This window comes from Triticum urartu, chromosome 2 (genome assembly GCF_003073215.2).
Source record: "Triticum urartu cultivar G1812 chromosome 2, Tu2.1, whole genome shotgun sequence".
Classification (NCBI taxonomy): domain Eukaryota; kingdom Viridiplantae; phylum Streptophyta; class Magnoliopsida; order Poales; family Poaceae; genus Triticum; species Triticum urartu.
Window position 1 is genome coordinate 224506651 of NC_053023.1, and position 72089 is coordinate 224578739.

Here is a 72089-nt window from a genome sequence, read left to right on the forward strand (position 1 = left end):
TTTTCGGCCACTTGATCGTGATTGAACGCTCTAGGACATGGAGTAGAGTTTGGTGGGTTTTGGGCCAAATTGGAGGGGTGTTGGGCTGCAACACACACGAGGCCTTTTCGGTCCCTCGGTTAACCGTTGGAGTATCAAATGAAGTCCAAATGACAAGAAACTTGACAGGCGGTCTATCGGTAGTAAACCAAGGCCGCTTGGCAAGTCTCGGTCCAATCCGGAAATGTTTAATCCCACACACGAAAGAAAGCTAGAAATGGCCACCGGAGGAGAACGGAGCGCCGGAATGCAAAACGGACAACGGGGAAAATGCTCAAATGCATGAGACGAACACGTATGCAAATGTAATGCACCTGATGACATGATATGAGATGCATGACATGATAACAACACACGTAGACAAAGACCCGAACCCTAGAAATAAATATAACTTAATGCCGGAAACGGCAAGAGTTGGAGTACAAATAGGGAAAGTTACATCCGGGGTGTTACATTGTTAGCATCATATAGGTTGTTTACCTAGATGCATATCTAAACAACCTATTTGTTGCTAAACCTAATTTTATTAAAAGAGCAAGAAATTGGTAGTTGCCTATTCACCCCCCTAGTCAACCATGTTGTTTCTTTCACATGCTACTTACTCAACTTGAGCTTAATGTTGTTGGTTTTCAGCATATCAAAGATTTATATGAGCATGATCCTTTCTTTGCGACTCCCCTTGCCAATTGTCAAACTAACACTTGTTTGGGAGAGATTCTATTTCAAAGATAGTTATCTTTTGCGTGCTGACAAACTTTGTGTCCCCGAGAGCTCTTTGTGTTTGCTCCTCTTGCAAGAATCACATGGTAGAGGACTCATGGGACACTTTGGACGTGAAAAGACGTATGCTACCCTCGCCCACAAGTACTTTTGGCCAAGGATGTTTCATGATGTGGGACGCTTCGTCAACCGTTGCTCCAGATGCCGCAAAGCGAAGTCCAAAGCACAATCTCATGGTCTTTACATGCCTTTACCAATTCCATATGCACCTTAGGAGGACATAATCATAGATTTCATACTTGGTTTGCTGAAAACTAGAGATGGAAAAGACTTGATATTCATGGTTGTTGATATATTTTCTAAGATGACACATTTTATTCCATGTCACAAGGGCGGCGATGCTTCAAATATTGCAATTCTTTTTGTATAGAAATTTGTGTCTTCATGCAGTGCCAAAGACGATCGTCTCCAACCGCAACATCAAGTTCTTGAGTTACTTCTGGAAGACACTATGCACCAAGCTCAAAATCAAGCTCATGTTATCTTTGGCATATCATCGTCAAAACGATGGCCAAACGGAGGTGATGAACCAAACGTTCTTCACTCTACTTCGAGTGCTCATTAAGAAGAACATCAAAGAATGGGAGGAGTGCTTGCCCATCACCGAGATCATCTAAAACCGTGCAAGACACTTGACTAATACCAAGTCTCCCTTTGAAGTGGTCTACTACTTCAACCCTTTGCTCCCATTGGACATCCTACCACTTCCACTACAAGAGCACACCAATTTGGATGCAAAGGGCACGAGCCAACTGCATGAACAAAATGCAGTAAGACACAAGGCTCACCATGGAGCGTCAAGTGCACCAGCATGCTCCCAAGATCCACACCAGCAAGAAGCCCATGGTATTTAACCTTCTGAATGACCGCTTCCCAGAACAACGTAGGTCCAAGATACTACCCCGAGCAGATGGCCCATTCAAGGTGATCCAACGCATCAATGACAATGCCTACAAGATTTACATTCTACTCGACAAGTACTTCGTGAGTGACATCTTCAATGTTCCGGACTTGGCACCTTACCATGGCGATGAAGATCAGGATCCTAGGGCAGATCTTTCCCCGAGAGGGGGGGTGTAGAGCACCGAATGGTCATCCCTATGGCTACCACAACCCAAGCGCCAACTGGACCAATGACTAGAGCTTGTGCATGAGCTATTGAAGCCAAGGTTACATCTCTCCTCTTTGAGCTCTCTATGTATACAAGTGAGATATGTGTTAGGAAATATTTTGAAGGAAATATGCCCTAGAGGCAATAATAAAGTTGTTATTTATATTTTCCTTATCATGATAAATGTTTATTATTCATGCTAGCACTGGTACACGTCGGTGCTATACAAACGGTTTTAAACCCCTTTCCGCGATGACATTTGGAATTGTCGCCTAGTGAGTGACGGCGATAGGGGGGTCCTTCCCACAAGACCCAGAAACCGTCAGGGATATGACCCTCCTGGCACACATGCTCGGCAAAATGAGTTTATGCGCAATCGACGAGCGCTCAAATACGAAAATACGTACAGTAGAGCTAAAAAAATACAATTATACATGCGTAATTGTTTCTGGTCACAAGTACAACCCACACAGTCAGTCCCCGCTAAATGTTTCAATTCATATGTACATCCCACATAGTCGCTCCAAGAAAAAATGTTTCCGTTCACAGGTACATGACACACAATATTTCCCGTTAAATCGTTTGTGATAGCATTGCCATTGCACACAATATTAACAATTTTATCGTTTGCGTTATTAAATGCATCACACACGGTTTGTAGAAGAAACTGTTTGGCAAAGACTGTCCATCACACATAGTTTTTATGTCGTAAACTTTTGCGCAAGGTGGCCTAATGCAGATACTTTTCAAGAGGATGTCGTGTGTGCAGTGGAGATTGATCGCACATGTAGTGGATCCTAAAAACGTTTCTGATCTCCACGTCTATCGTAGATGTTTCGCTTTCGCAAACCGTGTGCAGTGTAATCCCTAATTAATCCATAATTTAAAAATCACATGTTTTGAATCTGAAAGTAGGCAATCACTTATTTCATATCCAATCATGTTTATTACAAATATAGGTTCAACCACGAATGCATAATTCGATGCACAGGTACATATACTGAAGAACTACAGAAGCACCAAGTAAAGAATGACGAACCACGGTTGTACGAAAGACTGTAAAGAGAGAGGCGAAAGACATTCTGGTTGCTGAAGAAGGTGAAGCGGAATGCCCATATTGTGCCCTCCTCCATGCGTAATGCGCACACGACTCTAGGCCAACCCCTTGTGATGGTTGCTCGTCCATCCTTCACTGTCTTCATTACGACTTCTCGATGCTCATTGTAGTCTGGATGAAATACTTTAACCTTCATCGCGTGTCCACCAATCATGTACTTTGCGAGGTCATCTTGAGTGAACTGCTTCGGGAACCACTGGGAACGAAAAAGATTCAGACATTGTTGTCTAAAAACTCATTATGGGCAGTAAAAAGAGAAGGCTACAGAGTTTGTAGTTACCATCCTACAACTCACTGTTGTGTTGGATAGACCATAAACAAATAATTTGCTTGCCACCATTCGTATCTTTTTGCTAATAATTCTTATCAGTCTCCTCACTTGATACTTGGTCATGAATATCTCATTGCCCCATATGCAAAAAGGGTCAATGCGTGAATATCTCATTGCCCCTACAAGCAACAAGTCAATATATATACTAGTAAAAGGGCCCGTGCGTTGCAACGGATATAAAAATAAATTTAAGAATTCAGTGGCCATGCATGATCAATAGAATGCAGTAGCCAGTAATTTCATGTGACGGTAGTTAGTCATGGTCTCATTGAGTTTCTGCATTAAATTTCCATCGTTCGTGTCAAATGCCTAAGCATGAGACCTGTCTGCCTGTACCTAGCTACAAAACAGCTGGACAAACACGCAACATCGGTCAGAGTAAATTGAAATTTTAGCAGTGTAAATATAGCTGCCATATTGATCCTTGATTTTTTATTTTTTACTTGCATATTGATCCTTGCTTTGAAACTTTAGACATAGATTAGTTGAGGAGCTACAACTATTTGTCAGGCTCTTCCGACAAAAGAACTGTCAGTCATGCTGATGCTTTGTGCGTACTACATGCATGCTCGCTGTATATCTACGCCGCCCAGGAGCTCATGCGACCGCACCTGGCTACGAGAGCATATGCGTGCATGATCGCCACGCGGATGTGCAACGTGCATCTTGTAGCGTGGCAGCTTCCATCGCCGAGCTTTACCCCCGGGGTGAACACAATGCACGATGGCCTGCACCTTGGTACTCCACGGCTTCACGCACGCAGCATGCCGGTTCGATTGCGGCGCCCTTATTCATGCACTATCGTGGCTGGCCAGGTTCAACGATGGCAGCCTGCTTCCGTGGGTCGGCGTGGCATGCTCTGACAGGGTTCGATGGCGGCAGCCTCTTCTGTGCTCTCGTCTCCGTCAAGCGTCGGCACCCTCGTACATGTCAGCTGCACCGTCAAGCGGTATGGATGTACTCGCGAATGATGAGTGACTTGGCCAGGGTGCAGCCGTCGACGATGAGCACGGAGACCTTGCATCCATGGATGGGGTTCAGTAGTAGTCGGCACCGACTGGTACGTGCAGGAGATCGATCCAGCCTACTTCATCGGGCCCGACTTCGCCTGTGAAGCGCCCGTCTCCTTGCCACAGCAGGGAGGATGGTGCTGGATCGGGTCTGGTATGCTTTGCCGCGCTTGACCTAATCTCGGCAGCGTCCATCTCCTTGCCGTCTCAGGGAGAAAGGGGCTGGATAACGACGAACGAAACGGACGTCAAGATCGAAGAGAGGAAGGCTACTGCCGATGGATTCGTTGGGATGCCGGTGAGGGAGACGACGACCAGCCGGCGGCAGCGAGCGGCGGACATGCTTAAGACGCCGCTATGTGTTTGTGGGAGGAGCCGAGGAGGGGCTCCCAGACGCTCACAGGAGAGGCGACGGCGGTAGATGTAGTTCCTGATGGGATCGGCCTTGGCGTACACCTCCTTGTGACCTCGTCCGCCTCCGCAGGATTCACCCGTCCCCTTGTCTCTATCTAAATATCAGAGGCGTTAGTTAAGGCAGACTCCAAGTCAAATCAGGGTCCACATAATCAGGGTCACCTCATGAGGAAACATTGGTTCAGCAAGAAGGAAAGAGCACAAAGAGCTATGAAAATTCACGTCAAAGTAATTTGATCTCACAAGAGAAGTTGAACAAGCTAGTTAAGCATAGTGGCAAGCTCATGAATGTATCGCCCCATCTGCCTGCATGAGATGGGCTGCGGAAAATGAATTGATTGTATCATGGGATTGGAGCTACATCAACATATTGAAGATGTAAAGATAACTGGAAATATATATCAACCTATCATGAGTGTGAGAGAAGTGAAAAATAAGGAATTGATGGTAAAAATCGCCACCGTTATAATTGTCATTTATGATCTTACTGCAAAAAGTACAAGGGTGAGCAATCAAAAAGAAAAATCATGCATACTAATAGGAAAATTGCAGAGCCATCATTAAACATATATTTCTACGAATGTGAATAAAAATAGGAAGAATAGTACCAATATTTTTCGCTGAAATTAATGAATGGATTGTCCCAATTTAACTTGAAGGATGAAACTTTCCAAGTTTGGATGCCCCAAAATTGTACAGAAACTAAATCAATAAAAATGGTCGTGCTAAAAGACATCATCTTTGAGAACTCCTTTATTCAAGGCAGCCTATTGGTTGTGCTTCAATTGGACCAGGTGATGGGCAGCAACAACGTTTGCAACCCATAATTGCTCACCTCCATGCAAGAACCAAGAACCAACACTTCTGTACATACTCATTACTCGGTACATATCCTATAACAAGTTAATGTTATGTCATTATAAAACTTGGTAGAGTCTAGTAATACTTGGATAGAAAAATAAATGCTCTGCAAGCATACAGCTGAATCAGAATACCTTATCAAACATGACTCTCTTTCTATTTCGCAGGTAAGTTGTGACAGCAATACAGTAGCCAAAAGTCAAACCCAATTAAGGTAATAATAAGTATGCTCCCCTCAGAAATACAACCTAAGCTCCTAAAGAAAAAGAAGAAACAATGGTCAGTCTCATGCAAGAAATTTTGAAGAAAAAGATGAGACGTACTTTCTCGACCTTTGGAAACAAAGATGCAGAAAAAGGAGGGACATACAAAGCTTATACATGTGGAAGTGCCATCAGACATCTAGCTGGATCCCCTCCTCGTCAGGTCCAGTGTAGTGCAACGATGTCATTTGGGGGAGTATATCCAATGTTTAATCAACAGCTGACGTTGAGCTTAAATTGGTTGAGCAAGAGTGTTTGCACTGCAGCCTTGTTTTCAATCTCTGCTCATACTACCATTCCCCTTCCAAAACTAACCATCTTATCAACAGTTCTATGTTGCAATCCTTTTTATCCGAGCCACCTGCAGTTGAATCTTGGGCAGAGTCATGTGTGTGGCCGCCCTAATTGAGCATCAAATCCGAGTCCAGCATTTGTCGGGTGCCACAGCCGCCTCCTTCTCAGCACCATAGCGGCTGTGCCTCAGGTTCCATCCCTTGTTGCGTAGTCAATGGCAGGGGACAGAAACAACATCTAAAACAGGGAATTGCATCCAATGAATATCAAGGGGATATATACCTCTGGTGTAGCCACCAGCAGCGACATTGGACGGTTGGACGGACGTTCTTGTTCCTCCGGCGAACTCGGCGTTTCTTCCTCCAGCGAACTCGGCGGCGAAATTGGATGTTTCAAGGAAAATTGCAATTTCGATGGGATTTGATGGAGCTTCTGGTCCAAGGACGCAACCTGATGGAGATTCCGGCCGAGGACCCTTCCTTCTTATACCAGGCGACTCAAATCCGGGTAGGGAAATCCATTGATTGCAGTTGGAAAAGGACACGGTCTCCAATCACGACACGGGAGCAGCAACTCGGACATTGGGAGGTGGCTGTGGCGGCGGATGGAGGATGCAAGCCTCGTCGCGGCCGCTCGCAGGGCCATGCCCTTCCTTCCCTTAGCAGCGCGGGATGGGGGGGGAGCACGGGAGCCGGAGAGTCCAGATCGGCGGCGGCCAACGCTGGTCAGGAGGAGTTCGTGCGTGTTGAGAGAAAGAAGGAGATGTCCGCGTGTGCGTGCGCTTTCAGGAGTTTTTCTTTTCAATACTGGACGATCCATAAGAGAAGGCCCATAATAAAAGGATCAATGTAAGAGAAGGCCCCCGTAATAAAAGGATCAATAGCATGAGCGAGCCTAGCATGCGACGTACTCAATTTTATTAGTATCACCTCGCGTATATGTTTTAAATTCAAAGCGAAAGCGTAAATTCACGTGAAGAAGCGTATTGTGACGATGAATCCGACAAAGTCAATCCGTGCTTTATTATTAACTAACACACATATGTCCGTGCGTTGCAACGGAAGAAACAGATCCTCGCACGCCAATCAATTACAATATGGATCACCATCTACAAAGACTGACAATTAGAACAGACTTCAAGAAAAAAAATCATTGGAACAAATACCAATGGAAACCCTGGGACAGAAAAATACACGTTTGAGAGAGTCTAGAAAATATTAATTAATTGGATAATAAAAAACAAACATGATATCCTTGAGGGATACTTATGGATGGGAGGAGCAAGGTAACATGTTTTTGGAAAACATACTAAAACAATGAAACTGAATTAGTGTAAAAAAACTTGTGAAACCAAATGATAACTTAATGTGAAGAAGGGTCTATCAATACTCTAAAAAGAAAGAGAATATTATATCTCGTGTTTTAACTATGCATTTAGGCACACCCCCACGCATGTCCTGAAAGAGCAATTTCATGTTAGCATATCATGAGTAAGAATGATCATGTAGAACACAAATACTCAAAGAAGTAGTAGGAAAACATTAATTGTTTACACTAATAAATGGCACAGTTTTCTTGGACACTGGTAGCTGCTGCCGGCAACCTTGAGGTGGCCTGACAATGATCCTAATATGTATGCGCACTCTCTACTATTTCGAGATCAGTTGAAAAAATTACCAACAATATCAAACAAAATATGGTGAGACTAATAAGCACGTGCCAGGAAAGCAACGACACCATATGGGCAGCAATTTTTGGCACCACTGCTGCAAGCAGTGCCCTTCAGGCCATGCTAGGAAATAACCTATCTGATCTCTAGTTGTTGTATATAGGAGGCCATCAATCAGAAGTACATACTTAAGAAACACCGCCTGCATGTCCTAGAAGATGCATTATTATGAGTTTATTGGGGCTCATGCATCTGTCTAGCGCTATGGTCGTCCTAGCTGTGCAAAACGGAATCTTCCGAGGAACTTGGACACCATGTTAGTAATGGAAGTCACAGCCATAATTGTCCATGTAAAGTTAATCATAGCTTGACATTGCAACGGACCTGATCGCCTTTCCTCTCTGTATTCCTCAAATATGGTATTGACGACGGCCGCTATTAGACGCCGGCTCGCGCGGTCGCGCCACATAGTTACAATCTCTTACTGCACCAGAAATGGTGCCTTTCTGACGTGCCTCACAATCTCTGCAACTGATCATGGCCTCTTGTTGTCTACCCCTCCGCCCTCTCCTCCCCAACCTACTTATTGTCGACTCGTCGTTGCCTTCCATGGAAGCTCCAATTATTCAACTCCACGACCGCGGCATGCAACACATGCACCAACGACTCTCGTCGCGACACAGTTAGAATACGACCAACGACACGCTCGCACCCCACATAAAGCTAGCCTGCTCCTGTCAGATTGTTCATGTCGCTGATGTCACCGCTGCCGCCGCTGCCGTGCAGCTTGTTCCTGTCGCCGCCGTTAGTTCAACTACGATCAACACAGCACAGATTTAGCTCCCGTCTTCGGCAAAGCTGCCGGTAGCTTTAGGGTTCCATGCCCATAACGGTTAGACCGCCACCGACGACAACGACGACGACGCGGTGCGCACCCCACATAGAGGAAGCCCCTGCTCCCGTGAGATTGTTCCTGTCGCTGAATTGAATTGGGGCTTCGGCCGAGGACTCGAGGGAGTCGAGAAGCCTTTATATGTGCCTTCATCGGCCTGTGGGCCAAAAGAGCCCCCGCCGATCCCCGCATGGGCGTGTGCGTGCTCGAAGAGAGTTTCTGTTGGAGGAGGCGACCGGCGCAGAAAGGATTCAAAAAGAGGAAGGACTTGTTCAAATAGGAAGGAGATCGGGACACCTGGCAACATACCTCTTCGGTGGGCTAAGGCCCAAGTAATAGCCATGGAGATCGAGTCAGACAACTCAGGCGCAGGTGGTTTGCCTAATCGGACGATCGGGTGAACAATTAATGAATTGTGTATGAAAACAACAAAAACGTAAAAACGTATGGAGCGCTCACCTTATCTTGTGCGTCGTAGCTGGAAAATAAGACGGCGTGCTACATGGGTTGGCAATTATTTTTGTATTTTCTTGGGCTAGCTTCGTGTGCGCGCTGCGGCCCAATCTTGAAATTTTATACGAAGTGTTATATATAGATAGATTAGTACCACCTTGGATTTTGGAAAAAATATAGACGTATTGAAAAAAAAACTGAAAGCGTAAATTCACGGGAAGAAGCGTATTGTGACGGTGAACCCACGGAGTCAACCCGTGCTTTATTATTAAGGAGAGACTAGCACAAATGCCCGTGCGTTGCAGCGGGAGAAGAACAAAACCATACTTCATGAACCCGATAGCTCAAGACCCTTCCCCCTCCTCCTCCCACGACCGACTAGGGCTGCAAACTAGTCGAGCTCGAGCGAGTTGGACTAGGCTCAGCTCAGATTATACTAAAATTCGAGCAAGCTCAACATGAGGGAAGCTCAAGATCGAGCCGCAGAAAATGACTCATGCTCAACTTGCATCGATCTCGAGCCGATCTCGAGCTAGTTTCGAGCTAAATAATAAGATGATTTTATGAATAATCTAAGGCATTTTTTCAAACATTATAGCCCACAACACAACATAGAAAACCACTATAAAATTTGACTTATTCTCTCTCAACTTAAGACTAGCACTTGATAAGTAGGGATCAATGAACTAGAAAGATAGAAAAATCAAGGTGCGTCTGCTCTTAAACTTTGGCAGAGAATAATAGGATATTTGACACACGAATGACCATGCACCATATTGAGGCTAAGTTTGTCCTGTTTAATTAGGCCTTCATGTTTCCTACTAGGTAAAATTGAGAAAAATTGTACACAACATATATGGCAATAGATTGTCCTATTTTCTTTTAATATACAATCAAGATTATTTAATATAATTATTTGACATCGAGCTATCGAGCTAAAATCGAGCGAGCCAGTGTTGGCTCAAGATTAACTCGTTTCTCTATCGAGCTACATAAAGTGTTCATACTCAGCTCATTTCTCTTCGAGTCGATCTCGAGTCAAGTCAAAATACGAGCCAATCTCGAGCGGCTCACGAGTCTTGAGCTTTTCTCGCAGCCCTACGACCGACTACCACAAATGATGACATCAGTAAACTCTTTGAAATCTTGCACACTGCCACATGATAAACACACATGAAAAGATGTGTTGTGCAAAAACATAACCGTGAAAGAAATTCGTAAGTATACTGTAGGTGCGTGCAATTTAAATCACAGAAATATCTACCTGGTCGCGAGTATCTCTTCACGGATTTTTTGACATTGCTTAGTGATGCCCCAAAAATATCGCACTATAATAAAAATAGTAAAGTCTTAGTACAACATTCTTGCTTCACTACGGAGACAACAAAGATTTCCATGAACCAGTGTTGGCTAGGTTTAGGGACTGGGTAGCATAGCGCTATTTGTGTCCAATGATATTAGAAGCATTTTTTGCGGGGCAATAATATTAGGAGCATTGTATAAAGATCATCCATCAGTGCGGAGTTTGTGTTACACACAACAGGTAGTCCAACGGATTGTGCTTTGGTGACCAAAATTATTTTTATTAGGAGCACTCTAAGAGTTTGTGATGGGCGCTAGCGTGTCGAGCAGAAAAATAAGAGCAAATGTTTTGTTCTCAGAAAAATATTGTACATGACCAACATAGAATGAGTCCTGTTTATTATGATTTAGACATAGTATTTTTTTTGCGCATGTTAAACAACTCCAACATAATTTGCTATTAAGTTATAATTTGATGTCAATTCAGATATAAAAAGTACTACCTCCGTCACGGTTTAGAAGGCGCGCTTAAAAATTCTCTGAGACCTAGGTGGTTATCTATTGGTTGTGAGATGGGCTAAAAAATAGCATTCACACTACGCATGCATATAAAAATAGTATATCGGAGTACTAATTAGCTACTAAAAATAAATGCAATGCGCCCTAAACCTTGTCTATTATAGAAATGCACGCAAATTTAACTATGCCTTCTAAACTGTGATGGAGGGAGTAGTTCAACTTGCCTGATGCATGCACGGAGACGTTTAGTGCCATTATATCCCATTTGGAGACCCTCTCTTTCCTTTTTTTAGTTTTATATATTTTCCTTATCTTATTATTTATGGGACACTTTCCATTTTGTCTCTGTCTAGAGATGAAATACCGGCCCTCTTTCTTTCCTTATTCCGCCATCAACCCGCCCTCTTTTCTTCTTTATTTTTCTCCCTCTTTCTTTCCTTAGTCTGCCACCAACCCGCCCTCTTTCCTTATTTATTTTTCTCTTTTTTCGTTCTTATTCTGTTATGAAATCCCTCTTCTTTCCTTCTTTTTTTCTCTCTTTCCTTCCTTATTATGAAAGGACTTATTTCCTTCTTTATTGATTTCCGAGATGGCTCCTTGATACCGAGAAAACTCGAAGATGTATATAAATTACAAAGACTGAGTTTAAGGGAGCGGTATGGGACTATTTATTGCACCAGGTTATGGGCCAGCCTCGCCCGTTCGGTAGTGTGGCTTCCTTCGGGTGGGACGGAATAATGTGGCCCCTCCTGGCTTGGTAGAGTAAGAGGATAATCTAAACTCGAAGATGTATATAAATTACAAAGACTGAGTTTAAGGGAGCAGTATGGGACTATTTATTGCACCAGGTTGTGGGCCAGCCTCACCCGTTCGGTAGTGTGGCTTCCTTCGGGTGGGACGGAATAATGTGGCCCCTCCTGGCTTGGTAGAGTAAGAGGGTAATCCTTGTTTTTATAAATATACAATGTGCCAGCTGAGTTGGTGATTTGCTCTATGCGCTTTTCTGGCAGTCAGCGTTCGAATCCTCAGCATATAATTTTTAATTTTTGCGCCCATTCACATATCAAGTGGGCCGGCTATCAAAAATCTGGATGGCCTGTCACGTGCGAAAATAATTATATATGGAAACAACAAACGGACAAAAATCGTGCCAGAAAGATGAATAGTATCATCTTGGATGTGGAAAATAATATAGGTGAAAAAAAATTGAAAGCGTAAATTCACAGGAACAAGCGTATTGTGACGGTGAACCCATGGAGTCAATTCGTGCTTTATTATATACTAGTAAAAATGTCCGTACGTTGCAACGGGAGAAAAAAGATAGTGTTTATCACCGAAATTAATTGGATTTTTTTCTTTGACGGAACGCATGTGCTTTACCATAGAACAAACACCAAAGCTGGATTCCATCTCGTTTGTTGCGGACTAATGCAAGTGGGTCCAACGAGCCAGGCTTGTTCGTAGAGGCATGGGCTTTGGTAGACACCCTGGCATGCCATCACCCATGCATATGTGTTTCATGAGTGTGGCGATGAGCTAGTCGGGCATGTCGATTGTGGAAGCTGTGAGCCGCTTCCTCGTCTCCTACAATGCCTCATCGCCTCATCGGTTTACAGTATACACACCATATGTCTTCGGATAATGGTCGACAACTCCTTATTTGGAGTAAGAATTTAACCATGGCGAGATCGCCACAATCTTATGATAGCAACCTGGAAGGTGTAGCCCAAACATTCATGTCCTCGATGGTCCGGGTACCACTAATGATCAAAAATTGCTAAAATAAGTCTAGAAACTGCAGTGTTATGAATTTAGAAGCATCACCTTCTCTACGTTGTTATGAATTTTGCTTTTGCTAGCCCACCACCGCTGCATGACGGATTTAATCCAACTTCAACCCAATTCAAGTCCCCCTTTATTTGTACACCATTAGCCACCAGGGATCAAGGCCAATTTTGCGGTCTCTTTTAAATATAGATTTTCGTTTATTCATGATAGCACATATGTCCGTGCGTTGCAACGAGAAAGAAAATTGAGGTGTCCACCAAATACCCATCGCATGTCGAGGTATAAAACAAATGCATATCATGCTTTAAGGAAAAAAAATCATCGCACTTTCCTAGTGAGTCATTTATTCATGTTGGCACTTTTAATATTCGCAACGTCCTCCTCTCGTCGATGATGGTAAGGTTTTTGGTATCCACAATTAATGTTTTATTATGAAGCCGTGTTCATGTACTTTGACGACACGTCCTTCAGCTTCGTACTACCATCAGATGGAAGAGTAGTGGTGCATTGAATGGGAATTTTTTATAGAGATTTTTTTAAAAAATATTCAAATGCAAGCCGTTTTTTGCTATGTTATTTTTTAGAGAAGATTGGTTGTTTGGTTTGCAAGGTTATACTCCATTTTCCTTTTTTGCATAATTTGGACTTGATCCAAACATAAGCATTTCACGTAGACATCGGATAGGCTCTTTTTTAAAAAAAGACGCGCACGTTGAGAGACTAGAACCGCACGCACACATCTCGTTTGTTCATCAATTTCAAGCTCCCTGCAATAGATTTATTTTTCTATATTTTCTCTCTCCCGCCACTTTGAACAGAAAAGAACTATTTTCTCTATTGTCTCGAGTAAACCGTCGCCGCTGGCCAGAGACCCCATACGCCTCGTTGTAGTCATGGCCGGCCGGCCACGTGTACACCTCGTCATTGTAGTGATGCCACGTTTCAAAGCCCTATTCTCTAAAAACAAAATGAACATTGTAACAACCTGCGAGCTTCTTCCTTGCTCTAGCTTTCTCTAGAGCCGAGCAGCAGCGCAGGCAGCGCTCGAGCACCTCGGGTCCGACCCTCACGCCCTCACGCCCTGCCGTTTTTCTTCTTTCACCCCTGTCACCGCTGTCCCAGCCTTTTTTCGCTCGTTCCGTTCCCTTTCCTTCACTCCTTTCATGTCCCCCATCTGCATATCTGCAAGCTAGCCTGCCAGAGAATGAATTTACACTTCCTTGTTTCTGTTAATCTCCTTCAGGCCCATCGTGCATGCATGTATGAGTTGCTTCCTTTTCTCAGCCTTTGCTTATTGATTCCCAGACAGCTCCTTGATAACCAGGACATTGAAAGGCCTATATAAATTAGTAGGATTGGATTTAAGGACGCGAGGTGGGATTAATAATACATGAAACAAACTTTTCTTCTTAGCAAACCAGCTCAGTTGGTGCCGACAATAGCTAGGCGAAGATGAGGTCGTGAGTTCAATTCCAAGTAGCATCTAATATTTTTGCCAGGCCCTTTATGTTGGCTAGATTAGTTAGGCCATAGCCCAAGCTGCGTGTTTTCCATCACGTAGGCTTCGTTCGAGTCTCATCCCTCCGTACGGAAGTTGTGTGTGGCGGGTCACATGAATAGTATCAAAATTTAGTACCACCTTGAATATGCTTTAAATTCAAATTGAAAGCGTAAAATCACGGGAAGAAGCGTATTGTGACGGTAAACCCACAAAGTCAATCCGTACTTTATTATTAGGGAAAGATATATATATATATATATATATATATATATATATATAAGGTCTATTTAATACGCAGGGTGAAGAATAAATAATTCCTCACCCTGGTCGATCGACCGAGGGATGGTCTAGTTTAACTAACGTCAGCAATGTAATTTTACGTCGATGGAAAACGGGTCGTCCACTACCCCTGATTGCAAAGAAAAAAACTAGGCCATGCCCCCGGTCCGTTTCTCTCTCCTTCCGGCTGCTCGCATCTCGCCGTTGCGGTTCCCCTCAAAAAAGAAAAAATCTCGTCAATGTGGAGGCAGCGGCAGCGAGCCAGCGACGGCGCCGGAGGGATGACCCAACGGCGGGGACTACCTCTTCCGCGTGTGGAGTACTACCCTTTCCTCTTTCGTGCGGCAACGACTCGGAGGCACCGTGGGCGATGCAAGATCCGGGCGAGCTCGGCAGTGACAGCGACCTTCTCCGGCGTCCCTCTCCACTGTCGGCGGTATAAGACCACCCTCCTCCTCGTCTTCCCCTATCCTCCTCCATGAACTTCTGAATTTATAGGGTTAGGCTTATTGGTTTTTGGGAGCAGTGCAGGGGAAGAGGAAGCAGACCAAGCAAGGAAAGGAAATATAAATGAGGAGCTCGGGTGATGGAGGTAATGCTTGAGACGGACTCCTGGCGGTGGAATCAATTCAAGGAGGAGATGAAGGTCATGTGGATGACATAGAAGAAGAGGAGAAGCTCAAGGCCGCGGAGAAAGGAACAACAGTAGAGTATCAGACTTCAATCTAGCTGAGATCAGTTTTTTTTTTGTCATGGGACATATGAATACTCTACTGATTTTGCTTTTGTTTAAGTTTCACGAATTTTCATCCTTTAGCAATAAATGATGGTTCTGACTTAATTGAAGGTTAGCTGACAATGCTATCTGTATATTTATGTTATAATCGAAATTTGCACATACATACGAGCAATATTTCTTCAATTAAAGAATATTCACTTTACGTGGATTTTTATTTTATGCTATTCTTAAGATAAGATTTTAATCGATGATGCTAGTTTTATGTTTTGTGAATTTATTAGGCAATCAAGGAATTGGAATTCTGCCAAGAAATCTAGGAGCAGAAGATGTATGCAAGGGACTTGGAGACGAGGCAATGGTGCGCAGGCGAGAAAATTATGTTCTGATTGGTTAGGATTGGGGTTCGACTGCTCTTGTGTTTATTATAGCAAAGTTGGTTGCATGAGTCACTTCACGATGGTCATGTGCACCAGGAAATTGGCTTGATTTGAATATAGTACAATCAGGCATAGCTGTTGGCGTAGGTAGCTGCACTATGCAGTTACCTAATTGGAATTCACAACTAGTTTCTTCGGCAGTTCCAACAAATCAGGGATTCAGTATAAAGCAAGCAATTTTTCCTGTTAGCAAACATTAATCAGTTTAGTTGCATATAAGAATAGGACAAGGAGAGTGTTGTATTTTGGAGTTTATTAAGCCATCTATAGAAAATGAATAACACAATTTAGATTAAGGAGTGTTTAATAGTTGTGTGCTCATGCAAGTACATGGTTTAGGTGTACGTGAATCTTTAAGCTGTTCCTTTCTAGGAGAATTTCTAAGACTGTTTGCCATTTACTCAAAGGTTTTGAAGCTTTGGGAGCCTGCGACTGGCTCGAGGGGTGGCATCAGCAAGCGCTGGCCGGCCTCGGCACTGCTGTGGGTGGTTATATGGTGGGCGGAGCACACCATTGGGTTTCGACATCAGGGTACGGTGGCGAGCTAAATCTTCAGTCCAGCTAGGCTTTTTTTTGGTTCACGTTTTGTTACTGTTTTCCATTCGGGATTTCATGGTGAGCAAACCTACCATTTGCAGTTGTTTCTTTCAGAAATTCATGTCCTGACTTCAAATTTTGGTCGTAAGGTAAATCCTGCCAACAAGTCGATGCTATGGGTTTACTAGTTCTCTTAATATTTCTATGCAAATTATTGCCCCCTTCATTTCATTTGCAATTAGCAAGGAACTCAAAGACAGATGTGTATTTTCTCACGCGCATTCTACTCCCTAGATTGTTTGGGGCTTTGAGCAATACAGAATGGAAGAATTTGTTACGTTCGTATAGGTTTGTATAGAATGGCATGGTATCAACAACTAATTAATCTTCTCTAAAAAAACAACTAATTAATCTTTTGTAGTTGAGACTTGAGATCCTGCTCACATCTCTCTTGACCGCTTATTATCTTGTCCGCTATCATGCACCATTATTTGATGAATGAAAATATCACAGTAAAATTTCGGCAGCACTAACTTTCCACAAATCGACAGTTTCTGTATATCAAGGTTCCCTTCCCATGACAGGAACAGAGTAGTCATGAGGAGCTGCAATGATACGTGTACATGTAACAGTTGCCAAAACTCTGAAACTATTTCAGAAATCATTGCTCAAACTGTATGGTCATCCAGATGAGGATGTTGCAAAGGCTAACTGGAAACATCTTTGCAGAAACTTTACGGTCATCCAGATGTTGATTTTGCAACTCCTAATTGGAACTACAAATGTCTGCAGATAGGCGAGAACAGTGTCCATCTCAAGATCGATGGGAGAGTGTTGCACTACAGAAAGATAGTCTTGTCACTACAGATAGATAGTCTTGTCTGTAGATATTGAATATTTAGATGCTACTTTCTCAAATAGCTTACTGAATTTATTGTCTGTATGATTGTGTATGACGAACTCTGATCGTGTTTGTTCATTGTAAACCGACCTAGTTGTGTAATGAAATTCAAGTGCTTTTTGGGTAGTTCTCATGTAGCCCAGTGTATCAATGTAATACTTATGTCTTCACAACAACTCACAAGAATATTTTTGTGTGTGGTCTAGAGCTAATGAGTTGAACACAAAGAATCTTTTTGTGTGTGGTCAGCTAATGGGTTGAGCACAAGACGTGATGATCCGGTAGACAGTGCTACAAAACGCTGGAGGAGAATCAAAAGGAGGACTCCCAAACCAATAACTCAACATTATTTTTCTTAGATACACTCAACAAGACACTTATTGATAAGCCTATCATCATTTTCTGAAAGCATACACAGATTAGAAGAATGAACTTCGAGTGGTACTTCTACAAGGAAATTTGACAACCGCTCGCATGGAGCAATTTTATCGACATAATAATTCAAATGGTAAATGCATTGCACCCCCGATAAAAATATTCACTACATCATGAAAAATATGGCAGTGAAATCTTGGCCTTATTAAAAAATTTATTTGCATCCAGATATTTTGTCAGATGAATAACCAAAAATCGGCTGAATGACATGTTCCATATATGGCATACAAATTCAGAGTTATTCTATCTTCTTCTAGCATTGGCAGATTCAGTCAAGCTTCTGAATTTGCGCAAGCATCGACAGGTCGAGTGACTGCATATGATTCTTTTTGTTGCCTTGTTCTAGTCGGTGACACGAGCATCTCGGTGTTGCAGCACCACCACTCCACACGTGCTTCCTCGCAACACATTCCTTGGTGGCCCTGCATCTGTAGAACCCCTGCACTATTAGTTCATACTGAATTAGTTGGTTCAACTACCATCTACAATGCAAGGATGCAGATCTTGCTGTGAGCAAGATAACTTGTACGAAAGCCTATAGCAAAAGCTAATGGGTAAAACATCTGAAGCTGCATGAGAATGAGAAGAAAAATTTGATCTCTTTTCTCCAATAAATTTGGAAATTTACAAAACTGTAATTGTGTCAAAGAAGATTGATGAGATATTAACAAACAATAGTTCTTAATATGCAAAACCGGAGAAAGGTCATTACTTCTCTGTGTCAATAGTTTCTCAAAGAGAACATCTGAAGTCAACATTTTGAGAACACGTTGAACAAGAATTTTCTCCTCATGGCTAGTCGAATAATATGTCCAATAAAATCTGAGTCAACATAACAGAGGAGATAAAGCGGCATCCAAGATCTAAAGCATTTAATTCCAAAACAAAATCGGGTATACTGGCAATTATGTCTATTTTTTTCTTGATGATATATGATGCACCAGCATAACACAATTGCAGAAATCAAAATAAGGTTTCCCGTGTTTGTTATTGCCAGAAAAAAGAATGCTAAGAATTGGATAGTACACTGCCAAAAATACTGCTGTACAGTGGTAGGGAGTAGCGCGTAGACCGTTAAGCTTCCCAATCAAATCAACTGAGTAGATGTGAGAGAGTTTATGTCAAAACTGTCAAATATATAAAATAACAATGATTAAGCTTCTTCTTAAATCCAAAGTATACCTAAAAAGATTAAATATATTGGCCTCTTTATTCTACAAATAAGTTAGTAGCCTCCATATGTGATTGTGTAGTGGTGGTGGAGTCCTGCAACCAAATTAATTGGATGTTAGGAAAACATCATGTTTGCAACACATTACCTCAACTTCTTCATGTCATATATACAACAACTTTTTCACACTTGTCCACTGCATAACACACACAGGAAATACAGAGAAATCAAAGTTTTAGGGGAGAACTTTCCTACATGGCAGGTATCAAAATTAAGAGTGTTAGTGGAGAACTTTCCTATGTCAATAAATTTCTCTCTTCACTTGAAAATTTTTGATCTGGTTTTTGAACAAACCAAGCAAGCTCAAAATCTGATTAGGATGCAGAACTGAAATAGAACAAGGTGACTGTACGAACTGAGAATCAAATTAGCCTTCACACATGTTATGGAAATTTCTAAGCAGCACTAAAAACAAAAGTAATTGACTGTTAAACTCTGCTCCCCACAACAAAATGAGCTACTGATACTTTTGCTGCTGATTTCAGAAAGATAATGCATCGACTTGTTCTAACATTGTAAGACCTTAGCATAAGAATTTTTATTTATCATAACATGGTCATTTCGTTCTGCTCGCATTACAACACTGTCCCGTCACAACTTACCACCCCCATTTAGATGCCAAACTCATAACACACAAATTCTGACTGACTCTTGTCAAAACAAAATAACTTCAGTGTTGAAAAATAGGTAGGGATGTCACCAGGGGGGATGTGCCCAGGTGACCATATTCAAGAGAGGAAGGGGCGGCGCTGGAGCTCATGGGCGCATGAAGTAGGAGCCATTGACCAAACTTGAAGAGGAGGTCGATCATACCTAGACCATGACGACTCAACGGCAGCCGGTGAAATCTTTGAATCCAGATCCAATCATGGAGGTAAGGATGGGAAGGAGAGACATGAAAATGGCTCGAGCTCGTGGAGTGCGTCGATGCGCCGAGCGCCGCCCTGGGCTGAGATCGCGGCCCAACTTGGCGCCGCCGCTTCAGTTTCAGCTGGACCCCGCCGGCTAGACGACATCTTCCCTTCTGCAAAGCCACCGGAGCCGGCTCCGGGCCACAGGATATAGCGAACCGCTCCACTGGTCTGTAGGGAACCGTCATGGCTGCACGATGGACAAATTAGGGGTAGAGCTGGTGGACTGGAGGAGAGGTGTGGAAAATGGCGGAGCCCTCCCACGATCCATGGAGTTGGTTTCCTCCTGATTCGAGAGTAGATAGTAGAGAGAAGAGGTAAATTTACCTCGCGGTGTTTTTTTTACGTGGGGTCTCATGATGTAACTTTACGACTCATGCCTGAAGTAAATTTACGTTCGCGCTTTATTCTCACGTAGCTGTGGCGTCTGGTTCGAGGCGCGGCTGGGGTGAGGAATAACTATCCCTCGTCCAGGATGACGAATAGTGCGACCCTGTAATATAATATATAATATATATATATTATATTATAGAAAAAGATTATTATTAGGAAGAGATTAAATAATGGAGCAGTTGGTAGTTTCGCTTTCAGATTTTTTTTCGTCCCACCGACTACTTTGTCTGTTTTTTTTTCGTCAGTTATTTTTCGTCGGTTTTTTTAGTCATATATCTATCCACCGTCTGGTTTTTTACCCCTCGATCTCGATGTAGGTTGGGATCCTGAAGCACGCCGCCGCCGCCACTGCCATCCAGTAGCCCTCCGCTGAGAGGAACACCGCCTGTGCCCCGAGCCCCCCCTCCCCGCCCCCGCCTTGGAGAAGGCTAGGTGTCGCTGGATCCCTGGAGCCATCCATGTCAGGACGAATCCAGTGTGCAGCGCAGGAACGAGGAGCGCCCCACCTCCCCTCTGTTTCTCTGCGTGTAGCTCGGACGCAAGCTCTGCCGCCACCATCGTTGCCCCACCAACGCGACTGTGCCGGCGAGGAGAGTCGGATGCAGGCGGACCTCCGCCTGGTGGCGGAAGATGGACGGCGCCTTGAGCGGCTGCCTCCAGTGGTAGCGGCTCCCCTCCACGGCGTCCATTAGTGACGACGGCAGGCAGAGGCACCATGGTGCTGATCTGGCCACCCCAACCTTGCATCCACCAGTCCACCACACAGGCGAACACCTCCCGCGCAGGGCAGGAAAGCAACACTGGAGTTGGAGGGAGCCGGCGAGACGTCCTACTCGACTCCGACGGCCGACGCGGACGCGCGCCATGTGTTCGTCCAAATGCTTCTGCAGACTGCGGGCACAAGCACGCTTGCCAGTAGAGCTGATTTGTTCTCAGAAGTCAGAAGCAAACTGAATTGCTCTCGTGATGGCCATTCTCTGCAAATGATGAATATAGAGAACGATACGTCATTGATATCTTGAAATCAGCTGTCCGGTTTGATTTGTGAGGCCTTGGTGATAAATGTTCTCGATTGTGATGCCCAGGCCTGTCTGCCGCAATTGTGGGTTTGTTGTTGCTGAGGTTAGAAAAAGCATACATCAATTTTTTCTCCTGCAATTGTACGGTCGTTTCTTCTTTAGTTTAGAAAAGCATAAAACTGAGTTCTTTTTGCTTTTGACAGACAATCATCCTACTTTGTAGTAATCCTGTGCCTTTCGTATTTGCATACTAATCACGAGCCTTTCCTTCATAATGCTAAATTTTGAATTGCTTTGGCTCTATAATTTGTTTGAACTGATCATTTAAGAATTTCAGATAAGCGCATCCAGATCTTTTCACTCTTCCACGAAAAGGTGTAACGTGGTAAATTTGTCGCAACAAGCATCATGGCATTCTTGATAGCTTTTCTCCCTGTTATGACTTGCATCTTTCTACCTTGCCCCAAATTAAATTTGATTGGGACTGTTTGATTGAATGTCAAATAAAGATCAACTTTGTCTCTGATCGATTCATTGAAATGGAAGCTGAATAATATTCTGATTATTACTTGCAAGCTATATTCACTGTTTTCGGTTTAACAACTTGCAAGTGTTTCTTGTAAGCCCCAGAAAAAGGACTCACAGGTGGACATCTGCTATAAATTACCTAGGCCTGGTCATGTGCGTGAGTTGCATCTGTCATTTTTCTTCCCAGGTGGAACATTAGTTTTGGTTAAAAACAAAGTAGAACATTAGTGTTTCCGCAGTCTGATGGGAACACTTTGACTTTCTGAAACCCCTAGATTTGGTATTTCCTGATGATTGCATGCGGTTCTTCTGGCGTCGACCCGTTGGCTGGACAGCTGAGGTTGCTGCCAGCCCACCCGAGTTCGAGTCCCGGCACGGACGCGCGGTGCTCACGGAGTTTCTCCTATAAAAAAAAGCCAACGAGGGTTAGCCCTTTGGTTGGTCTTATTTATTTTACTTTCTGATATAAATAGAGAAAAATGAGGATCTTGTAATTATTTTAGAATGTTCAAGATTTAGGTGTCCATACTGTGCTAACTATGGTCTGAATTTTTTTTGGGGAATCATGATGTCATGTCGTGATTACACAATTCCAAGCTAAAATGTGGTTCACAAGCACACTTCGCTAAAATACACATAATCATTTCTTCGGGTTTTCTTCTCACAACATATATACGTAAATCATGTAAGTTGCAACCTTGGTAAGTGCACCTCGAGCTGGCTGAAACATGCATGTTCCAATCATGAAAGGATAATATATCACCATTTCCAATGACATGCAAGTCGTCAGGGGCCTTATATGCACATTGGTTAATATAGCCCCAATCAGCAAGTTTGCGATAGCGTTGTTGCCTGATCGACCATCTATTGTTATTGTTATGGCTGAAGTACCCCAGTCATAAATGTCTGAACTAAAGAATCGGCACCATCCTGCCTTCAAATAAAGTTGTTCTTATGTAGAATCAAGAACCACATACAAGGTGAGCACAACAATTCAGCTATTCTGTTTAATATATGTGACGCTGAATTACCTCCAGTTAAAGGTCTTTCAGTAAAGGCAGATGATGCTTCAACAATTCTCTTAATTCTCGTTAGTTTGTTATATTTTTTCACGTAAATGAGGTGTTGCAACTAGGTCAACTCTGCAAGAGCTTGGGATATTTGAGGGCACTTCCAATCCATTAACTAAATTAGAACCTTCAGATTCCGCCTTTGTCGGAGTAATGGGCCACGGGTAGGCTAACCCCAGCCCAGAACCTTTCAAGACATCGGGGCAGGCTGCGCCCCTCGAGACCCCAGGACGAAGAGCCGCCTTCTGAGAGTCGGCGGCGAGGCGGTCGACAGCCCACTCGCGGCCGAGTCTCAGGGACGACTTCAGGATAAGCCGACTCCTGACTGGCGACTTCCAGAGAAGCCGGCCTTGGGGAGTCGGCCCGCGACGCCAACAACCCCCATGCCCTCATAAAGAGGGACGGGACGGGGAGTGGCCACAGTAAGGTTCACTCCCACCCCTTTTCCAAGGGCAGGCGTGGCTACAGTACGCCGTACCCGCAGAGATCTCCGCGCGGTGCGACACTGTTGCCCTGCCGGCCCTGACGTCAGCCCAGAAGGCGGAGTCCTGTGCCCACGTCGGCCTGCCGGTACGACCCAGGGACGACGGGTCCCACCAGTCGGCGGGCGTACGGAAGACGGCGAGAGCGCCACCAGTCGGCCCGGTTGGGAGTCGGCCCCCAGGAGTCGGCCGGCCCCTCCCACGGGCCCCACGCGCCATTAACTAGACGCGACAGGGAGTGGCCACAGTGATCGCCCGCCAGACGGCGGAGTTGTCGCCACGACCCCATGACCGAGCCCGCGTCATTAGAGGCACGACTACAGTAATCTACAGCCGGCAAGCCCCGCCCGCGGCGGACGCAGCCTGTCGGCTCCGTACCGAGCCAGTCGGCGGGCCCCATGAGTCGGCGGATAAGACGGCGACCAGAGAGACTGACGGTTGGGCCCGCGTCCAGCCGGATTACCATTGTACCACTGGGGGTAGGCCTATATAAACCCCCAAGGCACCCATGCAAAAGGTTTGGAATCCATTAGCACTAGACCAGATCATATAGGAAGGAGAGAGCTAGCCTTGCCTTCTCCTATCTCCAGGAAACAGCTCAAGGAGCAACCGTGTAAACGCTTTACCATAGTGATCATGCGGAGACCCCGCAGAGCAGCATTAGGGGTATTATCTCCACGGAGAGCCCCGAAGCTGGGTAAGATTCGCCGGCGTGCATGCCTTCGCCTTATCCCGTTTCCAGGCACCGGCGACGTTCTACTCGCCCCCACCATGATAAGCCATCCTTTGGCATATGTCGCACCCAACCCCCGACATTTGGCGCCCACCGTGGGGCCTGGTGCACCGTCGTTCGGAGACCTGCTCTGGACGGGAACCCTTTTCCTCCCTGGCGAGCGCAGCCAGCCCGACACACCAGACGGAGTCTGCGCCGACGCGCTGCACGGCGCTGAGATCGCCTGCGCAGCCAGCTGCCTCACCAATCTTGTCAGCGAGGTTCGCCTCTCCGACGAGCCTGCATCCGACGCACACACGGGCGGCCCCGAGAGCCTCCTCGCGGGCCTCCTTGACCAACTCCACGTCGCCGGCGAGCCTGCCATGGACTTGGAGTCTGTAGGCTCCACCGACCCGATGCTGGTCGACTCCAACACCGCGTCGCTCGACGCGTTCCCCACCAATGTGGTGGTCTATGACGAGCCGCTCCCACGCGCGGAGAGCGACGGAAGCACCGTCACAGAGGTGCTCGTCATCGGTCATGACGAGCATCCTGGCGGAGGAGCGCATGACCCACTTGGCGCGGCACTGCAAGACCTGACTGCGCCCATTTCGGAAGACGCTGACACGGAGGCGTTGGAGGCGCGCCGCCTTCAGCTCGTCGAAGGCGCGAAGAAGCTGGCTAGCATGAGACGCTTGTCAGAAGCCTACCAGCGTGAGATGGATCGCGCTGTAGGTGGCTCGCCAGCCCCAGCTGGGCCCAGCCGCCTAGGCGCGGTCCAGCAGCGCGGCGTGGCCATCGCCAACCTATTCGGGGCAAATCGCCCTGTGTACGCCACGCCTGCGGAGAACATTCGAGCCGCCCAGGCGGCGGCGGACGAGCTGGACAACTTCGAGGGCGAAGAGCGCCGCCTGATGACGGAGCGAGTCCAGCGGCTCCTCGACGCGGCTGCCGCGCAAAACGAGGCCGGCTGCCGCACGGAGGCGCCGCAGCGACAAAACGACGACCCACCTCCACGCCGAGACCAAGGCGCGACGTCTCGGACGCCGACTGGCGGCGCCCGAGAAAGGAAAGACAAGGATCCGGCTGTCAGCTGTAGTCGGACTCGCGTTACCATAGAGCGCGACCAAGACGGCCGCCCGAGAGCAGTGGAACGACGGGCCGACTGTCCGTCTCCTCCTCCTCGCAAGGAAAGGCGAGTCTCCCCGCCGCCTGTTGACCATCGGACTCTCGGCGACCGCCTTGGCCGCCGAGAGGGAGTCGGAGAAAATGACGCCCGCCACCGGATCAACCGACTTCACCGATCCCTAGCGCTTGAAGAAGAAGATGAGTTGGGTCCGCCTTGTTTCGGGCCCCGCATTCGAGACGAGCCCTTTCCCAAAGGGTTCACGCTCCCAAGAGACACGCCCAAGTACATCGGCTCCGTGAAGCCGGAGGACTGGCTGGTTGACTACTCCATGACCGTCAGCATAGCGAACGACAACAAGCGTGTTGCCATGAAATACGTTCCGCTCATGCTCCAGGGCACGACCCGGACATGGCTGAACAGCCTGAAGCCCCGCAACATCAACAGCTGGGTCGACTTCACCGATGCATTCGTCCGCAACTTCACAAGCACGTACAAGCATCCTCCCAAGCCTCGTCAGCTTTCCTTGTGCGTGCAAGGCCCCAACGAGTCGACTCGCGACTACCTCACGCGTTGGGCCGAGCTCTGAAACTCTTGTGAGGGCGTGCACGAGGTGCAGGCTATCGAGTACTTCACCGCCGGGTGCAGAGAAGGCACCGTCCTCAAGCACAAGCTCCTCTGCGACGAGCCAGAAACCCTCGACGAGCTGCTGATCATAGCAGACAAGTATGCCACTGCCGACTCCTCCATGAAGGCGGAGATTCAAGTTAGTGCGACTGGTAAAGTGGCCCCTCAGGCTCCTAGAACTCCGGCTGGAGATGCCAGTCGGCGACAAGAGCAAAGCGACCACAAGTGCAAGGCCCCGCAGCCGGCTTCCAGCAGCCGGCAGGTGGAGACAGTCGAAGACCAGCAGCCGGACGGGCAGCCTCCACCCAAGCGACAGAAAGGCGGCAAGCCCAACTGGTTGCCGGCTTTCTCATATGAGCAGACTCTGGATGGTCCTTGCAAGTTCCATAGCGGCGCGAAGTCGTCGAATCACACCACCCGGAAGTGCCACTGGCTCACCAGGATCGCCAAAGGAGACGGCCTCCTGCCTCCCCCGCCTGCTGGGCAGCAGCCTCCGCCTCTGCCCCAGCAGCCGGCTGTCAGGCCAGTCGGCGCAGTACAAGACGAGTACCCCGAAGAGCACGGAGCCTACGTGATATTTACCAGCGTGGCTGATGATCGACGCAGCAGGCGGCTGCAGCAGCAAGAGGTGAATGCAGTAGCATCAAGACACCAGAATTCATGCACTGGTCCGAGAAGCCTATCAGCTGGAGCAGAGCTGATCACCCAGAGGTGATGCCGAATCCGGGCTCTTATGCCTTGGTCTTGGATGCCACCTTTGCCACGGATAGACGAGCTGCTCATTTCTCACGAGTTCTGATAGACAGAGGCAGCAGCATCAACATCCTGTACAAGGACACCATGGAGAAGTTAGGAATCAAGCAAAGACAGCTTGAGAACAGCCGGACTGTGTTCCACGGCATTGTTCCTGACCTTTCCTGCTCACCAATCGGCAAGATCCTGATGGACGTCCTCTTTGGAGACAAAGATCACTTCCGCCGAGAGTCAGCTTGGTTTGAGGTGGTGGATGTCGAGAGCCCATACCATGCATTACTTGGCCGACCCGCCCTGGCCAAGTTCATGGTGGTCCCCCACTACGCCTACCTCAAGATGAAGATGCCTAGTTCCAAGGGGATTCTGACCGTAGCTGGCGACTACCGGAAGTCGTCTGCCTGTGCGGCTGAGAGTAGTCGGTTGGCCGAGTCCCTGGTGACCGCGGCCGAGAAGCGGCTCCTTAACCGGGTTGTGGCAATGGCCGGCAAGCAGCTAGAGGTGTCGCCTAACCCCAAGGAGTCGGAGGCTGAGGGTTCGTTCAAGCCGGCCAAAGAGACAAAGAAGATACCCTTGGATCCGGAGCACCCAGAGAGGTACACTGTCGTAGGCGCAAACCTCGACAGCAAATAGGAAGGCGAGCTCGTCGATTTCCTCCATGAGAATCGGGACATCTTTGCATGGTCCCCCAAAGACATGCCAGGTGTACCGACGGAATTCACCGAGCACAAGTTACATGTCCGATCTGATGCAAAGCCAGTCAGGCAGCCCTTGTGCCGCCTATCAGAAGAAAAGAGAAGAGTTGTCGGAGAAGAGATAGCCTGACTCCTAGCAGCCGGCTTCATTATGGAAGTATTCTTTCCGGAGTGGCTAGCCAACCCAGTCCTGGTACTGAAGAAGAACAAGCAGTGGCGAACGTGTATTGACTACACAAGCCTCAACAAGGCTTTCCCCAAGGACCCGTTTGCTTTACCAAGAATCGATCAGGTGATAGACTCCACAGCCGGATGCGAGCTGTTGAGCTTCTTGGACGCATATTCAGGATATCACCAAATCAAGCTAAACCCGGCTGACAGACTGAAGACCGCCTTCATCACACCGTTTGGAGCCTTCTGCTACCTAACCATGACGTTCGCCTTGAGGAATGCCGGCGCCACCTTTCAGCGTTGCATGCAGAAGTGCCTCCTCAAGCAACTTGGCAGAAACGCCCAGGTCTACATGGACGATGTGGTGGTGAAGACGGAGAAGCGTGGAACACTGCTGGAAGACCTCAAGAAGACCTTTGAGAACCTGCGCCGATTCCAGATCAAGCTCAACCCTGAGAAGTGCGTCTTCGGAGTACCGGCCGACCAACTCCTTGGTTTCCTGGTCTCTGAACGCGGCATAGAGTGCAACCCTGTAAAGATTAAGGCCATTGAGAGGATGGAGGTACCTAGCCGACTGCTGGACGTGCAAAAGTTCACTGGCTGCTTGGCGTCCATCAGCCGATTCATCAGTCGACTGGGCGAGAAAGCTCTCCCCTTATACCAGCTCATGAAGAAGACCACTTTTTTCGAGTGGAACCACAAGGCGGACGAAGACTTTCTTGAGTTAAAGAAGATGTTGACTACTCCACCCGTTCTAGCGGCTCCGGCTCCTAAGGAGCCCATGCTCCTGTACATCGCCGCCACCAGCCGGGTAGTCAGCACAGTCATTGTAGTGGAACGCAAGGAGGAAGGCAAGGCACTACCTATCCAGAGACCGGTATATTACCTGAGCGAAGTGTTGTCGACCTCCAAGCAGAACTACCCCCACTACCAGAAGATGTGCTATGGCGTGCACTTTGCCGCCAAGAAATTGAAGCCTTACTTTCAAGAGCATCCAATCACTGTGGTCTGCACGGCCCCACTTGCCGAGATCATCGGAAGCCGAGATGCTTCTGGCCGAGTGGCCAAATGGGTCATAGAGCTGGCTCCCTACACCATCTACTACCAGCCCCACACCGCCATCAAGTCACAAGCACTGGTCGACTTCCTCGTCGACTGGGCCTAGACCCAGTACCTACTACCAGCGCCCGACTCCACCCATTGGCGGATGCATTTCGACGGCTCCAAGATGCGCACCGGCTCGGGAGCCGGCGTTGTCCTCACTTCTCCTAAAGGCGACAAGCTCAAATACGCACTGCAAATCCACTTTGCCGCCTCCAACAACGTCGCCGAATACGAGGCGCTCATTCACGGGCTCCGGCTTGCCAAAGAACTTGGCATTCGCCGGATCCTGTGTTATGGCGACTCGGACTTAGTGGTCCAGCAGTCGTCTGGCGACTGGGACGCCAAAGATGCAAACATGGCGAGTTACCGTTTCCTCGTGCAGCAACTCAGTGGATATTTCGAGGGGTGCGAGTTCCTCCATGTGCTAAGAAACAACAACGACCAAGCAGACGCCCTGGCACGAATCGGCTCTACCCGCCAAGCAATACCATTCAGCATCGCCCTTCAACGCCTCCTCAGGCCGTCTGTCAAGCCTTCACCAGAATCAGACTCCATCTTCGTGTCGGCTCCTCTCGAAGAAGTCGGATCCGACTCCAGAGCCCCGACAGACGGTACGAGGATCTTGGCAGATGGCTCCAAAGCCGCCACAGTCGAAGCCGGCCCAGGGACTGTAGAACCCGACCTGGGGACTGCGGCGGCCAGCCCGAAGACTCCAGAACTCGACCCGAGGGCTGCACCAGTCGGCCCGGGGACTTCATTAATCCAGCAAGAGGTTGCTGACTCCAGCCTGCCGCCTCCCGGCCCAGCCGCCCTCGTCCAAGTCGCAGTTCTGGCAGTCGAAGAAATAGCAGCACCCTCATGGGCCCAGCCCATCCTCAAATACCTGGTGGGCAAAGTGCTGCCGACTGATGAGACCTTAGCTCGGCAAGTACAACGCCGAGCGGCAGCCTACACCATAGTCAACAGAGAGCTGGTCAGGCGCAACGTCACTGGTGTCTATCAGCGCTGCGTAGAGCCAGAACAAGGCCAAGCAATTCTCAAAGACATCCACCAAGGCGAGTGCGGCCACCATGCGGCTTCAAGAGCACTCGTCGCCAAAGCCTTCCGACACGGTTTCTTTTGGCCAACGGCCTTAGAAGAGGCCAAGGAATTGGTCCAAAAGTGCAAAGGGTGCCAGAAGTTCCGCTCCAAGCCGCATCAGCCGGCTTCTGCACTCAAGACCATCCCCATTGCCTGGCCCTTCGCAGTTTGGGGCCTAGACATGGTGGGACCATTCAAGACGGCACGAGGTGGCTTAACTCACTTACTTTTCGCGGTGGACAAGTTCACCAAGTGGATAGAAGCGAAGCCAATCAAGAAACTGAATGGTCCGACTGCCGTGACTTTCATCTCTGACATCACAATTCGGTACGGCGTATGAGGGAGTCCTGGATTAGGGGGTGTTCGGATAGCCTAACTATACCTTCAGCCGGACTCCTGGACTATGAAGATACAAGATTGAAGACTCCGTCCTGTGTCCGGAAGGGACTTTCCTTGGTGTGGAAGGCAAGCTTGGCGATACGGATGTTCAGCTCTCCTACCATTGTAATCGACTCTATGTAACCCTAACCCTCTCCGGTGTCTATATAAACCAGAGGGTTTTAGTCCGTAGGACAACATACACATCAACAATCATACCATAGGCTAGCTTCTAGGGTTTAGCCTCTCTGATCTCATGGTAGATCTACTCTTGTACTACCCATATCATCAATATTAATCAAGCAGGACGTAGGGTTTTACCTCCATCGAGAGGGCCCGAACCTGGGTAAAACTTCGTGTCCCTTGCCTCCTGTTACCATCCGGCCTAGACGCACAGTTCGGGACCCCCTACCCGAGATCCGCCGGTTTTGACACTGACATTGGTGCTTTCATTGAGAGTTCCTCTGTGCCGTCACCGTGAGGCTCGATGGCTCCTACGATCATCAATGGCGATGCAGTCCAGGGTGAGACCTTCCTCCCCGAACAGATCTTCGTCTTTGGCAGCTTCGCACTGCGGGCCAATTCGCTTGGCCATCTAGAGCAGATCGAAAGCTACGCCCCTGGCCGTCAGGTCAGATTTGGAAGTTTAAACTACACAGCTGACATCCGCGGGGACTTGATCTTCGACGGGTTCGAGCCACTGCCGAGCGTGCCGCACTGTCACGACGAGCATGATCTAGCTCTGCCGCCGAACAGTGCCATGGAGGCCGCACCCGCATCGGCTCTGACCCTTAGTTCGGAGCCAACCGCGCCGATCGAGGATGGGCGGTTGGACGCCACCTCGGGGGCTGTGATCCCAACGGCAGTTGAGCTGAACACCAGCCCCGTACTCTGCAAGACTCGTGACTCCATGGAATCGGATTCTTCTCCGAAATCCGACCCCTCCGCGCCCCTGCCGATCGAATCCGATTGGGCGCCGATCATGGAGTTCACGGCCGCGGACGTCTTTCAGCACTCGCCCTTCGGCGATATCCTGAAGTCACTGAAGTCTCTCTCTTTATCAGGAGAGCCCTGGCCGGACTACGGTTAGCAAGGTTGCGGTACGGACGATGAAGAAATTCAAAACCCACCCACCACCCACTTTGTAGCCACTTTCGACGACTTAACCGACATGCTTGACTTCGACTCCGAAGACATCGACTTGCGGCCGAAGAGCATAAACTTGAACGCCCCTCCAAGAGTTACCCAAAGCGCAAGTTGCTACCCCGATTAGAGGAGGAAGCACTTGATGCGGCCGAACGGCCACCTCGTGGCCGCGACAGAGAGGCCTCCCGGCCCTCCACTCAAGCCGCACCCCGTACCAAGGCACGGGAATATGCGCCGGACTTACGAGACATGTTGGAGGACAAGGCAAGGCAAACACGATCGATCTACGGATCGCGTGGGCACCCCACGGCTCGAGACGGTAACCGTCACGCCGGCCACAAATTCGGCAGGGCCGAACACAGTAGACAAAGCTCATTGGAGCTACGTCATGATATCGCCCAGTACAGAGGCGCCGCACACCCACTGTGCTTTACAGACGAAATAATGGATCATCAAATCCCCGAGGGTTTCAAACCCGTAAACATCGAATCATATGATGGCACAACAGACCCTGCGGTATGGATCGAGGATTATATCCTTCGTATCCACATGGCCCGCGACGACGATTTTCACGCCATCAAATACCTCCCACTCAAGCTTAAAGGACCAGCTCGGCATTGGCTCTACAGCTTGCCAACAGGATCAATTAGTTGTTGGGAGGACCTGGAAGCCGCATTCCTTGACAATTTCCAGGGCACTTATGTGCGACCCCTAGACGTCGATGACCTAAGTCACGTAATTCAGCAGCCAGAGGAATCGGCCAGGCAATTCTGGACACGGTTCCTAACAAAGAAGAATCAAATAGTCGACTGTCCAGACGCCGAGGCCCTAGCATCCTTCAAGCACAATATCCGTGACGAGTGGCTGGCCCGGCACCTCGGGCAAGAAAAGCCGAAATCTATGGCAGCACTCACGACACTCATGACCCGCTTTTGCGCGGGAGAAGACAGCTGGCTTGCTCGTAGCAACAATATGACCAAGAACCCTGGTAGTTCGGACACCAGGGACATTAGTGGAAGGTCGCGTCGCAACAAGCAGAAGCGCCGCATTAACGGCGACAACGCTGAGGATACGGCAGTTAATGCCGGATTCAGAGGCTCTAAATCCGGTCAGTGGAAAAAGCCATTCAAAAGGAATCCTAGGGGCCCGTCCAGCTTGGACCGAATACTCGACCGCTTGTGCCAAATACATGGCACCCCCGAAAAGCCGGCCAATCACACCAACAGGGATTGTTGGGTGTTCAAGCAGGCAGGCAAGTTAAGCGCCGACAATGAAGACAAGGGGCTGCATAGCGATGACGACAAGGAGCCCCGGCCGCCGAACAACAATGGACAGAAGGGTTTTCCCCCACAAGTGCGGACGGTGAACATGATATACGCCACCCACGTCCCCAAAAGGGAGCGGAAGCGCGCGTTAAGGGACGTATACGCGGTAGAGCCAGTCGCCCCAAAGTTCAACCCATGGTCCTCCTGCCCGATCACCTTTGATCGAAGAGACCATCCCACTAGCATCCGTCATGGCGGATTTGCCGCATTGGTTCTAGACCCAATTATTGACGGATTTCATCTCACCAGAGTCCTCATGGACGGCAGCAGCAGCCTGAACCTGCTTTACCAGGATACAGTGCGAAAAATGGGCATCGATCCCTCGAGGATTAAGCCCACCAAAACTACCTTTAAAGGCGTAATACCAGGTGTAGAGGCCAACTGTACAGGCTCAGTCACACTAGAAGTGGTCTTCGGATCCCCGGATAATTTCCGAAGCGAGGAATTGATCTTCGACATAGTCCCATTCCGCAGTGGCTATCATGCACTGCTCGGACGAACCGCATTCTCCAAATTCAATGCGGTACCGCACTACGCATACCTTAAGCTCAAGATGCCAGTCCCTCGTGGAGTAATTACGGTCAATGGAAACACCAAACGCTCCCTCCGAGGAGCACACGGCGGCCCTTGCAGCGGAAGTACAAAGCAGCCTCTCTAGGCAGTTCTCCAGTCCGGCCATTAAACGTTCGGACACCGTCAAGCGCGCCCGGAGTAACCTACAACAAGACCGCCTGGCACGTTCCGAGCAGGCGTAGCAATGCGGCCCCAACCCCAACCCTCGCAAAAAGGCGACGCCAGTACTTCGCGTACATAACTACGCTCTCGAAATACCATGGGCATAGGGGGAGGGGCACCATCACGGCACGCCCAAAACACGGCTTAAACCGCACCAAGGGCTGCCGATTTTTTACTTTTCTCTTACTTCTAGGACTCTACTCTTCGGAAGGCCTGTTCGGCAGTTCAATTGCCGCACAAACGATGCAAGAACCAGGGAAGCAGACAAGCCATGCCGCATTACGGAAATCCCAGGTGGTCTCTATCACGAGCAGTATACCTGTTTCGCATACTATTCTGCAGCTTGCCCCTGGAGCTGACATGTTAAATAGTCCAACTTTTCGTTTATCGCATTACTTGTATCGTTCTGCTTTGATCGCAGCTATTTTTAAACAATGCATAGCTTTTGTCTATTTTTGCATTATCTTTTTATAAATAAATGTTCCTTAACGACATGTTGCACCCGTACAACTTGGTACGGCCAAAATACGCCAGGGGCTTTTAGCACCCCTCAATATGGTGTGAGAAGTCCGAACACTTTCACAAGTGCGGCACCCTGAACTTATAGCACTATATGCATAGGCTCCGAATCATGTCTTGGGTCAATAGTTGGGTTTGCCCGGCTCCTATGTTTTGGTGCCTTACGTTCCGCTATATCGGCTAAGGTAGCACTAGGAGAACCACTGCGATTGTGCCCCAGTTGAGTTGGGCCGAGCACCTTAGTGGAGAAAGCTAAAACTGATTGTCATGATGAAGCGAGAGCTGGTCGCTGTTCGAGAGGTCCTTTCGAGTCCCTAAAGACTTATGCCGCTTAGGGCGAGGAGTCGGCTCTGTCCGGCCAAGGCGTGGATAGCGCCCCAAACTCGGTCTTCCGAATACTAGGGGCTTCGCCGAAATTTAAAATTATAGAATTCTATGGCTAAGTGAGAGTGTTCACGCATTATAGTCTGATTGCCTCGTTCGTTGGGCTGAGCGCCTCCCTCGAAGGACCCAAATATGGGAAAAAGAGCGCCCAGGTTTACCCCCGAACACCCCAGCACTAGCGACAAGGGGGCAGAAGCCGACGACTCGCCATCTCTCAGTATTGATAAACAGCCGCACATAAGGTAATATTTTAAATTCAAGCAGCATTGCTTAGCGCATATGAACAAGTTTTCAGCGCACAGGACAAACACGAGCGAGTTTTACTCAAAAATTACATCCCTAGTACATTCATCCGCCACAAGGCGGGCACCCTTCAGAACATCCTTATAGTAATTTTCGGGCTTGCGATGCTCTTTTCCCACTGGTGGCCCGTCCTTGACAAGCTTCTCTGCATCCAGCCTGCCCCAGTGCACCTTAGCACGGGCAAAGGCCCTACGGGCACCTTCAATACAGACGGAGCGCTTGATGACTTCGAGCCTTGGACAGGCCTCCACCAGCCGCCGCACCAGCCCGAAATAGCTCCCAGGCAGAGCCTCTCCAGGCCACAGCCGAACTAGGAGGCCCTTCATGGCCTGTTCGGCCACCTTGTGGAGCTCGACCAGTTGCTTTAGTTGGTCGCTCAGGGGCACAGAGTGTCCGGCCTCAGCATACTGAGACCAGAACACCTTCTCCGTCGAGCTGCCCTCCTCGGCTCGATAGAATGCGGCGGCATCGGATACACTCCGGGGAAGATCTGCAAATGCCCTTGGAGAGCTCCGGATTCGGGTAAGTATCAAGTAACTCACATTTTTGTGTTTACTTTGCATAAAGAATGCCTTACTCGCCGCTATCTTCTTCACCTCATCCAACTCCTGGAGGGTCTTATGGGATTCGGTCTTGGCAGACTTGGCATTTTCAATAGCCGCCGCGAGCTCGGACGCTCGCGTCTTCGAGTCAAGCTCCAAACTCTCATGTTTCTTCATGAGAACCTGGAGCTCTTGCCGCACCTTTCCAACCTCGGCCTCATACCTCTCCCGCTCGGTGCGCTCCGCGGACGCACTCTTCTTGGCCTCAAGCAGTGCTTGCTTAAGGGTCGCCACCTCAGATGTGGCCCCTACAATAGCCATGTTAATCCTGTCATTTCTTGCAATTGCACCTTTTTTATATACATATTCAACCAAGGTATTTCTTACCTTCCTTCTCCTCGAGCTGCTTCTTGGCACGGCCGAGCTCTTGCTCGGACTTCTCGAGGCTCTGCTTCAGCGTGTCCACTTCCGCAGTCAGTATGGCGGACGCCAGCAGGGAAGCCTGCACATGCATATTGACTCCTTCTGTTAGACTCCTGCGAATTCTTTGATCCTCTATTCGGCTTTTCTTCCCGAACGCCCAACAGAGCATCAGGGGCTATTGTCTATGCGGTAATATTATTTACACATTATTTTACTTACCTCAAAGCCTGTCAAAAGGCTAGTACAAGCTTTAGTCAGTCCGCTCTTGGCGGACTGAACCTTCTGGACCATCGTACTCATAATAGCGCGGTGCTCCTCGTCGATGGAGGCGCCTTGGAGCGCCTCCAACATATTATCCGGCGCCTCCGGTTGGACGGGGGCCGCTGGCACAGTGGACTTGCTCCTCTTGGGAGGAGGTCCCCCGCCGGACTCCGGAACCTTTGAAGGTTCCGGAGCTGTGTCCGGCCTAGAGCCGGACTTGGAGCCCTGGGGGGGGGGGTTTCATCCCCTTTACTCCTGGAGTCCGGGAGGTCGCCTTGCGGCGCCTCCGGGACCACCTCCTCCCTGCTTGGAACCTGTTGGGACAACACCTCGGTGTCGTCCGTAGGGCGGGGGGGAGGAAGCCGTCAGAAGCGAGTTCACATCCGACGAGTCCAGTGAGCCGCTCGACGACGCGTCGAGCCGGTCTTTGGGTGGGCTGCATAAGCATATTCGACATAAGGGAAAGCTGTGCGATAAACGAATACTATGAATTACTCCGGTATCCGGATACTTACGATTTTGCCAGGGGCTTCGCCCTGGGCTGCCACTCCTCTCCGCCGACGTCGGTGTCGGCGGAGTAGTCCGGAGGAAGGGTTTTCCCCTTCTTGGACCCTCCGGCCTCCTCAGAGAGGGCGGCCTTCCTTTTCTTCTCTCCTCCCGCTGGAGGGGGAGAGGTTTCTTCTTCTTCCTCCTCTTCTTCACGAGAGGAAGGCGCTTCGGGACCGTCGGATGATGAATCCGACACCTCCTGGCGCCGGGCACTCTTTCGACTCCCCGTGGCCCTTTTCGTGGCCTTCTTCTCCGGCACCACATAGGGCGCCGGGACCAGCAGCTTCGCCAAGCGAGCGTCCGCTGGGCCTTCGGGCAAAGGAGCCGGACAGTTGATCTGTCCGGACGTCACCTGCCAATCCTGCCAACGATAAGGGAGCTTAGATCCCGCATAGAGTCAAACTATGAAAAACTCATACCCTATAAAAGGACAAAAATAGCTTACCGCATGAGCGTGATGCTGAGTACTGAATCCGCGATCCTCGGCAGCGGATGCGGGAGCCTCGACGCCCTTGAAAAGCATCCTCCAGGCATCTTCGTATGTCATGTCGAAGAGCCTGTTTAGAGTTTGATGCTGCGCCGGGTCGAACTCCCACAGATTGAAGGCCCGTCGTTGACACGGGAGGATCAGGCGGATGAGCATAACCTGGAGTACGTTGACAAGCTTGAGCTTCTTGTCCACCAGGGTTTGGATGCATGTTTGGAGTCCGGTCAGCTCTCCTTTTTTACCCCAAGACAGGCCTGTCTCCTTCCAGGAGGTGAGCCGCATAGGGGGGCCGGATCGAAACTTAGGGGGTGCGACCCATTCGGCGTCGCGCGGCTCGGTGACGTAAAACCACCATGATTGCCACCCCTTCAGGGTCTCAACAAAGGAGCCCTCGAGCCAGAAGACATTGGCCATCTTGCCAACCATGGCACCGCCGCACTCCGCCTAGCTGCTGCGCACCACCTTTGGCTTGACGTTGAAAGTCTTAAGCCATAGGCCAAAATGGGGGCAGATGCGGAGGAACGCCTCGCACACGACGATGAACGCCGAGATGTTGAAGACGAAGTTCGGGGCCAGATCGTGGAAATCCAGGCCATAGTAGAACATTAGCCCCCGGACAAATGGATGCAGAGGGAAGCCCAGTCCGCAGAGGAAATGGGGGAGGAATACCACCCTCTCATGGGGCCTAGGAGTGGGGATGAGCTGCCCCTTTTCGGGAAGCTGGTGCGCGATGTCGCTAGCCAGATATCCGGCCTTCCTCAGCTTTTTGATGTGTCCCTCCGTGATGGAGGAGACCATCCACTTGCCTCCCGCTCCAGACATGACTGGAGAAGGTTGAGGTGGTAGTGCGGACTTGGGCGCTGGGGCTCGAGTGCACAAGAATGGATAGGCAAAGGAGGAAGAAGGCGTGGGTGAAAAGGTGGATCCTTATCCCCTTATATGGGTGGACGCGACTACATGTCCCCACTAGCCTGGTAAAACTTGCTTATCTCCAAGCGCCGTAATCAAAGGCGCGGTTGGGTTACCCACGCCCGTATTGATGAGAATCCCGGAATAAGGGGGCACGATCTCTGCTTTGAAAAGACGTGCCAAGGAATCCGCCTCGCATAGCGCACTGAGGTGGGATAATTAAACGACTCGGATAAAGGCTTGGTCGTGGTGTGTCGCACCACGGAATACATCAGCAGATTAGATTTGTGTAAATATTATTCTCTCTATGGCAATATGTGGAAAACTTATTTTGCAGAACCAGACACTATCTTTGTGTTTAAAATCTTCTATGAAGTACTTGGAGGAGGAACCCGCCTTGCAATGCCGAAGACAATTTGCGCGCCGGACTCGTCGTCATTGAAGCCTGGTTCAGGGGCTACTGAGGGAGTCCTAGATTAGGGGGTGTTCGGATAGCCAAACTATACCTTCAGTTGGACTCCTGGACTATGAAGATACAAGATTGAAGACTCCGTCCCGTGTCCGGAAGGGACTTTCCTTGGCGTGGAAGGCAAGCTTGGCGATACAGATGTTCAGTTCTCCTACCATTGTAACCGACTCTATGTAACCCTAACCCTCTCCGGTGTCTATATAAACTGGAGGGTTTTAGTCCGTAGGACAACATACACATCAACAATCATACCATAGGCTAGCTTCTAGGGTTTAGCCTCTCTGATCTCATGGTAGATCTACTCTTGTACTACCCATATCATCAATATTAATCAAGCAGGACGTAGGGTTTTACCTCCATCGAGAGGGCCCGAACCTGGGTAAAACTTCGTGTCCCTTGCCTCCTATTACCATCCGGCCTAGACGCACAGTTCGGGACCCCCTACCCGAGATCCGCCGGTTTTGTCACCGACAACGTACCACACAACATCATCACCGACAACAGCACGAATTTTGCCAAAGGCGCCTTGGCCCGTTTCTGCGCGACACAGGGCATCTGACTGGACCTAGCGTCCGTCGCCCATCCACAGTCAAACGGCCAGGTGGAGCGAGCAAACGGCCTCATCCTGTCTGGCATCAAGCCCTGACTGGTCGAGCCTCTGGAGCGCTCGGCTGGCTGCTGGCTCGATGAATTGCCAGCCGTCCTCTGGAGTCTGCGCACGACTCCAAACAAGTCAACCGGCTTCACGCCTTTCTTCCTCGTCTACGGTGCTGAAGCCGTCATCCCAACGGACATAGAGTTCGATTCCCCGTGAGTCACCATGTACACCAAAGAAGAAGCAGAAGAAGCACATCAAGATGGCGTCGATCTGCTGGAAGAGGGCCGGCTGTTGGCACTCAGCCGGTCCAGCATCTACCAGCAGAGCCTGCGTAGATACTACAACAGGAAGGTCAGGCCGAGATCTTTCCAAGAGGGCGACCTTGTGCTCCGACTAATCCAGCGAACAGCTGGCCAGCACAAGCTGTCGGCGCCTTGGGAAGGCCCCTTCATCATCAGCAAAGTGCTGGGCAATGACTCCTACTACCTGATCGACGCTCAAAAGCCCCGAGCACACAAGAGGGACGACTCCGGCAAAGAGACAGAGCGGCCATGGAATGCAAATCTCCTCCGAAAATTTTACAGTTAAACGCAGTATGTATCATGCTACCTTTTGTATTAAAAGTACCAAGACTTCGGGCCCCCCGAGAAGAGCTCGGGGACTGCCCTCTTTTATCTATATGATAAGAATTATGCCTTCGAGTATATTACTCTTTGTTATGCCGCTTGGCACCGGGTTCGACTAGTCAGCCCGGGGACTTGCCGCCCTGCACTATGAAATGCTTCCTGTAGCCGAACAAGTAGTGTGTGGCGTCTAAGCCGTCTCCTGCCAGAAGCCGCAGCTCGCAGAGCAACTGTCTGGTGGGCAGGAGTAAGGAAGAATGGGCGTCCACATGAAAAATGGCTAAGGACTCAAAGCATAAACATAGCTTAAGGCCGGCTTCCAGCCTTTTTTCGCAAACCGACTCTTGAAACAATCGTCTTGCCGCCTTCTATTCGACTTGTTAAACAACTCCAAAAACGGCTAAGTACTTGCCTTCCCAAAGTGACCAAGAATTTGATCCAGCAGCAGTCCGCAGAACGGCTGTCCGACTGACAAAGACGGCAACTGAGGGAAGGCGGCAAAGGAAAAAGCCAAAAGAGCAATGAGCAAGAAAAGATAGAAGTCGGATAAATATTTACATAACAAAGGCCCTTGGCCGAATCTTTGAGCAGAATTTCAAAATACACCCCGCGGGTGGAATTGTGCGAATTAACAAGTTCTTCAAAGACTATTAAAACAGATAAAACAAAGATAAGGTGGCAGCCTAGGAGGCGGCAGACGGGTTCGGAGGATCGGAGGAGACGACGGTGTTGGATGTTGGGGCGGCCGGCTGGGCGGTCTCGGCTTGATCACCTCCGACGGCAGTCGGCTCAGGCGAGCACGGCTCGTTGCTGGAGACGCGGTCGAGCTGAGGCTGGCCATCCGCTCCGTCTTCCGGTGCCTTCGTCTCGCTTCCGTCCCCTGCCTCGTCTTCCTCCTCGACGCTGGAGCCGATCACCTCTGCCGAGTCCTCGCCGTAGTCTGGGTTCAGCCCAAACCACTTCGGCGGTACCTCCCCGCCGTCTTCAGCCCGCTCGGGGACAAAGATGCTGGTGTCGGTGTACTCGGCGATCGCCGCCGCACGCTTGACAAGGGCGTCTTCCGCGGCTGCCAGCTCCGGCTGGGCCTCTGACCGGAGTGTGGCCAGCCGGTCTAGGTCCAGCCCCGGATACCACGCCTTGACGAATTCCAAGGCTCGGCGCGCTCCGGCCCGGGCTGAGGAACCCTTCTAGGCCTCAAGACGGCCAGCCGCGACCTCCAGCTAGTCGGCAGTCCGACTGGGGGTGCGCGGAGCCTGCACGTCTGGCCACAGGGCGGCGATCGCTTGGGCGCCGACACGTTGAAGCCGGCGCAGCATCCGGTGGGCCGGCCGCAGACGAGCCCCAATGCTCAGAATATGCTCGTCAAGGGTCCGGGGGGCATCAGCGGCGATCTCCGCGCCATCCGCCCTCCGCTCCTCGCGGTCAGCCTCGATAGCTTGAATGTCGGCCTGCGAGTGGCCGGGGAAGAAGTCTGCCAAGACGGAAAGAATGAAGAACAAGTCAAAAACCAGGAGTCGGCTCGACCTATAGTCGGCGGCTCGAAGAAGGAAGGCAAAGAGGCTTACCGTCGACGAGGTCCTCGATCTTGTGGAAGCCAGAGGCCAGCATTGCCTCCTTGTCAGTCCAGGAGGAGCGCTCACTCGCGAACTCGGCCAGGAGGGCGGCCTCCGCCTCTTCCGCCTCCTTTTGCGTCTTCTTAAGCAGCTCCTTCTGCTCTGCCAATTGTGCGGCTAGCAGATCGCGCTCTACGGCGAGCTTGGTGCACTCCTCCCCCTTGGCGTGCAACGCAGAGTTGGCTTCGCTCAGCTGCTGTTGAAGAGTGGCGTTGGCCTCTGAAGAGAAAGAAGAAAGAAGGCGTTAAGTCATCAACAAAGAAGGTCGCCGGGGGGATCCGGCCCAACTGCTCAGCAGTCGGCCCGAATCTCGGGGACTACAGCTCGCGGGTGGGCCAGCGCGCCCCCGCAAAGAAGAAAAATGACTCACTCCGGCTCTCTGACAAGTCGGCGGTCCGCTTGCCCAGCTCTTCAACGTTGCGGTTGAAGGCAGTGACACGGAGGTTGTGATAGTCCTGCGACAAGTATTTCAAACAAAAGTTAGTACCCGGAACTCACCAATTGGAGTTCCGGGCCGCCTGCTCAGCAGCCGGCCTGAAACTCGGGGACTACACCCAGTGGGTGCGCTGGCGCGCCCCCACAGAGAGGAACAAGAAACAAAGACAAAGAAGAAAGCATACCCGGATGGCTGCCCGCGACGCCAGGTGCGCCTTGGTGCAGTTCTGGATAGCGTCGCTCTCAGCTCGCAGCTCTGTCTGGACATCTAGAAGTGCCTGGTTCAGCGGGCCCGTGCCGCCTCCTCGCACCCACCCAAGGGGCACAACGCTCGTCGCTTCGGCGTCTGGGATCGTCGAGCTGGCGGTGCCGGTCTCCAAGGGGCGTGGCGCCGAAGTCGCCTTCTCAAGACAACGGCGCGTTGGCGAGCCGACTTGAAGGAGTAGCCTTGCCACGGCCTCGTCTTCAGTCGGCGGCAAGGGCGGGTCCGCCGGCTGTTTGCCTTGCGCGCTCCTAGACGGCGGCGGGGGCGGCGGTGGCGGCACGACCGCGTCCAGCATGGAGGCGTCGCCGCCGCCTCTCTCCACGATTGGGAACTCGCCGCCGGCTTCCCCTGACTGCCCCGTGAACTCCGGGGGCGGCGGCGCAGAGTTTAGAGGGGTGACAAACACCGCCGACCACCGGGGTGCGACTTCCTTAGCCTGCCGCTTTGCCGCAGCGGTGGCCTCGGCCGCCTCCAGCTTCTACAGGGCGGAGGCCTCAGCCTTCTCGGCCTCCGCTTTCTCCCGGCAGGCGGCCTCTTCCTCCTCGCGCTTCTCCTGTGCGTTCCGCTCCGTCGCCTCCCGAAGGTCGGCGGCGGGGTCAATTTGGCGAGTAGTGGCAGACGTCTCCGCTGACCCCATAACGGAGGTGGTGGCAACCCTCTCAAGAGTGAGGGGAGCCCTGAAGCAAGGGAAGCATATGAAAGACTCAGACTAGATCAACAAAGAGAAAATAAAGATAAGGGACGGAGGCGCTTACGCAAAGACCAGCGGCGGCTTCTTCACTTCCTTGCGGAAGCGGTTGGCTTTCACAGCCGCCTCTTCCCGCTTGGTCGCGGCGGCCGCTCCCTTAAACTTCTTCGACCGGCCACCAAGTGTACTCGGCCCGGCCCGGCGCTTCTTCGCGCCGCCTTGAGCATCCAAGCCGGCGGAGGAACTCGCACTTGGCTGGCCAGCCTTTGGCTGGTGGCGCGGGGCGACTTCTCCCTCGGCATCGTCGTCAGGCCAGTCGGCGAAAGTGGCCGAGGGCCTAGAGCTGCCTGCTTCTCCTCCTCCTCCCTCGGCGCCGGCCTCCATGGCCGCCACCCCCAAGTCAGGATCGTCGACGTCGCTCTCCGCCCGATCAGGGACAAACTGACGAGCCGGCACCGCAGTGCCGGCCGAAGGAGGGACGAGAGGGTTCTGATTCAAAACAAAGATGGTCAGACTAGACAAGTCGGACTCGGCAACAAAAGAAACAGAAGAAGAAGGAAGACGACTTACAATAGGCGGGGGGGTTGGCGCGCGAGTACGGCTCCTTGCTGAACCGCCAATCCACCGAGAGACCGCAGTTCACGATGTAGTTCACCGTGTTCGCCACCTCCGCGTGAGGCATGTCCTTGGAGCACATCCGACTCGGGTCCCGATGAACGCTCATCTGGCAGATCAGGTGAGGTCGGCCTTGGAGTGGGAGGACTCGGCGCGCCACGAAGGCGGCTAGCAAGTCGGCCCCGGTGAAGGCCTCCGACTGCGTCAGCACTCGGAGTCGCGCTACGGCGGCGGCACCAGCAGGAGACAACGTCTTGGCTCGGTGTGACCAGCTGGGGAGCCTTCCACCCGGCGCGCCGGCTTCATAAGCCGGTAGGTTGACCCAGTCGCCTTCTGGGGCGACGTTCTTCACATAAAAATAGGACCGCTGCCACATCTTCACCGACTTAATCAGTGCGATGGTGGGAAACAGATTGTTGGCCACTGATCTCCGCATCGCGATAAATGCACCGCACTGGGCCGGCACGCTGGCGATGTGTGTGCCGAGCTTGGACTGGATTAACTCGCCCCAGAGCTCGATGGTGGGGAGAACGCCGAGGAAGCCTTCGCACAGGGTGGCGAAGGCAGCCAGCAGCACCACCGTGTTCGGAGTAAGGTGGTGCGGCTGGAGCCCGTGGAACTCCAAGAAGGAGCGGAAGAAGCCGCTCGCCGGCAGCCCCAGGCCACGCATAAGGTGCGAGCGGAATATGACCCGCTCGCCCTCCTCCGGCGCCGGCGATATTTCCCCCTCTGGCGCGAGGCGGACCCGCACTAAGCCCCTGCTGGGCAGCCGCCGCCTCTTGCGGAGGATCTCGACGTCGTCGTCATCAACCTCAGAGCCGTCCCACACTCCGGAGCATACAACAGGAGGCGCGGCGGCGGAGGAAGAGCTCATCGCTGCGGGCGCGGCGTGGTTCGGAGCAGCAGCGGCGAGAGGAAGAAGAAGCGAGAAGGAGCGAAAGGGAGTAGGGAGGATGGGCGCGCGTGCTTCGCCGCCCCCCTCCCCTCGCCTACTTGTAGGCTCGTGGGCTGAGAAGCCGAGGGGGCGGTCGTGGGATTAACTGCGCCCAGGACCCCACGACCCCCATGATTTACCACACGAAGTTACCACGTGAAATAACCGCGCGGGAACCCCAACCGTCCGTACGGCCACAACGGATCCGTTCGCATGCCGAGGCGCGGTAGTGGCAGGCCCCGCCTATAGGCCTGTCCCGTCGCGCGCGTGGGTGAGCAGACTAGCTCGGCCACGTGGCGCCTCGCGACGGGTCCGCCACGGGCGGCAACCCGAAAGCTTATCAGGCACGCCGCCTGGACTCCGCCGCGACGTTCAAACTTTTTTGGGGGCAAGTCGGCCTTAAGAAAGTCCGACTCCAACTAGTCGGCTTGACAAAAGACGGCTAGCGAGGCCCAGACCCCACCGCTGGAAAGAACAAACTATTGAGGCTCCTCGACATGTCGCCCTCGGTGCCTCACCAGCTTCGGGGACTACTGTCGGAGTAATGGGCCACGGGTAGGCTAACCCCGGCCCAAAACCTTTCAAGACATCGGGGCAGGCTGCGCCCCTCGAGACCCTAGGACGAAGAGCTGCCTTCTGAGAGTCGGCGGCGAGGCGGCCGACAGCCCACTCGCGGCCGAGTCCCAGGGACGACTTTAGGATAAGCTGACTCCTGACTGGCGACTTCCAGAGAAGCCGGCCTTGGGGAGTCGGCCCGCGACGCCAACAACCCCCATGCCCTCATAAAGAGGGACGAGACGGGGAGTGGCCACAGTAAGGTCCACTCCCACCCATTTTCCAAGGGCAGGTGTGGCTATAGTACGCTGTACCCGCAGAGATCTCCGCGCGGCGCGACACTGTTGCCCTGCCGGCCCTGACGTCACCCCAGAGGGCGGAGTCCTGTGCCCACGTCGGCCTGCCGGTACGACCCAGGGACGACGGGTCCCACCAGTCGGCGGGCGTACGGAAGACGGCGAGAGCGCCACCAGTCGGCCCGGTTGGGAGTCGGACCCCAGGAGTCGGCCGGCCCCTCCCATGGGCCCCACGCGCCATTAACCAGACGCGATAGGGAGTGGCCACAGTGATCGCCCGCCAGACGGCGGAGCTGTCGCCACGACCCCATGACCGAGCCCGCGTCATTAGAGGCACGGCTACAGTAATCTACAGCCGGCAAGACCCGCCCGCGGCAGACGCGGCCTGTCAGCTCTGTACTGAGCCAGTCGGCGGGGCCCACCAGTCGGCGGGCCCCAGGAGTCGGCAGATAAGACGGCGACCAGAGAGACTGATGGCTGGGCCCGCATCCAGTCGGATTACCATTGTACCCCTGGGGGGTAGGCCTATATAAACCCCCCAGGGCACCCATGCAAAAGGGTTGGAATCCATTAGCACTAGACCAGATCATATAGGAAGGAGAGAGCTAGCCTTGCCTTCTCCTACCTCCAGGAAACAGCTCAAGGAGCAACCGTGTAAACGCTTTATTTTGCTATATTTTGCTTCGTGCTTACAACTCTCGTTTTTGCTTCATTTGGTTCTTTGAGTTGTAACACTAAGACTCGATGGTCGTCTGCTACTTGTTTGCCACCCTGTTTTGCGAAGATAAATTCCGCATGTGCGGCGATAAATTCCGCACTTATCTCATTCCGCAGACGTCCATTTTCCATTATGCATGTCATTATCTTCATATACTTTCACATGCATAGTGGATTGTCATCATAAGCTGAAGTGGATCTCCAAGTACAACCTGCCATGTGCATTTGCATTCCAAAAGCAAATTAACTTATATGCACATCTTCAGGGGGAGCCCTTGCAACTTATGAAGACAATTCCTTATCCTTTACAATTTCACAGACTATATTCCCCGTTGAAAACTTCAACTAGTTTGTCATCAATCACTAAAAAGGGGGAGATTGTAAGTGCATCTAGTGCCACCCCTAGTTGGTTTTGGAGTATTCACGACAAACCTAGTTGAGGGACTTATGTGTTTGTGAGAATTGCAGGATAACACAGGTAGAAGTCCCTCATTGATTCGGTTTTACTACCAGAGATAACCCCTAAAAATGTATGAAGACATTGAAGCCAAAGGTGGTATATGAAGATATTCACATTGAAGACTATGACAAAAGAAGACACGTTATGAAGCCTATGGAGCTCGAAGACTTAGATCTTTCATAGTTCTTTTTCTTTTGTGTTGAGTCATAGGAACCACCGTACTATTAAGTGGGGTCCAAGAGAACCAGTCAGAATGACTGAAGTGATGCCTAAATCAAAAACCTATGTCTTCGAGTGAAGACAATGAGAGCGAATCTTGTCCAGAGCCGGACAAGTCAGCTTTGCTTGTAGCCCAAGTAAAGTTGCCATGAGAGTTTGAAATCCGATCGTTGCGACACGTGTCAGTTCCTTAGTGACCCAGGGTCATTTCGGACAAATCAGGTCGGGTTGCCAAGTGGCTATAAATAGCCCACCCCCTACAACCATAAATGGTTGGCTGCTCAGATTTCAGTGCACGGCTTTTGTCGTTTGAGAGCAACCCACCTCGAAGCCTTTGAGAGAAAATTCCTAGCGAGGAGAAAAGCCCTAACCACCCAGAGCCAGAGAACATTGGGCATCACTTAAGTCTTCTTGTCTGTGTGATCTGAAGACTTATTACACTTGGGGACTGTGAATCCTCCAGACGGTTAGGCGTCGCGTTCAGAGCATCCAAGAGACATTGTGGATTGCCAGTGAACGAAGTCTGTGAAGGTTTGGGAGTCTACCTTGAAGACTTACCAGAGTGATTGGGCGAGGACTATGTGACCTTAGCTCAAGGAGAATACGGTGAGGACTTGGTGTCCTGAGCTGCGTGTTCAGGACTGGGTGTCCGGGACTGTGTGTCCTAAGGTTTAAATACCTAGCCGCTCCAACCAGACGTACAGTTGTCACAGCAACTGGAACTGGTCCAACAATCATTGTCTTCAACGAGTCACCGGTTTCATCTTCACTTCCTTTTTGATACTGTTACTCATTGTGAAGCCATTGCATGCTTGCTCTATCTTTTGTCTTCACAACGTGAATGTATGATCTGTTTGGCTTCACAACTTCTTCCTACCTGATCCTTATTACACTGCAGCTGTTTGTCATTGTGCTTTCACTCTATTGAATGCTTGACCATGGTTGGCCTAGTGTAATCTAACATTCCGCTGAATAGTGATAGGCATAATCTTCGCTGTTTGTCTTCATAACTCCCACGTTTTGAAGACTTTCATAAAAATCGCCTATTCACCCCCCCTCTAGTCGATATAACGCACTTTCAGACAGTAGGGGTATTATCTCCACGGAGAGCCCCGAAGCTGGGTAAGATTCGCCGGCGTACATGCCTTTGCCTTATCCCGTTTCCAGGCACCGGCAACGTTCTACTCGCCCCCACCATGATAAGCCATCCTTTGGCATATGTCGCACCCAACCCCCGACAGCCTTAATTCTAGATAAATGAATTATGCTAACCAACTAGGTCAACTCTGCAAGAGCTTGGGATATGATATTCCTGACAGTGTTTAACGCTCCGCATATACAGTTTTTGGATTTTACGTGAATGATACTTTTTAAATACTTATTACTACCATTCCAGCATTGTAATAGCTACAGTATTTTGTACGTCTTCCGTAGTTGCTCAACTGGAGCATGTAAACTGTTATTTTCACATTTGCTCCTCTTCTACGAATGTCTCACTGATCCCTCTTCTTTGATCCCAAAATTCAGATGAAAATATTTTTTAAATCAGTACATCTGGTCCCTGTCTGTAGCTGGCTGATGGTTGATGACTGTCCATTCATATTGTTTACGTAGTTACAGAAAAATCCTTATAATGTGTACTTTACATTGAACTGATACTTGATAGACAAGGTAAATTCTAGCATGTAATCATAGTAATTCATGAGGATACATGCAAAACCAGTATGCTCAAAGGTCCTAACATTTTTTGTGATGTTTTTACTTGCTTAATAAATAAACTCTCTACATCTCTGTACTAGATGAGATATTTAATTGAGAAGTCTAATGTCTGATAACCATTGAAACAACCTATGCATTGATTTGTTAAACATAATGGAACACAGGAAATGTATATACGGGCATGCCCTTATGTAAAATTGTATCAAAATTGCTTTCATGCTAATGCATGACATTTGATACTTGAGAGCCTTGGATATTTACTGAGATAAAAGAACAAAGGGACTGGGATATCACATCTGGTGAGAGATTGAGTATTCTAAAAGATTTATGTGTTTCGGTCTCGAACACTCGGGCTCTGACACCAAAGGTGAGTCCTCTCATCTCTGAGAGTATCTAGAAATCATGACATTTTCTTTGTCATTTTTTCACAGGGAGGGTGTGATTATTGAAAATTGATGTTGGGTGTGATATTGTACAACAAGGAAGAAGCTTTTGACTTGTTAAAGACAGAAGGTCTAGCATGTCTCACCTTGATGTACAATTGGTGTTTAATGGGGCAGTAACAAGCTTTGAATATAAACTAATTTTGCTTTCTTGGCAGTGACTCTCGGAGTGAAGGAACTTCATGTTGTGAACATTGTTATTTTCAATACATAACTTTTTGTTGGTTAGCTGACATTGTTGGATAAAGAAATAGTCAAATGTTGTTTATAATGCATGAGTTGCTTTTAGTGGAGCTGGTGCGTTACGAGGATTTGTGAAGGCTTTGTAGTTGGCAATCTGAACAGCCTGTATGTTTAGTGGAAGCGTGTGCATTCATCCAAAGCATTCACACGGCTAATCTTCCTTTTGGCGACTGTAGAGTCCAGAGAACCAAATCTTTTACCTGATTAATTGGTATGGTTGCTACGCCGAGTCTCCTATTTTATGTTTGAATTTGCAAAGCATCATCAGTCAGCTTACACTTTTTTAACCTAGTGATTAAATTTTCTTGCTCAGTTAAACTAATTGCGCATATGAGTACCATTGCCAGTCTTTATTAGTTCAATGTTTTTCCTGTTGAGTATAAAGTTTCAGTTCGACAGATTGTTCTTCACTATATAACTATATTAGTGACAGTGAGTGCTCACCTCTCTTGTAGTAAGCTCAGTTTTATAGATACATAATTTGATGCATAGCTTCACTTGGACTCTAGCCTATATGATCGTGCTCGGTGAACGGAAGATTTGAGAGAATACAACATGTTATGTGCCCATATCTGCTTGAAGAAGATATACAACATGATATGTCACATAGTTGCAGACACCATCCAATTTGTTACATAGATTTCTATTTATTTATTTTGCATTTTTTGTACTATGATATAAAGAAGGAATGTACATTGTAGGGGGTTTGCTACGTGCTACATATGTCTTATTCACTGGCAGTTAGTCAGCTTATATTCCAGTGCTAAGAAATGGCATAATCATCGCATGCCATTTCGTGGGAGCAGCAGAAGTAGCATAGATGCAATGGTGTGAAGCAGAACACTAATCAGTTCAATACATATGCACTTCCCAAGTTCCTTATGCAAATGAAATGGCACACTTTTTCTTATGCCCTCATATAGTGTGAATTGAAGATTAGAGAGTGAATGATAGCATGATATAACTCAAGTTCATTGTAGGAAAATCTTTTGCCATATGTATGTGCATATCCCTTTTTAACGTTGATTTCATATGATGTATTCTATGTCAAAAATCCATGTTGCTATTAATAGTTATTTTTATCTATGGTTTGCAGTTGTAAAAAAATCATACGGGAGCAAGTATTTGTGTTCACAATTAGAGACAAGATTCCTAAGTGCTAGACAATGTGAGTGCTCGAGGTAAATTTGCGGTGTAATATTTTCAATAGTTCCTTCAAGTTAATCATATATCGTTACAGTAGTTTCTTCTCCTTTAAAGTAAGACAATCTGCTTATGAGAGATATAACTTCGTGCAGAACTATGACTTCGAATAATTTTGTCCTCTGGGTGACATGAACATTTGCGGCAAGAACGACGATGTGATGCTCATTGAAGTTGAGGTCAAGGAAATGAATACACCGATGACACATCAATAGATGTATAAATTGTTCTTGCATGAGCATATTGCGGTAACTACGGGGAGGAGATCAAGAGCATCAACGACCTCTTGACCAGGTTCTTTGTCGTCGCTAGCTTGGGAGGTAGCTGTTGGGGCGTTGGAACCTTCTTGAGAATTACATCTAAAGGCGGTTTCCACCCATGTCCCTTTTTGCTCATCTACCACGGCGCACAGGCTCACTCCGAATACGAGTTAGTGGATTCGTGATAAGAGTGAGGGTTGAGAGTGAGTGGGACGTGGGTTGGGATTGGTCAAATGTGGCAAATTGCATTTCAGTAGAGATGGTTTTGCAGCAAATTGCATGAGCGAGCGGTTCATATATATTTTTCATCGAGTCATATAACTTTTTGGTTAGGATAGAATGGTAAATGCACTGGTTGGTTGCTTCAAGAGTTAATAACGGACACAGTGGCGTATGAGTTGCATGCTCAACAATGAACACCATATTTTTGTTTCGTGGTAATGCATGACATTCAACTATATGTTACAACATGTCAATGTCTTAGGAAACATTGGATCTACCTTCTTCGCTTGACATGCATCACGGGTGGTGCACACCTCCTCCCTGTTGATGGAGATGGAGGATCGACACAAACGCTGGGGAACGGTATCGGGATGTAGAGCAGGGCTGTTGGCGGGGGACTCCTCGACGGTCCATGGGGAAGTACAGTGTGAAGGAGATAGGGCGCCATGTCGAAGGTGCGGTGGGCGTCATATGGTTTTAAAGGAGAGGGCTCTAGCGAGAAATGTCCTGCTACGATGGAAAACCGAGCGAGAAGGGAAGGGTATGACAGGAAAATGGAAGAGTGTGTCGTGTGATAGGGTTTTTGTGTTGGGATCACATGTTGGTGATAACATGTCAGATAAGCCGGACAACCACATTTCTTTCCTACATATGGGCTAATTTGAGGGAGCCCAGACTGTCTAAGTGGTTAAATTTTGGAGACGTTCGCTTGGCGCCCATTTGATGCCTGTACATTTGGCTCTATGAGAGAAAAATGAGTTTCAACCTTGAAAACGACCTTAATTTTTATTTTATTTTATTCATATATATATATTAGCCCGTAGCAACGCACGGGCAATCTACTAGTCAATATTAGAAGCTAACAAGTGTTCGGGCCTGGATCTATATGCACTACATTATGGAACGATGGGGGGAGTACAAGCCGAGGGATGAAGCTAACCTCGGCGGAAAATGGTGGCCACTCCCGTTGTTGTCCTGCATTAGTGGAAAGGCATAATAAGTACAGCAACCTTAACATCAAACAAATATAGCAAAGGTAAACAACATCATCTCCAAATGATAGCTTGAATGTGTTGGTTTCCGCATGCTGTTAAAGCAGATATAAAATGGAAGGAAATGTTACCGACAGCAGGTTTAACAGCCATCAAATATTGCAATTCAAACTGGTATTGTTGAAAATGAATAGAACATAGCTAATGCTTAAACATCACACTAGATAAATGTGTAAAACTAAAATAAAGGGCATGTGTTAACTACACCAGGAATAACTGGAATCAAATATAGCCGTTCAAACTGATATTGATGTAGTCGAGCGGCACAGTTCCGACTTGCACATAATGAACAACACATTGCGAATGACTGAAATAAACAAGGCATCTACAACAACCAAATATAGCCATTGAAAACTGGACAGAGTCTCACTACAACCAACCTAACAAGCAAATACAGATAAACATGGCATATGCTTGAAAATTGGACAAATGCTCACTGCAACCAACCTAACAAGCAGATAAAGATAAACAAGACATCTGCTTGATAACTGGACAAATGCTAAAAAAAAGCAACCTAACAACCAAATACAGATAAACAAGGCATCTGCTTGATAACTGGACAAATGCTAAAAAAACAACTGAACAGCCAAATACAGATAAACAAGGCATCTGCTTGATAACTGGACAAATGCTCACTGCAACCAAACTAAGAACCAAATACATATAAACAAGGCATCTGCTCGATAACTAGAAAAATGTTCACTCCAATCAACCTAACAACCAAATACAGATAAACAAGGCATCTACTCACTATAAATAACCAAATATAGCCATTCGGAAACTGAAGTGGACAATTCATACTTAAACATCACATAGCCCTATTAAACAATACATTTTTGCATAACTGAAATAATTAAACACGACACAGTTAAAGCACTGCACGACAAATGCTACTACAATAAAGGGTACGGGTTGGCAAGCTAGAAAAGGTAAGATTTGCTGATAGAATGTTGCCTCACATTTCATGGACGGGATCCTTCCAGTTGGAAGAGCACAGACCCATGGTGCACTCTTTGATGTCACAGATGGGTTGTTTTACCTTGGAAGAACCTTTGTGGGTGCCCTCCTCGTGGTCGATGAGATCTGACTTGGCAATTGAGGATTCCAAGCCGCCGCCGTAGAACATGTCCTTCAGAAATGACAAAATGGGCTTGATGGCGTATAAAGCTCGCAAATCCTTGATCGCTCGGCGGAGGAGATTAGCGGCAGGGCCGTCGAAGAGAGCGATGGCGGTTGAACCAGAGGGGTTGGGGATGGACCACTTAACCTGTGACATGGCCCGCGTGAAGCCGTCACTGTGGACGAGCTTGATGTCATAGCCAGCTTTCCCGAGATACAGTAATACGCTAGCCCGCTGACATGAAGCCCTCAGCATGGCAACATAGTCAACATCTTCGCCGGCTTTCGTGGTGACGTGTTGCTCGGGGCGAACGGCGGCCACCTTGCTAACGTCCACTGCAGAGGCCATGATAAACCTCTTCTTGGCCGAACGCTCGTCGGGCTCCTCGGGATACATGGTCGAGCTTAGGCTCCGACATTCTGGAGCAGGGGATGTGTATCTGGCGGGGAGGGAAACCGCTGGACTCATATAAAAACTCAGGGGAGTGGGGCGATGGTATGGGAATCGCTGGGTAGCCTGAACTTTATTATCTAAGCTAGGAGGAACGGGCAAACCGGCAGGGGTTGGCGCCGGCGCCGGCGCCTGCCGCAAGCTAGGGTTCGAGGGGGGAAGGGGGTGGGTAGGGGACTATGGAGGGGGGGGGGTTGGTGTTTGAGGATACGCCGCGACTACTGAAAATTGATGGTGGTGGACGAGGGAGGGCGGCGGTTCAAATGCCTCGGCTACTGCAATTTTACTATAAGGTCGGTGCTGGAGGAGTGTGGGCGACGGTTGAAGTACGATGGCTACTAAAATTTGGGTAAAGGAATTGATGCGGGGCAGGAGTGCCCAAGATCGCGCAAGGTCCAATAACAATATGCGTGTATGATAATAGGAAAAGTGGCGCGGAACTGCCGAGTTTTGCAACACTCAAGGCGGGTCGTTTGTTTTTATATTTCTAGCTAGCTTCTCTATCGCACACGGTTCGTCCTAATTTCCAAATAAACTTACCCTCCTTTAGCTTTCACAGGTGGTGGGTTTACAGCGCACTTGCATCGCACACGGTTAAGCCAGTACCTCCACCTTTTTCTCGCGCTTGCGCGGTCGTGGTGATTTTATAGCGCACTTGCATCGCGCAGGGTTGAGCCAGTACCTCCACCTTTGCTCGCGCTTGCACATGCATGGTGATTCACAACGCACTTGTATCGCACACGGTTAAGATATTATATCCGTGTCCGTTGAGCGTCATCAGAGTCTTTGCAGCAAAAAATAACGTTAGAGAGGGTCAGAAGACAGCCACACCAGCATGTGGCCCAAATATATATGAGTGAAAAGGGTGGTATGTGATGTTCAAAATTCCAATGCACAACTTTGACCATGCGGGCCCATGGTTGGGCGCGTCATCGAAGATCGATGAGAGGGGCCAGAAGTCAAGAACCACCTGGAAGTGGCCAAATATATGTAGGAATATTGGGGATGTTTAAAACTTAAATACACAATGCATAACTTTGGTGGCACCTGCCTCGTAAACCCGAAAGCACCCTTGGATATATATATATATCGTACCTAGCTAGGATGCTTGGCCCACCACCTCCCACTTCGTGTCAGCGGGGCGGATGCACGTACTGACCGATACTCTGGTCATACATGCATGTCACCATGACCTACCATAAGACAGACCAATGAATCTATCATTTGGTCAAACAATAGTTGTTGTTGTCGATAAACCGCTTGGGCCAATAGATTGAACCATCATAAAAATCGCATGATACGGACCACAAAACGAGCACCTCTTGCATGCGGCCCAAAATGATGTACGTTGGGAAGGGGTGATGTGTGTTTTCAATATAGAATAATGTACAATTTAGATGTGGTGCCTACCTCTTGATACAGACAACAACCATGAAGGAAAGATAGTTAATGATGAGATACATAGGGTTTGATGTAGGTCGAACCCAGCAATCCGAGCATGTGGGAGGGAATCCTGACAATGCATGAGCTCGAGCTTCGGTTGAGTGACATGTGACGGTGACCGGCCCTAACACGAACTAGGAGGAATCCATTCATGGCCAACACATACCCCTCATTATCGGTCAAAGGGATGATATATACACTCGGGGAGCCCACAGATATGCGTGTCGTCACAAAAAACCGCACAAGGGAGACGTGGTCGGTCAGAAGACCCTGTATACACTGCATGCGGCCAGAAAATATGTATGGGTACGGTGGTGTGTGATGTGTTTAAATCCCAAATGCACAACTTCGATGGGCCACCAACTACATTACAAACCGAACACCGTACCCGACTCCAATCCTGGTTCAATACGATGCCAGTTTCCCAACTTTGAGGGGGCGGCGGGGGGGGGGGGGGGTGAGGGAGTCCTGGACTAAGGGGTCCTCGGGCGTCCGGCCTGTTATCTATGGGCCAGACTGATGGGCTGCAAAGATATGAAGACCGAAGACTGTACCCGTGTCCGGATGGGACTCTCCTTAGCATGGAAGGCAAGCTTGGCGAAAAACTATGAAGATTCCCTCTTATGTAACCGACTCTATGTAACCCTAGATCCCCCCGATGTCTATATAAACCGGAGGGTGTAGTCCGGAAAGGATATACTCAATACCTTAGTCATACAGGCTAGACTTCTAGGGTTTAGCCATTACGATCTTGTGGTAGATCAACTCTTGTAATACTCATATTCATAAATATCAATTAAGCAGGACGTAGGGTATTACCTCCATCAAGAGGGCCCGAACCTAGGTAAAACTTCGTGCCCCCTGTCTCCTGTTACCATCAACCTTAGACGCACAGTTCGGGACCCCCTACCCGAGATCCGCCGGTTTTGACACCGACATTGGTGCTTTCATTGAGAGTTCCTCTATGCTGTCGCTGAAAGGTTCGATGGCCCCTTCAATCATCAATAATGACGCCGTCTGTGGAGAAACTTTCCTCCCCGGGCAGATCTTCCTATTCAGCGGCTTCGCACTGCGGGCCAACTCGTTTGGCCATCTGGAGCAGATCGAAAGCTATGCCCCCGGCCATCAGGTCAGATTTGGGAGCTTGAACTACGTCGTGGACATCCGTGGAGACTTGATCTTCGCCGGATTCGATACCGCGGTGGCCGCTCCTGGTCACCCCGATGATCATGACCTAAATCTGTCATCGGGCCGCATCCAGGAGATCGCTCCTGTAACCGCTCTGGCCCTAGAGCCGGAGCAGGCCACGCCATCCGGGGACGGAAGGATTAACCCCACCTCAGAGGCCGCAGATTCCACGATGTTGGATCCATACATGGACCTGGTCTCACACGAGGCTTATGCCACCGAAACGCCGGAATCGTCTCTGGCCACAGGTTCTGAACCGCGCGAGCCCGCGAACGCCGAGCTTGATCGTTTATCGATCTTCAAATTCAGCGTCGCAGACATCTTCCAGCACTCGCCTTTGGGTGATGTGCTAAATTCATTAAAAAACCCGTCCTTGGCGGAGGACTCTCAGCCGAACTATATTCGGCTCGAACTAGGGGCTGACGATGGAGAACTTTACTTCCCACCCGCCACCCACTTCATAGCCACAGTCGAGGATTCGACCGATACACTGGAATACAACTCCGAGAATATCGACGGCATGGACAATGATGCCGATGAAAACGAAGACCCCGTTGATACAACTAATTAACAAGACGAATGGGAAGATAGGCAGGCCATACACGAAGATTCGGAGGACGACAATTACCTTCCGCTCTCTGAGGATGAGGTGGGCCTCAGCATTGAAAATTTCATCGTGCCTGAGGAACCTCGTGAGAAGGAGCGCTTTAAGCGCCAACTAATAGCCACTGCAAGGAGCCTGAAAAAAAGCAGCAGAAGCTTCAAATTGACCAAGATCTGCTCAATGATAGATGGACCAAAGTCCTAGCCGCCGAAGAATACGGCCTTCGTGGACCGGCCAAAAGCTACCCGAAGCATAGATTGCTATCCCAGAGCGACGATGAGGCGCTGGAGCCAGTACCAGCATCGCACAATGCGGTAAGTCAACCACAACTAGGCCCAGGTAAAGCGCCAACTCAAGCCGGATACTAGACAGCCCTACCGCGCAGTAAAAGCAAGAACAAAACAGCTCGGGGTTACACATACGACCGTCAAAAAGACTCGGGTAGCAAAGCAGAACACTCAAGATCGATCTACAGATCGCGAGGACATACCTCGATACATGGCGATGGCCACCTATTCGGACATGACAAACCTAGCCACACCCGGGCCGAAAACCACAAATGGACTCTGTCGGAGATATGCCGCATAGAGGCGCCACACACCCTCCTTGCTTCACAAATGAAGTAATGGAGCACGAATTCCCAGCCGGTTTCAAACCCATGAATATCGAATCGTACGATGGAACAACGGATCCCGCGGTATGGATCGAGGACTTCCTCCTCCATATCCACATGGCCCGCAGAGACGACCTTCATGCCATCAAATACCTACCACTAAAAATCAAAGGAACAGCTCGACACTGGTTAAACAGTCTGCCGGAAAATTCTATCGGCAGTTGGGAGGATTTGGAGGACGCGTTTCGCAACAACTTCCAAGGAACATATGCCCAGCCATCGGACGCCGATGACTTAAGTAATATTATCCAGCAGCCCGGAGAGTCAGCTAGGAAGCTCTGGACCGGGTTCCTAGTTAAAAAGAACCAAATCGTCGAATGTCCGGATGCGGAGGCCCTTGTGGCCTTGTAACACCCACGATGCGGCTATATCTCCCACGTGTCGGAGCACGACTTAGAGGCATAACCGCATTGTAGGCAATGTCGCAAGCGGGGTAATCTTTACACAACCCATGTACTGAATAAGAAAGAGGTACATAGTTGGCTTACAATCGCCACTTCAAACAATACATAAATATAGCATTACAATCATCCAGATACAATCAAGGTCCGACAACGGATCCAAAATAAAGACAACCCCAAATGCATAAGATCCCCGATCGCCCCAACTGGGCTCCACTACTGATCGTCTGGAAAGGAAACGCAGTATCGTCCCGAGTCCTCATCGAACTCCCACTTGAGCTCAGTCATATCTCCTGGAATGGTATCATTGGCACCTGCATCTGGTTTTGGAAGTAATTTGTGAGTCACGGGGACTCAGCAATCTCACACCCTCGCGATCAAGACTATTTAAGCTTATGCGTAGGTAAAAGGTATGAGGTGGAGCTGCAGCAAGCACTAGCATATATGGTGGCTAACTTACGCAAAAGAGAGCGAGAAGAGAAGTCAAAGCACGTCCGAGAATCTATGATCAAGAAGTGATCCTAGAAATACTTACGTTCAAGCATAACACGAGACCGTGTTCTCTTCCCGGACTCCGCCGAAAAAAGACCATCACGGCTACACACGCTGTTGATCCATTTTAATTAAGTTAAGTTTCAGGTTTTCTACAACCGGACATTAACAAATTCCCATCTGCCCATAACCGCGGGCACGGCTTTCGAAAGTTCAAAATCCCTGCAGGGGTGTCCCAACTTAGCCCATCACAAGCTCTCACGGTCAACGAAGGATATACCTTCTCCCAGGACGGCCCGATCAGACTCGGAATCCCGGTTACAAGACATCTCGACAATGGTAAAACAAGTCCAGCAAAGCCGCCCTGATGTGCCGACAAATCCCGATAGGAGCTGCACATATCTCGTTCTCAGGGCACACTGGATAAGCAATCCGTACAACTAAAACCAACCCTCGAGTTTCCCCGAGGTGGCGCTGCAAGGGGCTCTAGTTTGGACCAACACTTAGAGGAGCACTGGCCCGGGGGATTAAAATAAAGATGACCCTTGAGTCTGCAGAACCCAAGGGAAAAAAGGCTAGGTGGAAAATGGTAAAACCAGGGTTGGGCCTTGCTGGAGGAGTTTTATTCAATGCGAACTATCAAGGGGTTCCCATTATAACCCAACCGCGTAAGGAACGCAAAATCAAGGAACATAACACCGGTATGACGGAAACTAGGGCGACAAGAGTGGAACAAAACACCAGGCATAAGGCCGAGCCTTCCACCCTTTACCAAGTATATAGATGCATTAAAGTAGACAAGATATAATAGTGATATGCCAACAATAAACATGTTCCAACACGGAACAAACTCCAATCTTCACCTACAAGTAACAACGCTATAAGAGGGGCTGAGCAAAGCGGTAACATAGCCAAACAACGGTTTGCTAGGACAAGGTGGGTTAGAGGTTTGACATGACAATATGGGGGGCATGATAAACAAGTGGTAGGTATCATAGCATAGGCATAGCAATGGAGCGAGCAACTAGCAAGCAAAGATAGAAGTGATTTCGAGGGTATGGTCATCTTGCCTGCAAAGTTCTCCGAGTTGACGTAAGCTTGATCCTCGTAAACGTTCTCAATGGGTTCCTCGATCATGTACTCGTCTCCCGGCTCTACCCAAAGCAAGAACACAAGCAAAGGGAACCACAATCAACCACAGTGCAATGCACAAGCAACATGATGCAAAACATGACATGATATGCGGGATGTGATATGCAATGCATGTGCATGCTCCGGAAGGAAACGATTGAACCAGGCCTCAACTTGGAAAACCAAGAGTGCCGCTGGAAAGATGAGTTGATTTCGGTAGAAATTGATATAAAGATCACCGGAATCGGATGCACGGTTTGCAAATGGCAAGCAAAACAATAATGGCACAAAGCTGCGATTAACAGCACGATGCCATCTAAATGCATCAAGAAATATAAGCTACTGCACTCTAACATAACAACAAAGCACATGACAGTGATCCACTCAAGATGCTTGACAAAAGATGAACACTGAGCAACGGCTAAATCACACTATAGCAGGTTCAAACAAGCATGGCAAAAGTGCAAAAGATATCAGGTTCACAGACTTAGCTGAAAACTGGACATGGCAAAACAGAGTTACGTAGGCATGTTTACGAGCTCGATGCACTCACCATAAGGCATTGCATGACAAACTAAGCATACACCCAACAAGAGACATGATCTATAATCTAACCATGGCAAGAACACTCTCATAGCATGCATGGATCAACTACAACAACCTCGGCAAAATTGCTTAACACATAAACAATCTGCCAGGTACATTTTATAGCAAAAGTAGAGCAAGATTGAGTCATGCTAGGGTACTCCAAAATTGCAAAAAAATACATGGATGGATAGAACATAACAATATCTCAAAATCATCCTTACTGAACAAGCTCAAAAGAGGCATGGATCACTCTGTAGCAACAAGAATACATGGCATAAAAATATCATGAGGGAAATGACTTAGAAGAATTCCAAGTCCCTGAAATCAGCAACATCACGAGAGCTACTTTGCATGCTTGTGCTAGTCACCACAATGATCACAAAAATACATGGCATACACCTATGTAAAGATGGCATGGCATAGCCCAAAACACATGTAGGGCTCAAGTTCATAGGAGGCACATATTAAACATGGCAAAAATGACAAATGTCCATAATCTGATAAGAAACAAAAACTAACATTACATAGCACTCTTGCAACAGCATTTAGGGCATCAAGATGAACTCAAATGAACATGGTGCAATGGAATGAAATGAAGAGCACATCCAGACGAACAAATTGATATGCTACACGCCCAAAACGGAGCTACGGGTGCAAAGTTATGATGCGATGAACAATGCTAAAAATACTGAAAAACTGGGGACTTAGAGAAACGAAAGTCAACCCTCTCTCTCAGATCCAGATCTGGCACGCGAACTGGGGTTCGACGGAGCTCTCGCTGGAGTTGAGCGTGGAGGAGGCCGGAGTGCGGGGAGGAGGCCGGAGCTTGGAGCGGTTCGGGCTCCCGGGCGGCGGCGCTCGGTGATGGTGGCCGTGGCGGCTGGAGTTGACGAGGAGGCGGCGTGACGAGGCGGCGGCGGGCGGCGCGGCGAAGCCGGCAGGGCGGATATGCGGCGGTGAGCGGCCGGCGACGGTGCGGGAGGCGGCGCGCTCTGGCGCAGCCGGGCGGGGTCGCGGGCCGGGGGGCCCGACAGGGGCCGCGGCGGGCCGGCGCGAACGTGGCGATGTGGGTGCATGGCCCCGAAGAATCCGGTGATGACATGTGGCGGCAGATGGTGGGATTTTTGTTCGGTAGCGCCCGGACACATCCGACGGCGTGGAGGGGAGAGGAAGCTAGGGTTTCATCCGGATTTTTGGAGAGGGTTGCACATATTTATAGGTAGAAGGAGTTTGGAGTGTCCAAATGAGGTGCGGTTTTTGGCCACGCGATCGTGATCGAATGACCGAGATGATGGAGGGGGTTTAGGTGGGTTTTGGGCCACTTTGGAGAGGTGTTGGGCTGCAACACGCACGAGGCCTTTACGGTTCCTCGGTTAACCGTTGGAGTATCAAACAAAGTCCAAATGGTACGAAACTTGACAGGCGGTCTACCAGTAGTGAACCAAGGCCGCTTGGAAAGTCTTGGTCCAATCCGAGAAAGTTTAACACCCGCACACGAAAAGAGGCAAAAGGGGAACACTGGAGGACGTAGGAGTGCCGGAATGCAAAACGAACAACGGGGAAAATGCTCGGATGCATGAGATGAACATGTATGCAAATGCGATGCACATGATGACATGATATGAGATGCATGACATGGACAAAATTAACACAAAGACAAAACCCAACCACGAGGAATATCATAACTTAGTGCCGAAAATGGCAAGAGTTGGAATACAAATATGGCAAGTTACATATGGGGCGTTACAGGCCTTTAAACATAGCATCCGGGACGAATGGCTTGCACGCCACCTCGGTCAAGAAGGACCTAGATCCATGACAGCCCTTACCGCTCTAATGACCCGCTTTTGCGCGGGAGAAGACAGCTGGCTCGCTCGTAGAAGCAACAGCGCCAGCGACTCGGGTACTTCCGAAATCCGAGACGGCAATGGCAAGCCATGACGAAGCATGCGCAATAGTCGCAATGATAATGAAAGATCACGTGACATAGCGGTCAACGCCGGATTTAGCAACCCCAAGCTCGGTCGACAGAAAAAGCCATTCAAGGCAAACAGAGACGAACCATCCAAACTAGACAGGATATTGGACCGGCCCTGCCAGATTCATGGCCACCCCAATAAACCAGCTAATCACACCAACAGAAGCCGTTGGGTCCTCAAGCAGGCCGACAAGCTCAACGCCGGACACAATGGAAATGGACCACCAGGCAACAGGGACAACAGAGCGGCTCACCAGCTAAATGCCGGAGGGTGGAAGGAATTTACCCTTGAAGATCGATCAAATCCGGAACAAAAATAGCAGTTCGGCTTCCGCTGCCCATCTCGTACACCCGTTAAAACTATACCGCGCATACATAATTACACACTCAAGATACCATGGGCATTGATGGAAGCACAATACAGAAAAATCTTCTGGCACTTCGGAATATTCTTTAACCGCTTTCCTATTTTCTTTGGTTTCATTATCTCCTAAAAGCAGGTGGCACAAAGGGGAAGCACCTACGACCGACCCCATAGGAGTTCTAATCCGTACACTCACCTACGGGGCTACTCCCTTCAAGGATTCCCCTCGCTGAGGACAGGTGACGCAGACTTGCGACAGGGGGTCCAAAATAACTTTTTAGACCGCATTATCTTTCCGAGCATGTAACATGCCTTTTTCCTCTGCCCTCGACCCAGGGCATATCAAATTGCTGGGGTCGTGGCCTTTATGTATATCAAGTAACCATTGTCACATCACTCAAGTCCCAGTTCAAATTATCCGAATTAATCACTCACGTATTTTTGCAAAATGAATACGCCTCCTATGGTTGTTTCATAGATATACCCTGGCTTAACTTGCCAAGGGCTCTGTACGGGAACAAATGAGTTGCCAAAAAAGACCGAACAACTTTCACAGCATACTTTGGTGTCGCGAGTTTGGCCTTATATGCATCAGCTCCGAATCATGTCTTGAGTCAATAGTTGGGTTGCCCGGCTCCTGTGCTTCCTATCCTACGCTCCGCTCTATCGGCTAGGGTAGTAAAGGGAGAACTACTGCGATTGTGCTACCGGTTCACCCGGTGACGCACCTCAGTAGAGAAAGCCGAAAACTAACTGTCATGATGCGGCGAGAGCTGGTCAACCACTCGATGACTTATCGGAATCTCTAGCGATTACTCCGTGTCACACGAAGGACCTCTTTTCCGGTCAATTATGTAAACACATCGTATGAGTAAGCCACATACATACCAGGGGCTATGTCGTAGACCCACCATAAATCTCCTATGGCTAAGTGAAAGTGTTAATGCCCTATAGTCTGGTTGCCTGGTTCGCCGCATTGACACCTCCTTCACGGACCAAGACGTTGGGTCAAGAGTGATCATATGCTTTTTCGAACACCCCTATAATTCCTACAGGGGGGCTGAAGCCGACGACTAGAAAACTTTTAGATTATATTAAAATGGCCGCACAGGAGGAACACAAGCTTTCGAGCAACATATACAAATATATTTACTATAAAATTGTCTCGTACAATTCTCATACACTTTACTCGAACATTATGTCCTTCGAGCATTGACCCTCTATCAAGAAGGTGGCTACAAGGACGTCTTCAAAATAATGCTCCGGGTCGTGGCGGTCCTTGCCCTTGGGTGGACTCTTCACCGCAACGTTGATGGCCTTCATATTCCCCCAGAACGTCTTGACTCGGGCAAAATCCATTTGTGCACCCTCGATGCACACCGATCGCTTCACAACATCGATATGCGGCACTGCGTCAACAAGCCGCTACACCAAGCCGAAGTAACTGTTCGAGACAGGATCAGTTGGCCATAACCGGATTATGACGTTCTTCATGGCAGCACCGAATAACCTATGAAGCTCGGCCCACTGGGACATCCGCTCATTCAGCAAAAGGGGGTGCTTCGAGGCACCGAATTGTGACCAGAACAACTTCTCCATTGCGTACCCATCTCGCGCCTGATAATACTACGCCGCATTGGCAGAACTCTTCGGCAAGTCTAAAAACTTGTTCGGAGAACTCCACAATTGGTTCAGCTGAGTATAGTTCGGATCGCCGAACTTAGCCTGTAGCAAAAATGGCTTACCAGCTGCAATCTCCCCAGCTTGCCGGATCTCCTCATGGGCTGCTCTGGATTCAGACCACACTTCTCTCGCCTCTCGTAGGGCCTTGTCAATTTCAACCGTTTTGGCTTCATTCTCCTTCTCCAGGAGTTCACACCGGCTAGCAGCACTTTTTAGCTCGAGCGCCATCGTGGATATCTTCTCCTCGTCTTGACGCTGAGTAGCTGGTTTGGCTTTTAATTCAGCCGATGCCTTCTCGGCAACCGTATTACTACACCGGGCCTGCTCCTTGGCCCGGGCTAGCTCCGCCCGAAGAATTTCAACGGCGACAGCACCATCTGCAGCCAGGCACAACTTTCAGCGTCATGCTTATATCAAAAAAATGTATGTGCAGGGACTACTCTGAATACATACCTTGCGACTCGTCAAGACGCATATTGATTAACGCAATGTCATCCCCGGCTACATCAAGCTTCTGTTGCAGCTCGGCAATATCCGCAGTCTGGGCAGTAGCCAGGGGGGAAGCAGCCTGTGTTCAAAGTTAATCAGATTGGTCCTCGAATATTTCTTTCAATCATCCGATTCGCTTCCTATGGGAAGCCAACCTGAGTCTCAGGGGCTACTTTCTATAAACAGTGTATTTTCTGAATAAAACACAATTCCACATATTACAGTACAAACCTCGGAGCCTCTTAGCAGACTCACAAAAGGCTTCATCCAATCCGCTCTTTGCGGATAGGACCTTTTTAACCACCGTACCCATCAAGGTACGATGTTCCTCCGAAACGGATGCCTGCCACAACATGTTCGTCAAGATATCCGGCACCTTTGGGTCTCCGGAGGCACCCGCAGGAGTACGGTCACCCTTTGAAGGGATCCGTTTATTTGTATCCGTCCGCATTCCGAATTGTTCGGGGTCTTCATTGTTGTTCCCAGGACTCTGGACCGCCGAAGTATCGCCTTCGTGTATCCCTTGCACCACTTGTTGGTCGGGGGAGACCCTCCGCGACGACACCTCAAGGTCGTCTGCCCTATTGGACGGAGAAGCCGGTGGGGGTGTCTCGCTTTCCATCATCTTCCCCCGAGGAGGAGGATTGTCGAAGGGGACTGCACGCTGAGCTGCAAAAAATATATATTCCAGGCATCATAAGAAAAGAACGGGATAGGTTTAAAACAACCCTGTTCAGTTACGATTTGGCCAGAGGCTCGTCCTTGTCATGAGACTGCGCTTCGACGTCCTCCAGGCCCGGGCCACCCTCTAGAGGCATCTTGCCTTGCTTAGGAGCCCGCTTCTCCCAATCTTCGGAGGAGACCCTCTTCTTCCAGGGAGGGAAGGAGATAGTGGCCCCCCCTTCACTTTTGTCTTCGGATGAGGGGATATTTATTCCACCGGACACAAAGTCTGAGGTTCCCTGTGAATAGAGGCCATCCTTGGTCCTCTTGCCCTCCACCTCGTCCTCCTTCTCCGGCATCTGGTATGGTGTTGGGGCCAGCATCCTTGTTAGGACCGGATTCGTTGGACCCTCGGGCAGATGGGCCGAACACATAATCAGTTCCGCCTTCTTTATCCAGCCCTGGAAAAAGATAGCTTGCTTAGTATCGTATTACTGTATGCATGACCACAAAGTATTTGCTTACCGGGGTATCCGGACGATTACAGTTAAGGCCAGCGTCCTCAGCAGTATCCGGCCAATGTTTCCACTTCCCGAAAAATAGCTTCCACATCCCTTCGTGTGTGGCGCCTAAGAAATGTTGGAGGGTCTGTGGTCCCTCTGGATTAAACTCCCACATACGGCGAGGCCTGCGCTGGCAGGGCAGGATTCGGCGAAATAACATCAATTGGATCACACTGACGAGATCGATATCTCTCTTGAGGAGGGTCCGGATGTGGCTTTGTAAGGTCTGCACTTCATCCATTAATCCCCAGTCTAGCCCCTTGTAGACCCATGACGCGAGCTGTAATGGTGGGCCAGGACGGAAGGTGGGGGCAGCTACCCACTTAGCACTGCGGGGCTCTGTAATATAAAACCACTCCCGCTGCCAGTAATTGGAAGCCTCAGAAAAAGAACCTTTAGGCCAGGGAGTGCTAGCGAGTTGGCTGATTGTAGCACCGCCGCACTCCGCCTGTTCCCCGTCGACTACCTTCGGCTTCACACCAAAGGTTTTGAGCCATAAATGCTGAGACATGGAGGATAGAGTCCGGGGCAAGATCATGAAAATCTAATCCGTAATAAAACATTAGCCCTCGGACAAAGGGGTGAAGAGAAAACCGTAACCCCCAGAGGAAGTGGGAGACAAATACCACCCTCTCGCTGGATCTGGGGGTCGGGATAACTTGTCCTTGAGCAGGAAGACAGTGGTGGAACTCTGCGGTCAGATATCTGGCCGCCCGAAGCTTTGTGATATCCTCCTCTATAACAAAGGAAGCCACCCATCGGCCTTGGGAGATGGATCCGGACATTATGGGAAGAATGAAAGCAATGTAGTCGAACCTTGGGTGCTGGAACTCAGGGTTGGGGAGGCTTAGGAGAGGTTTGGCATAAAAATACGGCCCTTGGTTCCTTTATATACACCTCCGGTATTGAACGTCTCCTCCTAAGCCTAGGAACCTGCCTATTTCTGAGGAATCTTTCTCGCAGGGTGGTTGGGTTACCCATGCTCGTATTGATGAAAATCCCGTAATAAGGGGACACGGTCTCTGCTTTGACAAGACGTGCCAATGACAACTGCGTCTCGAAACATGGGGCGAAAAATGGTTCGAAATTATGACCGGACAAGCATGACGTCACATTACCAAAGTTGTCAGCAGATTGGACTCGTGTGTTATTATATTCTCTTTGCGATTGTGTGCGGCGTGTGTTACAGGTCCGTACAAGATCAATTCGTCTGGAGACTATTCAGGAGTTTGGAAGGAGGAACCCGCCTTGCAATGCCGAAGACAGCACTATGCGCCGGATACCTTGTCATTGAAGCCAGGTTCAGGGGCTACTGAGGGAGTCCTGGACTAAGGGGTCCTCGGGCATCCAGCCTGTTATCTATGGGCCGGACTGATGGGCTGCGAAGATATGAAGACCGAAGACTGTACCTGTGTCAAGATGGGACTATCCTTGGCGTGGAAGGCAAGCTTGGCGAACAACTATGAAGATTCCCTCTTATGTAACCGACTCTATGTAACCTTAGATCCCCCGATGTCTATACAAACCGGAGGGTGTAGTCCAAAAAGGGTATACTCAATACCTTAGTCATACATGCTAGACTTCTAGGGTTTAGCCATTACGATCTCGTGGTAGATCAACTCTTGTAATACTCATATTCATCAATATCAATCAAGCAAGACGTAGGGTATTACCTCCATCAAGAGGGCCCGAACCTGGGTAAAACATCGTGTCCCCTGTCTCCTGTTACCATCAACCTTAGACGCACAGTTCGGGACCCCCTATCCGAGATCCGCCGGTTTTGACACCGACAGGGGGTCGTCCCATGCATGCGTGATACGTCTCCAACGTATCTATAATTTTTGATTGTTCCATGCTATTCTATTATCTGTTTTGGATGTTTAATGGGCTTTAATATACCTTTTTATATTATTGTTGGGACTAACCTACTAACCAAAGGCACAGTGCAAATTGCTGTTTTTTTGCCTATTTCAGTGTTTCACAGAAAAGGAATATCAAACGGAATCCAAACGGAATGAAACCTTCGGGAGAATTATTTTTGGAACAAACGTGATCCAGGAGACTTGGAGTTGACGTCAAGAAAGAAGCGAGGCAGGGAGGCACGCCCAGGGGGGAGGCACGCCCCCACCCTCGTGGGCCCCTCACAGCTCCACCGATGTACTTCTTCCTCCTATATATACCCATATACCCCGAAAACATCCAGGAGCACCATGAAACCCTATTTCCACCACCGCAACCTTCTGTACCTATGAGATCCCATCTTGGGGCCTTTTCGATGCTCTATTGGAGGGGGGAATCGATCACAGAGGGCTTCTACATCAACACCATAGCCTCTCCCATGATGTGTGAGTAGTTTACCACAGACCTTCGGGTCCATAGTTATTAGCTAGATGGCTTCTTCTCTCTCTTTGGATCTCAATACAAAGTTCTCCTCGATTCTCTTGGAGATCTATTCGATGTAATTCTTTTTGCGGTGTGTTTGTCGAGATCCGATGAATTGTGGGTTTATGATCAAGATTATCTATGAACAATATTTGATTCTTCTCTGAAATATTTTATGCATGATTTAAATATCTTTGCAAGTCTCTTCAAATTATCAGTTTGGTTTGGCCTACTAGATTGATCTTTCTTGCAACGGGAGAAGTGCTTAGCTTTGGGTTCAATCTTGTGGTGTCCTTTCCCGGTGACTGCAGGGGCAACAAGGCACGTAGTGTATTGTTGCCATCGAGGATAAAAAGATGGGGTTTATATCATATTGCTTGAGTTTATCCCTCTACATCATGTCATCTTGCCTAATGTGTTACTCTGTTCTTATGAACTTAATACTCTAGATGCATGCTGGATAGCGGTCGATGTGTGGAGTAATAGTAGTAGATGCAGAATCGTTTTGGTCTACTTGTCGCGGATGTGATGCCTATATACATGATCATGCCTAGATATTCTCATAACTATGCGCTTTTCTATCAATTGCTCGACAGTAATTTGTTCACCCACCGTAGAATTTGCTATCTTGAGAGAAGCCACTAGTGAAACCTATGGCCCCCGGGTCTATTCTCCATTATATTATTCTCCCGTCAACAAGATATTTCTGTCGTCATATATTTTGCAATCTTTATTTTCCAATCTATACAACAAAAATACCAAAAATATTTATCTTATTATCTATATCGGATCTCACTTTTGTATGTGACCGTGAAGGGATTGACAACCCTTTATCGCGTTGGTTGCGAGGTTCTTGTTTGTTTGTGCAGGTACGAGGGACTTGCGTGTAGTATTCTACTGGATTGATACCTTGGTTCTCAAAAACCGAGGGAAATACTTACGCTAATGTGCTGCATCACCCTTTCCTCTTCAAGGGAAAACCAACGCAAGCTCAAGAGGTAGCAATGCGCTCAAACTTTATTTGATCTAGTATGGGGCACATCTATATATATACATCTATATCTATACACCTATATAGTGCGCGAATAACTTTGAAAGTTGGTCGTTGGATGAAGCCAATCCGACGGTACAGAGATGACAAATCTGATCACTACTGGCCGTTGGATATCATCTACATTCCACCAGATTCTGCCGCATGTACATCACCTTCTTAACATCCCACAATTTTTTCAGATTTTTATGGAACTTTAAAATATGGTTTCCACAAAGTTTTCATTGAATATCGGCTTTCTTGAGTGAACCGTGTGCTATTTGAAAACATTTCGTGAGAAGAATCTCGGTTTTTAAATCCCCGTAAATCCAAAACTAAGCTAAAAATCGTGAAACCCGGCATGGTGTCACGACATGGTACTTATATGTCGAGGAATATTTTTCGTCCATTGTGACACAAGTTTTATTACAAGTCTCTTACAAACCGGAGCTTCCCTCAAAGAAGCCTCGTGGTTCTGATAGGGAAACGTGTCCCCCTTGTGGGCGAAATGTAATCAATGCATCTTTTCGCCTTGTATTTTCTTCTACGGGCAACATGGAACGACAGGATATCTGTGCTGAAATTTAAAATTATTCAGGGTTCGTTTGGCCTTTTTATACACTAATTGAGTTTCCTAGGCATTTAATGTCCATAATTCAAATATGAACTTCAAATACATGCTCCAGTTCACCAAAATGACTAGAAATTTTTTACATGTGTCCTTGGGTGCATGTTTAGGTCCCATGCCAGGAATGGAAACGAATTACAACCGTACCCACATCCTGGCTCGTCCTCAAACATTTGGAATCTTGGTTTTTAAATCCCCGTAAATCCTAAACTCACCAGAAAGTCATCAAAGGTGGCATGGTGTCACGTCATGGCACATATATGCCGTGGTAAAAACATTGTCCAATTTGGACCAAGCTTTATTAGAAACCTCTTACAAAAACCGGAGCTTCTCTCAAAGAAGCCTCATGGTTATGATAGGGAAACGTGTTCCCCTTATGGGCAAAACATAATCACTGCCTCTTTTCACCTTGTATTTTCTTCCACGGGCAACATGGAATGACATGATATCCGTGCCGAAATTTTAACTTATTCAGGGTTCGTTTGGCCTTTTTATACATACACTAATTGAGTTTCCTAGGCATTTAATGTCCATAATTCAAATCTGAACTACAAATACATGCTCCAGTTCACCAAAATGGCTAGAAAAATTATACATGTGTCCTTGGGTGCATGTTTAGTTCCCATGCCAGGTGTCCTGGCTCGTCCTCAAACATTTCGACTCTCGGTTTTTAAGTCCCCATAAATCCAAAACTCACCAGAAAGTCATCAAAGGTGGCATGGTCTCATGTCATGGCACATATATGTCGTGGTAAAAACATTGCCAATTTGGGCCAAGCTTTATTACAAACCTCTTACAAACCGGAGCCTGTCGCAAGAACCCTCGTGGTTTTGATAGGGAAATGTGTTCCCTTGTGGGCCAAACGATAATCACTCCCTCTTCTAGCCTCGTATTTTCTTCTACACGCGACAAGGAACAGTTGGAGATTCGTGCTGAACTTTGAAATTATTCAGGGTTCGTTTGACCTTTTTTATTCATTAATTGAGTTTTCTAGGCAATTTAATGTCCATAATTCAAATCCGAACTACAAATACATGCTCCAGTGCACCAAAATGGCTAGAAAAAACATAGATGCTTCATTGGGGTGCATGTTCAGGTTCCATGGAACGAATGAGAACGAATTCAACCGTCTCACCGTCCTGGCTTGGCCACAAACATTGCGAATCTCGGTTTTTAAATCTCTGTAAATCCAAAACTCACAAGGAAATCATGGAACTTGGCATGGTGTCACTACATGGTACATATAATTGTCCAATTTGGGCGAAGCTATATTACAAGCCTCTTACAAACCGGAGCCTGTCGCAACCCTTGTGGTTCCGGTAGGGAAACATGCCCCTCTTGTGGGCGAAATGATAATTGCTGCCTCTTCTCGCCTTGAACTTTGTTTTCCACAAGCAACATAGAATAACAGGAGTGTCGGGCTAAAATTTGAAACTGTCCAGGGTTCATTTGGCCATTGTATATATATTATTAATTACTAAGTTTTCTACGCATTTAATGTAGTCCATAATTCAAATTTGAACTACAAACACTTGCTACAGTGAGGCAAAATGGGTGGGAAATCGTACATGTGTCATTGGGTGCATGTTTAGGTCTCATTTAAGGAATGAGAATGTATTACAAACTTATCGTCGTCCTAAAACATTGAGAATCTCGGTTTTTAAATCCCAGTAAATCAAAAACTCACCAAAAAAACATGAAACTTGGCATGGTTTCATGACATGGCACATATATGCCGTGGTAAAAAATCGTCCAGTTCGAGAAGAGGCGCACACATTAGTAACCAATGAAGTCCTTTTTGAAACAAAAAGATGACACGTTAATATCACAAATGGTTGTATTATATTAACCGTGTCGAAATTTAACCATACTCGGTGGCGTGCGTGCAACTGTTTGATTAGACGGGATGAGCGCTAGAAGTCCGCAATGCAGGCTCGACGGGACGCGTGCGAGCAGTCCGCCGCGCAGGCTCGACGGGACGCGTGCATCCTGTCCACCTCGCAGGCTCGACAGGACACGTGCGAGCAGCAAGGCCGCCCATGCTCATCGGGAAGTGAGCTCTTTAACCTCCATGCACCAGTGGCCGCCCGCCTCGCTCACAACTTCTTCATTAATGGGTTAATTAAAGCACCTGGGCGGAGGGTGTTTGCTTGTGCTCCCATGGCAGCATTTTCTTTGTTCATGTTTTCTACTCATATTCCACCCTAATTTAAATTGCCACATAGGGCAACGGATAATACGACCACAAATAAAATGGCAATGGATAATACGACGACAAATTTACAATGACGCAGATAATAATTGTCTTACATATTCCGGATAATTTCAAATGCCACATGTGGCAAAGCCCGGAAGACACGGGGGCAAGAGAAGAAGGAAATTGCAGACAACGATCTGGGTCACTACTGTCTCTACTCGTCGATGGATCGCCGGGCGACGAAATCCTCCAGCTCCTTCTTCAATTCCTCACGACTTTGCTTGAAAGCAGCCACTGATTCCTCCACCTCCTGCTCGTGCTCGATCTGGAGCTTCCTCAAGCCACCCATCAGTTCCTCGATGACCGCTTTCAGCGTCATCTCCGAGGCACTGCTCTGCTCATGCAGCATCTTCCAGCCGGCGGCCTCCTCCTCCTTATCGGCGAGCAACTTGAGGAGCTTCGCATTGTCACCCATGAGTTGCTCGACGAGGCCGGTCGCCTTGTCTACCGAGGCATCGCTGATCTTGAGCGGCTTCATCAAGCCATCGGCCACCTCCTACTGCGTAGTGACGCCAGCGAGAATGTCGTTGTCGCCAGCGAAGGACTTCAGGAACGCCGGCTCGTCGCGATGGACGACGCCCTGAATGCGCTTGTGAGAGCCCTCACGTGCCCATGAGAGCTCGTTCGAGGGCTCCGCGGCGCGCTGGGACATCTCTGCTGCGGCTGCGGCTTCGCGGCGGGGCCTCTCTAGTGCTCCCGCGGCCTTGGTCTTTGCTGCACGGTTATATGTCCACCCTAAACTCCTCCTACCGGTCATGGCGGAACGACTTGACAGGAAAGACCAGTTTTATGGGTGATGAG

General features: G+C 49.0%; 1 protein-coding gene and 2 long non-coding RNA genes across 20 annotated transcripts; 1 reads left to right on the forward strand and 2 right to left on the reverse strand.

Moving 5' to 3' along the window:
* Positions 1 to 4104: 4104 nt before the first annotated feature.
* On the reverse strand, positions 4105 to 7006 carry LOC125536870. The gene is made up of 3 exons (XR_007295265.1): positions 6033 to 7006; positions 5798 to 5919; positions 4105 to 5695 (listed from the first exon to the last, which is right to left on the reverse strand). It is a non-coding gene; the product is annotated as an uncharacterized LOC125536870 (long non-coding RNA).
* Positions 7007 to 14739: 7733 nt separating this feature from the next.
* On the forward strand, positions 14740 to 18113 carry LOC125536873. 6 transcript variants are annotated; one of them, XR_007295282.1, is made up of 4 exons: positions 14740 to 15059; positions 15150 to 15720; positions 16207 to 16485; positions 17066 to 18113. It is a non-coding gene; the product is annotated as an uncharacterized LOC125536873 (long non-coding RNA). The 6 variants fall into 6 exon arrangements; XR_007295283.1 differs by having other exon boundaries at positions 17129 to 18113; XR_007295280.1 differs by having other exon boundaries at positions 16207 to 16330; positions 16438 to 18113.
* LOC125536871 lies at positions 17794 to 20229 on the reverse strand. Of its 13 annotated transcripts, XR_007295273.1 has the most exons (4): positions 19717 to 20200; positions 18855 to 18938; positions 18699 to 18768; positions 17794 to 18116 (listed from the first exon to the last, which is right to left on the reverse strand). XR_007295273.1 is itself a non-coding variant. In XM_048700148.1 (2 exons), exons 1-2 carry the CDS (start codon positions 20000 to 20002, stop codon positions 17941 to 17943), a joined length of 462 nt encoding a protein of 153 aa, XP_048556105.1. In that variant the 5' UTR covers positions 20003 to 20193; the 3' UTR covers positions 17794 to 17940. The 13 variants fall into 13 exon arrangements, 1 of the variants encoding a protein (XP_048556105.1); XR_007295275.1 differs by having other exon boundaries at positions 17794 to 18100; positions 18855 to 20207; XR_007295276.1 differs by lacking the exon at positions 18699 to 18768 and having other exon boundaries at positions 17794 to 18111; positions 19717 to 20198.
* Between the last annotated feature and the right edge of the window lie 51860 nt (positions 20230 to 72089).

Coding starts and splice junctions, on each gene's coding strand:
- LOC125536871 (XM_048700148.1), bottom strand. CDS start 20,002: ATGACGGTTCCCTACAGACCAGTGGAGCGGTTCGCTATATCCTGTGGC. Junction 18,117..19,716: donor GTTGAGTCGTCATGGTCTAG/GTATGATCGACC, acceptor ATGAACTAATAG/TGCAGGGGTTCTACAGATGC.